Genomic DNA, 72,089 nt, shown 5'->3' on the forward strand with positions numbered 1-72,089 from the left:
ACTTAAAATCGAGTAATGCTTTATCTTTCCAAACGAACTCGAGCAATCAAGCAAAGCAACTTAGTAATTTAAATAATATGAACTGCTTGGTACTGCTTGATTGCTCGAGTTATTGGGTTCGGACACCTGACACGGCTTACGTTCGGTATTCACAGTACTGAGCAGTACTGAGCTCGGTATTGTGAAGTACTAAGTACCGAGCAGTACTAAGCTCGGGACTGAGCAGTACCAAACTCGTTACTGCTTGGTACTGCTCAGTACCAAGTAATAGGTGATATGACATATTTTTATTGGACTCCAAAAATATCCGGCATCCGAACCCAATAATTTGCCCTCGCATGGGCACATTGTTACTGATATGCACTTGCGAGTACACTCCGCACTTAAGCACACGCTCGCCAATGACAACCATTGCGCACGCGCGCTTGCCTGCCCGCACACTTCCACGATTCCATCCCATTTTGATAGCTCTTCTACTGCTAAAGAGGAAGGAGGGAAGGCAAGTTGAGCTAACTTTACAGCCAATCTCAGAATGATTTTTGTGTGTACTTTTTATATTTTGTTCTTCAATGTGAAACACATTTGCTTGTTAAAAATCTTGTTATTTTTTTACCATTAATATCATAGACGGTGATAACCGTTCAAATTTGATGCGCTTTTATTATTCTTTTGCTACACTTTTACAAATACATAATCATGAATGCACTTTTGCTGAATATTTACCGCAATTTTACAAAATGATAGCAAAAATGTATCAAATATTCAATTAGTAGGATATTTATTGTGTTTTTCTTGTCATTTTATAAAAGCGCTATAAATACTCAGCAAAAGTGCATTCATAATAGCATATTTATTGTCCTTTTGCTAGCATTTGCAAAAGCGCGGCAAAATGACCATAATGCAGCAAATTAGGATTGTTCTCGCCATTCGGTCTCCGCACATAATAATTTCTCTAATATCATATGAATATATTTTTTTCTCTTTTATATGATTATTGTTAGATCCATAATTATTCCTAGCATTTTTATTGAAAAAAAAAGGTTACATTTTGTTGTAAAATTTCAAAATAAATATATTTATTTTCATAGGCTTTCAAAGTCATAATTTTTTTGTATTAAGACATCTTGGCACACTTTATCTTAAATGAGGCTATTTTTTTATACATATCATTAATTTTATTAGTCACATGTACCTTCAAATACGACTAAATTATTAAATAATATAATTTAACTATCAAACATTTACAAATATAATTATTAAGAAAACAAAAAGCCAATCCTCATACAACACTTATCAAAATACCTTAATAAAATTTAGGCTTCGTTTGGGACGGCTTTTTTACTGCTTCTTAAAGCAACTTTTTAATATAAAAATTAAAATTTTTATACTAAAAAGTTGCTTTAAGAAATAGTAAGAAAGCCGTCCCAAACAAAACCTTAATTTCAATATATTTTCACGCATTTATCGCTGACCTAATTTATTGCTCCCCACGCCAGATAATAATTCATACATATCAAGACTCCCAACTTTCATCACAAAAGACATCTTCCATAATTCATATCTACTAATTATATTAGCACCTTCTTTAATTTGGGTTATGAACACCTATTATAAATCTTAGGCTTCGTTTGGAACTGCTTTCTTAATATTTTCTAAATCAACTTTTCAGCAAGAAATTTTTGTGCTAGAAAGCTATTTTAACGGCAGTAAGAAAGTTGTCTCAAACGAAACCTTAATCTTGTGTCTCATATACGTTGCTCTCAACATATTTATTTACGTGTGCGATTTCCCGAGACAATAAACTCTTCATCAACATCATCGAATAATCCAACATCCAATAATTCATAATAAAAATAGGAATTATGTTAAACCCAAATATAGTTAAAATAATACCATAACATTGAATCTTAAAATATATATATATATTTAAGCTAATTAAATATTAATAACTACTTAATACAAGAAAACCACTAAATGTTGGCCTAATTATAGCAACCTACCCAACAAATCTAAGCTCACAACATAATAGAAATGCTATCTCCAAATAGCCATAATAATAATTAACCTTAATGTTGCACATAATTACCAGGACAGCCACTGAATCTATCAACATCATCAAATAATAATAATAACAATAATGCTGATCATCATCATAACTTTTTTTGACATATTAAGAAGATTGAAAGATGAATGACTTCTCAAAATTGACTTCTTCTGAATAATTTAGATGTAAATGTCACAAAAGGAGCATATTGTTTGAAGTGGTGGTTACCAATCACGTCTTATCCTTCAATAAAAATGTTTAAAAAAGTCATAATTAATAAAATAATCATCACTTAAGACAAGATTAATCAATAATTACACGAAATCAGGATAAACTAATCACATTAAAAAAGGAAATTCAATGATATCACTATCAGCTGTAAGATCATGGCAGGTCAAAATCATGTGAGAAGCTGATACAATAAACAAACATAAATACAGCAATGAAGACATCACCATAATAATAAAATTAAGATGGATGCTGAGTCAATAAGTAAATAAAGTCACAATTTCAAAGCCTGGTTTATGAAACCACTGATTTCTGGTATCTGGTTTTTGGTTTATGGAAGAAACTTATGATCCTTTTGTGAGGAATCTTCTTTCTTGGAGTGGAAGGCTCTTAATCTTAATCAAAGGTTGAGTGTGTTGGGAAAAAAATTAGGTCACTTGTTGGTTCGGATCGAGCTCAAAAATTCAAAATTGAACAGGTTATGAAAAAATATTTTATGCAAATTTAGTAAGTAGTCGGTGGATCGATATTTGCAATAAAGTCAGAATGATGGTTGAAAATAAGGCTTTGTTTGGGACGGCGTTCATTTTTGTATCATAAAAGTGCTTTTAAAAAGCAGTAAGAAAGCTGCCCCAAATGAAGCCTCCTCTCAGGTGGGATATTTGGGGGTGAGCCTTCTAAAGATTACTAATCTTTACAGGTTATTCCGTTGATATCTTGTATTTGCAAGTTCTTTCGCTAAGAAGGGTATTATGGCTTCGTTTGGGATGGTTTTCTTACTGTTTCTTAAAGCAGATTTTCATTATAAACGAATGGTTTTCTTACTGTTTCTTAAAGCAGATTTTCATTAAAAAATTAAATTTTGTAAGCTAGAAAGTTGCTTTAAGAAGCAATCAGAAAACCATCCCAAACGAAACCTATATCACTTAAATGGTTTGATATATGAGATATTAGAGTTGAGAAATTCATTAAACTCCATCATTATCATAGTAAAATTGATAGCAGTGGCAACATGAAGCAGATATTAATCAAGCAAATATGTATAAAATTCTTAGTATGTTTGTGTTTTTATTTTTTTCTATTTTATTTACTATCTGTGATTTGAATTAAGTCTCGTCTAATTCTTAACACAACACAAATGAAATTTCTATAAGGCTAGGTGCAGGTCTAATTGAACTGGCTAGAAATTTAATTAATAGCATACACATAAATACATGACTGTTTGCATATATTATAAATGAGTAATGTTATGCTTCCCCAAATGGAATTCCAAAAAAATTTAGAATTTTATGGATTCTTGTGCAATGGTGATGTGGATGCTTACATATAGTTTGGATGGCATATAAAAATAATAAAAAAACAAAATATATATTACAATGTAGGTTTAGTTGGAGCGTATACATTTACTTTTTAAGCATTTAGATTTGGGAGCGTATACATTTACTTTTTAAGCATTTAGATTTGCATCCATAATGTACAATATATAATGGTGTCAATGAATGACACAACCCAACAACCCAACCTGGACCAGACATAAAAAATAAGCTTCGGTTGACCTATTGAATAGATGGATCGGATTTGGATCCAAAAAGTTGACCCGTTTTAATAAATAGATCAGATTCAAGTTGGCTCACGAACCCAATTTTGACCCTAAGGTCACACGTTAAATTTATTTCCTTAAATTCGTTTGCTTATTAGTATGATCTACTTATTTTTTTAATCAATTAACATATTATAAAAATAATAATCAAAATGGGTTAACGTGTTAGGTTTGAGTTATTTGGATTGTCAGCGAGTTTTGTTCATGTCCATATTTTTGACCAATTTATTAAATTTATTTCTTTAAATTTGCTTACTAGTATGATCTCCTTTTTTTTTAAATCAATTAACATATTGTAAAAAAAATAATCAAAATGGGTTAACGTGTTAGTTTTGAGTTATTAAGGTTGTTAGCGAGTTTTGTTCATGTCCACATTTTGTACCAATTTATTAAATGGGTCGTTTCGAGTTGAAGGGATTCAAGTTGAATCAATTTCAAGTCGAACATAAACTTGACCCATTAGTTCGTTTTGACACCCTTATGTACATATATGCATCTATTTTTACATGTTCCTTAGTATTTAAGGATGTCATGTGCTAGTGAGGATGAACCAAAGTTGTACATCAATGTCTAACTCATATTCAACGCAAAAGATTAAGGTAATTGCCGATGGTCAATTATTTGATATTTTTGCACCAAATTAATTTTTAAGTCCATGTGAGACTAAACTCAAAAATATTCATGGACCTTAACAATCTTCCCTCAAGTAAGCTTTCTACTTTGGTCATCACTCCCCCTCGAATGGAAGCATCATGCACTAAGAGTCCACTCAACCACGAGGTTTTATCATGGAAATCACCAGCTCTTGACTTTGCTCAACAATAGTGGGGGTGCCAAAATTCATGTGTCGCAAAATGCATACATGATCAACTCTGATACAATTTGTCAAGAGAATGAACAAAACATAGGCCAAATTTAGGAGATATACTAGCACTCAAACTTATATTCAGGCTTAAAGCTTAAACTTAAGGATGTGGGGCAACCATATGATATTTCTGCACTAATTTTATTTATTTTTAGCTATTTGATAGAGGACTAAACATAAAGCCTCTTATGTCTTGAAACCTTCCTCTCACAAAAGAGCTTTCCACATTAGTCATCACTCATCCTAAAATAAAAATATCAATAAATATCATGCAATAAAAGCATCATTGAGAATTGAACCTTGCTCAACCGTAATGAAAAGGCTAAGACTCACAGGGACCATAAATTTATGAACCTCTCAATCATAGCTAAAAAATCAACTATGATATCTCTTGCTAGGTGGTGTAATTCAGAAGGGAATCAACGTTGAACCTCATAATTAGTGATTAAATTCACTTTTAACTCAAAAAGTTAAATTTATAGTTGAGATCACTTGATATTTTTACATCAATATATATTTTTTCACTCATTTTTCAGCTATATTTTCATAAAAGAAATCCCATGGAAAGGATGGTAGGCTTTGTCTCTCTCTTTAATATATACATGATGTACAGAGAATTCAAAAAGCAAGAATCAATACTTCAAGTTTCATTTGCAATGCACAATAATATTACACAGATACATAATATACAAAGAATTCAAATAAAAACACAAATATATTCAGATATCATTATAACTTGAAATATGGTGAAATCCGCATCTTAATTAGTTGAACAAAAGGGCATACGACAAAATAATTTCTTGAAGCATTCATCCTAATTATGTAATTCAAGATATCAACAATCATTGTGCCATTAGCATAAATGTGATTTGAAGTCTTGATGACAAAAAAAGATAATCTTTGGTGGAAGGAGGCATGGGATACTTCTATACTTGTGTGTGTTAGGAAATTCCAAACAGGATATTAATTGTAACAAAAAAGCAGTTTTACATAAACATAAATTGATGTTTAAACATTTCGGATTTGTTTGAGACAGCTTTCTTAATGCTTTCTAAAACAGTGTTTTAGTTAAAAATTTCTTGAATTAGCACTTTTTTACCTAAAAACTGTTTTAGAAAGCAATGAAAAAGCTATCCCAAACAAAAACTTAATCTAACAATAGCTATGATAAGACACTGAAATAGTTATAGTGGCAAATGAGTATTGTTGCTAAACAGCTGACCTCTTATTGTAATGTCGTAAGCTAGAAATGATAGGCTAAAATGGATGCTAAAGGATGTGAGAATTTCTTTTATCGGATCTCTTATGATCTATGAATCAAAACAATGGTGCCTCCAGTTAGATTTCCTGTTGTAAAAGACTATCCCTCTGTTTTCAAGTTTCTATAACTATAAACAGTAGTAATCCTTAGCCCATTCGGTGTTCTGCTGTGTTTTTTTCCTCTGATCTACTGTTTAAAGTAGATTTGTCTTTAATTTCACCCAAAACTTCCTGTGGTTACCTGATTTTCTGATTAATGGAAACAGTAGATTTGTCTTTAATTTCACCCAAAACTTCCTGTAGTTACTTGATTTTCTGATTAATGGATGGAAGATTTTCCCACATGTGGTAAAGCAATAGCAGCAGCAAGTTGAGCACTACATTATTGGCTTTCCCCTAATCTTTTTTAAAAAGACTTCTTCCTTTATTACATATGTTCCTTTCGGTCATCAATTAGTTATGTGACTATATCAATTCTAACTCTAGTTTAAGACAAACATGGAAGATCTATCTTGTATCATTGCAGAGTGCTGCACTAATAATCTTTACAGACCCATTACAATTAATCAGCCAAGCTGATTCATTGACTGCTTATAGTATGCTCTCTTCCCTTCAAAAATAGCTTTTAAAAAGATAAGAGTATGGCTAATACATTCCTCTTTGACCACAATCCTAAAAAAAATTGCAAATTTTGCCTCGAAGCTCTGTACTTGACCTAAAGTGACGGGGCGTCTTGGTATTTTTTTTCTCCTAACATCTTAATTCATCTTTGCAAGATTAAAAGGACTTCGACATTTCTTTTTGGAAACTCTCTTTTAAACTATTGGTGGTTTAACGCTTTCTGTACTCTTTGGAAGGCCTTTCTTTTCACCCCGGCTCTCTAGTGGAAATCCTTAAAACATCTTGTAATTTCTGCCAGTAAAATCTTTGCTTCAAGGTTGTTGTCTCTGGAAGAGGTGAGTTTCAGCGTTCTCAAAATGTTAATTTCACTCAAAATGCTCAACTTCGGGTAGAGGGTAACATCTCTTAAATGATTATTAAAAGCCACCTGTGAAAATTGACAGATTAAGAGCTATGAATATAATGGATGTATAGAAGAAAATATCATATTAAAAACTAAATGTCATGTCTTGCTTTTCATAATTATACTCATGATGATATTTACTTGATATTATATTAAACTGATTTACAGATTGATAACTCATACTGGCATTAATATTGATACAACATACTAATATGATTCGTTAGGTGATAATACTCTTTATCGTGTGTCTTTTGACTTCACTGAACATATTAATTTTATTATTAATTTTTTAAAATTATTATTGTTTATGTAAACTGATGATTGATATTGACTAGAACTGAAACATACATATTCATTATATTACCTTGTATTGAAAATAATGATAGAGTTTTGATTTTCTGCTTGATTTTTTAGCTCATTATATGAATTTTTATGATTTCAGATTATGGAATGGGTCATGATCAATTGGAGTGAGGTTGATAGAGATCCTCGAGTTTTATTTAGATTTTGTTCTGCATTTTTTTTATTCTTTTGTATTTATGAGATTGTGATATATTAGTGATTGTACTGATCTCCTGAATATTATAAATTGATTTTGGGAGAATGTATACAACAACAACAACAATAACAACAACATCAATCCTTTATCCCACTACGTGGGGTCGGCTACATGAATCCTTTTTCTCCATTGTGTCCTATTAAAAGTCAAATTCTTGTTTAAATCTAATAAAGAAAGGTCATTCCTAATATTTTCTAACCAATGTCTTTTGTAGGTCACTTACCCCTACCGTTTCTAACATAAGTCAAAATCTAATACCTCTACTCTCCTAACCGGGTCATCGGAAGCCGCCGTTTTATGTGACCAAAACCATCTAAGGCGACTCTCTCTAATCTTATCTTCTACACTGGAGCTACTCCAACCGTTTCCACGTTAATATGCTCATTCGTCTTTATCCTTATTTGAATTCTGTTGATTGAATATCCCCATCTATTTCACCATCACTCTGAACAATAGATCCAAGATATCGTAAAACGTGTACTCTTATTAATGACTTGATCGTCCAAAGTCACAATCCCATCACTAGGTCTATTACTACTAAAATTACACTCCATATACTCCGTTTTAGATCTACTCAAGAAAAACCTTTAGACTCTAAGGTTGACCTCCATAACTCAAGTTTACCTTCAACTCCCTCTCTAGTCTTATCAACAAGAAGAATATCATCAGCAAAAAGCATACACCAAGGTACATCCTCTTGCAAATGTCTAGTGAGAACATCCATGACTAAAGCAAAAAGATATGGGCTTAAGGCTGATCCTTGATGTAAACCCAACCGAAATGGAAATACTTGGACAATCCACCTTGTGTTTGAACACAAGTAATAGCTCTGCATACATATCTTTAATGATTTGAATATAACATTATTGACTCCTTTCTTTCTAAGAACTCTCCATAGCACTTCTCTTGGAACTTTATCATATGCTTTTTCTAAATCAATAAATATCATATGTAGATCCTCCTTATTTTCTCTATATTTCTCCATCAAACCTCTTAATAAATGTATGGCTTTCATAGTCGACCTACCCGGCATGAATCCAAATTGATTTTGAGAAACATTAGTATCACGCCGCAATCTATGCTCCATAACTCGCTTTGGGGGGATGTATATAATGCAATATTTTGAGGTATGTAATTGTTGGTTGCTTTCGCTGGTTATTATTTATATTGATGATTTATAGAAGCTCTGATATATTTATAAAAAGATAAAATACATAATTCTTCTAAATTTGATTCTAGGCATTACATAGAGGCCTATAGCTTTTCAGCCAAGTATTGACCGCTAGGGTGCGGCTGAAATCAATATATGAAAGGGAGTTAATGGTGATAGTGTTGGCAATAGATGACAACCTTACCTATTGGGATGACACTTCATAGTCAGAACAGACCAAAGGAGTTTAAGTTCCTGTTAGAGCAAAGGATGGTTACAAAGGAGCATCAGCGGTGGCTTTCCAAGTTGTTGGGTTATGCCTTCGAGATTTAGTACAAGCCTGGGCTGAAAAATAAAGCTACAGGTGCTCTCTCTAGGCGTAGTGAAGACCCTCGGGTTATAACTCTATCTATTCCCATGGTGGTGGATTGGGAGGCCTTGAAGCGTGAGAGCGAGCAAGATGAAGAGCTGAATAAGATCGGAAACACTTACTACATGACAAGGATAGCCATCCTAGTTACTCTTTGATGGGTTAGAAGCTGCTATACCAGGGATGGTTTGTGCTATCGAGGACAACGCCACACATCCCTCTCTTGTTGCAGGAGTTTTATGGCACAACTATTAGGAGATATTCAAGAGTTCAGAATACATCATAGACTGGTAGTGGAGCTATACTTAGTGGGCATCCAGAAGGATGATGAGGAGTTGGTGGAAAATTGTGATATTTGCCAGAGATAAATACATGACTATCGCTCCAGGTGGTCTTCTATAGCCTTGGACATTACCCGAGAAGATGTGGGAAGAGGTGATTATGGACTTCATTGAAGGACTACCTAGATCGGAAGGGTTCAATGTGATCATAGTGTTGGGTTCAATGTGATCATAGTGTTGGTAGACAGATTGAGCAAATATGCTCATTTCATTCCCTTATGTCACCCATGCACCGCGGTGTCGGTGGCAGCCGCATTCATTAAAGAGGTGGTTCGTTTACATGGCATACCTGAAGCCATTATGTCCGATCAGGAGTTCAGGACAAGGTCTTTTTGAGCCACTTATGGAGAGAGTTATTCAAGATGTAAGAGATTATCTTGAAGTGGAACACAGCATGCCACCCTCAAATGGATGGCCAAAAGGAGGTGATAAATTGCAGTGTGGAGACTTATCTTTGTTGCTTTGTATCAGAAACACTAAAGATATGGGCTAAGTGGTTAGCCTGGGGGGAATATTGCTATAAAACTTCATATCATACAACAGCCCATACAACATTTAATCATATATGGGAAGGATCCCCCTCATTTAATAAATTATGAGCATGGCAACACACCAGTATCATCAGTGGAGCAGAACTTGGGAGAAAGTGATCGGATTTTAGTAGAATTGAAGGAACATTTATAGAGAGCACAGTAAATCATAAAAAAGCAGGTAGATTGACACAAGAGAAACACGCAGTTTGAGGTAGGGGATAGGGTTTATCTGAAGATCCAACCGTACAGATAGAAGACTTTGGCTTGACGAAGGAATGAGAAGCCTCCTTCTCGTTACTTTGGACCTTATGAGGTAGTGGAGCGCATTGACGCAGTAGCACATCGCCTAAGGTTGTCATCGACCGTAGCCATCTATCTCGTATTTCATGTATTGCAACTGAGACAAGCCATTGGAAACCACACACCCTCGCCTGCACTATCGGCCACACTGTCAGAGGATATGGAGATGCTATTAGAACCAGTGGAGATGAAAGGGGTGCACAAAGGAGATAAGGGATCAAGGAGGTGCTGATCAAGTGGAATGATTAATTAGAGTATGAGGTGACATGGGAGCCCTACAATAACATCCAGAAGCAATTTTCCTCTTTCCACCATGAGGACAAGGTGACTTTTTGGAATGAGAGTATTGATGCAGCAGTTGGCAACATAGCTGCCAAGGTGGGCAACAACGCAAGTGCCCATGTGGGGCCCATGACCTCCTTTATCGCCTATAGGAGAAGAGGATTTGGAGGAACTCTTTGGGAAAGATGTAAGGGACATTTATTAGAGGATTTTGAGCTATTTAAGAGGGGAAATTATGGGGGTTAGGGTTTATGTTTTAATTTTATTTGCTACAACCATTTTTGTGGGAGTTTTTGGGTTCCTAGTGGCTGTTAGGAATTGTGGGAGAGACGATTCACCTCTAGAACAAAATTGTGGGAGAGATGATTCACCTCTCGAACAATGAGTCAACTTATATATTGTCTTCCTTTGCTTGGAGATTGGTAATTACAGCCCCTTGGTGCTATTTCTGGATATATTTAAAGTAAATTAGCTATTTTTTAATATTGTTGAGTGCTGTTTTGGTCATCAAATCTTATCAGTGAGTTGAAAACCTGTTAGTGAGAATGGAAAATATAGAAAGAGTAGAGAGGAGAGTTGGCTGGTAGAATCTTCACTATTTCAATCAGAACATATCAAAGATACAAAGTCTCAAACTGTTCCTCATTACCCTTGTTTATAGAGTTTAAAGGATTACAGGAAATTACATAGAGAAAAATAAAAATACATGCTACAAGAATACCCATACAATGCAGCATGTTAATCTAGGACATGCGTCGCCTCTTGAATGATTATAGGAGGGTAGAGTCAACAATCGGGCAAGCCCATAAGTGTAAGCATGGCCACCCCCTCCCTAGCCTTTGCTGGGTTGTTCGATTTCTGCTTTTGCTACCTGCTTTCCCCGGTTTCCCTTTCTGGGCTCTTCGGTTCTGCTCCCTACTTTCTCGGTTCCCCTTGCTGGCTGTTTGGTTCCCGTTCCTTGCTTTCCCGGTTCCCTTGCTGGCTGTTCGGTTCCTGTTCTTGGCTGTCTCGGACCCCGGTTCCCTTGCTGTGGCTATTCGGGTGGGGGTCCAAACGTGCTTTAAATGCTGCCTTTTTTGGTTGGTAGTGTGGGCAGTTGAGCATGGCTTTTGGCCTCCCTTTTCTATCCTATTTATAGAGGAGTTTATGGATGTTTTAAGAGTGAAAATTTAGTGATTTTTGGAAAAGAAAACCTGCGGATTTTGTTCTAGCTTGCGAGCTAGCCTCGTTTCCCTTTCCCCTCTATTATTTAGTCTCGGAACTTCTAATCTATTTCTTCTCTCCACAAGTTAACATTCCATTGTATCTTTCTTCTCAATCAATGAAAAGTTTTTAGGTGTTTTTATGTTCTAAGATTGTGTTTGTTTGTATGTGTTTTCCGTTCTCATATAAGTAGTGTTTTATCCTATTTTATTTGTTAAAGTTATTTTGAAAGGAAGGCGTATAGTTATTTGCAATCTTAGTTTTCCTAAATTTTGATTGCATCATAGAATCATTTGATTAGGTCAGTGAATGGCGTAGGAAGCTCGAGGTCGCCTTGTCATGAAAGACAAGCAGTGGTGTTTGCGGGGGTAAGGAGTCTCTGAGGTTGGTAGTGGTGGCCGAATGGAGTGGGGATCCCCTGAGATAGATGCTTTCCTCTGGCTAAGTTTGGTAGGCTCAGAGGAGAAGAATCTGATTGAGACGAGTAACGATCCATTTGCTTCGCAAAGAACTTCATGGTCGCCCATCATAGGGCAAGCTCCTTGCCATATGTGGGCGAGTGGCGCCCATCGATAACATTGGGCGAGTTCCTCTCTAGTGTTGGGATAGTTCTTTGAGGTATCTGTTCCTGAGAAGAAAGACTCTCGTCATGACCAAGTCGCTACCTGTCAAAACACCTGAAAAGGCGATCATGGGTATACACAAAGGATAGCAACAATGGTCCTTTTTAAGGAAAAATTCAATACTCAATTCAAATGGTTCTTTTTAAATTCCTATTTGTCTACCCAATATAAAAATAATTGATAAAAAAGGAACCATACGATTAAACGAAAGGGTAAAGAGATAATTCAACCTAGTAAGGAAATCATGTGAGGTACGCTTGAGATAAAATAATTAAAAAAGTGCTACACGTAAAAGATACAAATATTTCTAACAAGATAATAAACATGCCTACGACAAAAGGTGTCTTGACATTAAAACAAAGAAAGCAGGCATGAGTTTGTTCACATAAAGAAAAGTGGTACAAATTTTTTTTTTCCTAAAAACATAATTAAAAATATGAGTCCTTAAACAAACACCGGAATAACACTCAAGCATCCATTAATAACATTGAAAAAATTACTAATAAAGGTAACTCTAGGTGCCGAATGCCAAAAAAAAAGTATTCAATGCACAAATTTAAAAGCACTAAAGATGAGTGAAGGAAAAACAACAACATCATCATTATCAAGCATTTATCCCGGATTGACTACATGAATCTTTTTTCTCCATTGTATCCTATTAAGAGTCAAGTTCTCAAGAGTGAAGGAAAGAAAAGGCAAAGGTAGATTCACTTTTGTGATGGGAGATCCACTTCATTACTTACGCACAAGGTGAGTGAAACCATCCCATAGGAAATGAAAAGTATACAATTTCATACAACTAAATGCAGAAATTAGGGAACAAATAGAATGAAATTCATGGAGCAATTGTAAACCATTTAGAGATGTATTCAACCCCACCTGATTTTCATTTAACCGTAAGTACATTTATAGGCTACATCATGCTGGTCTAACTCAACATCATAAAACAAAGAAAAATATATAAAAACATGACGAATAATTATGGAAAATGGTGATATGTAAGTACCATAATTATTTCTTTTCTTGTGCCATCTTCTTTCGTATCTCTTGAGCTGTATTGAAGATACCCAGCGTCGGTGTGTTACAAACAAAGCATTTCTTATTCTTTGAATGATGCTGCATATCAAAAGTTTACAGCAAAACAATGTTTAGATTCAATAATAAAATAAACGAGTGGCAAAAAGACAAATCCTGCTACTTCTATCTTTAGTTTCAAAATATCAGTAACAACGAGGTACACTAAACAAAGCACACAAAGTACCCAGAAAAAACTTACTATGTAATAAAAAGCTTGTCTGCTTGTTTGATAAACAGAAAATAGAATAGCAGCGTTAAAATTCTTGTTCTTAAACCAAGAATAGAAGGCTATGTAACACCAAAAAATGTTTACTTATAACTTGCAACTACAAGGAGAATATAGCATTAACATTCCATCGTCCTCAAAACTTCAAGAGACAAATCATGTTTCTAAACCACTGCACCTGGATGCATGAAGAGAATTTTGATCATTGAAAAGAACAAGTTCTATTTGATTCCCAACTTAGCCTTAATAGATACAAAATGGACACTATCGCATGTACCCGTAAAAGGACCTACTTTAATGAAAAACAAATAGCTCACCTATCTGACTTTAAACATCTATTCAATTTTCACTAGAGACCAAAATTGCATGTTACATGAAATAAGGCCAGCACTCAATATTTTTGTGGCACGATGTAGAGAGTGGTTCAAGGTCACAATAATATACAAATGTTAAGCACGTTAGCTATAGCTCCTGAAACAAAACATCATCAACTAAGACAGTCATTCTAATCAAAACTTCCTCAAAAAGTTGGGATGAGACTAATGATGATGATGATGGCAATGTTTGGTTGATTGTTAAATGAAATACTATCATATAGAATAAGGTGTGATACTGATAGGAATTGATAATCAAAACAGTACACAATAATATAAAAAAAATGGCAACTTATTCCAAATAGACCCAGAAATAACACAAAGAGCTTTTTTTACTAATTTCCAAACAAAGCAAGGCAAGATACAACTTGATTCATTGTCTGATAGGAGAATCGTCTCTCCCATAATTCCTCGTAGCTACTAGGAACCCAAACAACTCACAAAAACTGCTACAAAAATTCAAAAACATAACATAAAAACCCTAACCCTCCATAATCTCCCTCCTTAAACGGCTCAAATCCTCTAATAAATGCCCCTTACATCTTTCCCAAAAAGTTCCCCCCTTTCCCAAAGAGTTTCCTCCCAAAGCCTCCTCCTATAGGTGATAAAGGAGGTTCTAGGCTCCACCTAGGTAGCTGGACTGCTGCTGCCAGCTGCATCAGATACATCCCAAAAAAAGTATTTAATTCTGGATTAATCCAAATTGGTTAATCAAGGCACCAAGTTTCATGCTTATGATTTTTAAGTAATGGTGGCAAAACAAGATCATGGTCTTTCTGAATATACACTATTGAATCATCATAAGATCCATAAAAGCACTTAAGTGAAAGCCTAAGGGGAGATCAGTGCCAATCTCAAAGCCATCAACACAAATCCACCAACTAATAAACATGTCCAAAAACACTCTCAAGGTCTAAGGAATTCATCCATCCATCAATTACCCTAGGGCTACAATGATCAAGCACTAATCTTAGACATGGTATGTATTGCCCCTAAACCCTCAAATCAACCAAAGGACTAAGACACCCCCAAGCATTTTCATCCAATGTGAACCTTGGATATGAAGTGTCTCCCCCATCTATCATCCATATCTTCAAAAGTCACAAACTAGTAATCCACACCACTATAAATACCTTTCCTTGTGGAGAAAGCTAAAGTACTTTACATTCAATTCAGGACTTTGATGTCACAACCAGATGCTCATCATTAATGACCAAAATGCTCAGGCATAAGGAGAGAGAAAAACAATCTCTCCCAACTAGCCTAACTTGGTTTAAGACATTGGAATCCCTAACCTAGAAAATATAAATAGAATCGAATATGATCCAACTAACTTGACTTGGTTAATCCGATCATTCCAAAACCTGTTTGGCTAAACATGAATCCATTTAAAGTATTTGGTTATACCAATCAAAATCTCAGATATAAAAAGCTAATTAAAAGCTTCATAATTGAAAAGAAAGTCAGACATTATGTCTCTAGGTCATGATAATCCATATTCCCAAAACCAACTTGGTATCCTGTCAATAAAATGATAGGAAGCGCTTGCATAAATTTAGGAAAAGTCTTGGCTGAAATCTAATTTTAGCAATTTCAAAAAACCAATGACAAGAAAATCAAGAATAGGACACACAAGAACATTTTTTATTGAAAGTTTTATGAAAGAAAGGACAAGATACAAGTGGATCTTCAATTAGAGAGGAAGATCCCGCTCTCTCAAATCTCTAGCTGCTTGCTAGAGCCCAAACACCCTAAGAACAATCTAATTTCAGTAAACAACATATAACCATAACCCTAGGAAAAACACCTTACTTAAAGCAAACAATAAATAACAAATACACAAACAACCCTCCTCCAATTCCCTCTTATTTCCTTAATTATTTTTCTCCCAAATCAGCCCCCCAAATAAGCTTATCAAATCTAAACCCTTCAATTAGAAAAATATTCCTAATTAATCTCCCTCTAAATCAGCCCCCAAATATACTCTCTTCAATTAGAAAACATCTCATAATTAATCCCAATTGATTAAGAACATTCCTAAATAGCTCACTCTTGATTAGGAAACTACCTAATTCCCTCCCAATTACTCTTGATTAGGAAACTACCTAATTCCCTCCCAATCAAATCGATCGGTCCATCAATACTCCCCTCCCAAAGTATCACCTCGTCCTCATGGTGGAACAAAGAAAATTGCTACTGAAGCACTTGACTAATAGCACTGGGTTGACATTAGGTGAATGATCCCTAAATAGCTCACTCTTGATTAGGAAACTACCTAATTCCCTCCCAATCAAATCGACCGGTCCATCAATACTCCCCTCCCAAAGTGTCACCTTGTCCTCATGGTGGAACAAAGGAAATTGCTACTTAAGCACTAGACTAATAGCACTGGATTGACATTAGGTGAATGGTCCCTACCTTTAGCATCTCCAAGATCAATCCCTCAATCTCATCCTTTTGGATTTGGGGATAACGGTATGGACAGACATTGATAGGTGAAACAACTTACTTCAAGATGATAGCATGCTCGTGTTCCTACGGAGGAGTCAACCCCTAAACTGGCTGGAACACCTCTCGATACTGCTGTATGAGTGATTGAATCTTCTCCCTATCTTCTTCGCCATCCAAGATCTGTAGCTCCACCAAAAATTTCAATCCTTCACCATTTCCCCTCATTAGAAGTGGCTCCAAAATCACATTCATGTCATCTGTCAATGTAACTGGCAATGTTGAGCTAGCAGGAACAAGAATCTCCATAGGTGAGGTCATTAAATTCTTGTTCACTTGAGATTGAGAAACTACATCGAATTTGGAATCTTGCCCGGTATAAGCAAGATTTATTAAGCAAAACTTTGCATCAGATTCAACTACTCCAGCAAATTTGTTCATCCTTTGTTGATAGTTCTGCTTGACAAAAATTGAATGTCGTTGATGTTGATAATGTCCTTTGAAGTGAATATCCAACAGCTTGTTTATCATTCTTTCTAGGTTAGAAAACTTTTCCTCCATTGATAACATTATGTCCTCAAACGCCGATTTGAGTTGGTCAACATTTCCTTTAAGACTTTCTGCCAAGGCATCAACTTTCCTTACTGCCATAGTTTCCAAAAAAGTGCTCATATACCAATTTGATAGGAAGTACTTGCAGAAATTTAGGAAAAGCCTTGGCTGAAATTTGATTTTAGCAATTTAAAAAAACCAACGACAGGAAAACCAAGAATAGAACACACAAGAACATTTTTTTTAATGAAAGTTTTATGAAAGAAAAGACAATATACAAGTGGATCTTCGATTGGAGAAGAAGATCCGCCTCTCTCAAATTTCTAACTGCCGGCTAGAGCCCAAACACCCTATGAACAATCTAATTTCAGCAAACAACACATAACCCTAACCCTACGAAAAACACTCTACTTAAAGCAAACAATAAACAACAAATAGCCAAACAGCTCTCCCCCAATTCCCTTTTATTTCCTTAATTATTTTCCGCACAAATCAACCCACAAATCAGCCCCTCAAATATGCCCTCTTCAATTAGGAAATATTTTCTAATTAATCTCCTCTAAATCAGCTCCTAAATCAGCCCTCAAATATGCTCTCTTCAATAAGAAAACATCTCCCAATTAATCTCCTTTGATTAAGAATATTTCTAAATAGCTCCTTCTTGATTAGAGAAACTTCTTAATTCCCTCCTAATCAAATCGACCGGTCCATCAAAAAGCTACTCAATGACTCGTAAACTAAATCACCCACCCAGATGCCCAACAAATCATGGATCCTCTCAAAATCCATTAGGATCCCTACTGCTTAGCTCTTGATTCACATGCTTGCCCTATGCTACCATTATACTTGGAGATGAAATGGACAATAGTGAGACAAAACTCAAAGGAAACTCTTTAATACATTAGAGTAGAGCACATGAAATAATTTGAAATGATTATGACAAATACTCAAAATTTGAATGGAGTATTTGAAAGTGCTCATAGAAGTCATAACAAGTGTATAATATTATACATTCATGGAGTCATTTGTAAGAACAATGATTCATTCATGCTCAAGTCACACATTTCATTCTTATAGCTTCAAATATTAGTCTCCACATCGTGTTTTCCATTCGATAATTCAGAACTGACGTCCAGGATTTGCATTTCAACTAGGGATTCATCCTCATAATGTCAGCAATTATGGTTTGTAAAAACGATATTCAACTCGGACCAGGCAGCCCAATTTATCTAATGTTTGTTCCTTTGAGCACACCCTTGCTTGGCGTTCATATTATTTACTAATTATATAGTCAATTTCTAATGTCACAGTTTATAGCAAGGTATCCAATATGCACAAACAATTGGTACTTAGAGAGAAAAGACTATGAAACCACCTTCATAATATATAAAAATGTAAGTACAATAATGGTTGAAGAACTTCCACTCCAAAATAGTCACAAAGAGCGGGTAAAGTTGACCTCAATTTTCCTCATAGCTCTGCTCACTCACCAACTCCTTTATTCGCTTGCAATAAAGAATTTGCACGCTTAATATACTTCTTAAGGCTTAAGAAGTAATAATATCATTCTCTCAATGGCTTTGTCTTCTGTTGATAGGTGTGCTAGAAAGAAATCTATGATGAAAGTCTTCTCAATTGGAGTCTCCAATTTCCTGATTCTAACATAGATAAAGGCCTTTGATATCACTAGGTTCCCTACCCTCAGCCACCAAGCAAGCTTCTCAACTATCATGGCAAGAGAAAACTTCATACAGGTCTTTTAATTCCACTAGGATTCGCCAAGAATAGCCTCATTGCCTGGCTTAGTTTGTACTAAGTGACTAAATAGGGTGGGGACCACTAAATATTTTTTGGACCACTAAAAATTCATGTAGAAGGCTAAGTAAACTGAGGACCACTAAAGATCCTTGGAAGAATCCAAACATTTATTAGACCTATGCAATAGACGCTCCTCTTAAATATATTTGACACATCAATTTGGGTATTTACAATAAATCAATTTGATTCTATAAAGTTGTTCCTAAATAGACTTCCATCCACTCCGAAGCCAAATCCACTCAATCTTCAAGGAATCTGATAGGAAATACTTGAGTTCGCAAGTAACTCTAAGGGAAATACTTGAGTTCACAAGCAAACCTATCACTAATTGGTGAAAACAGCGAAAATACTGCAAAATCTAGGCGGAAAACAGCCCCAAACAATGGATTGCAATAAGAGAATCAAAGCCAAACACAAACGAAGCAAGATACAAGTGATCCTCAATTCGAGAGGAGGATCGCTCTCTCCCAAATCTCTAGACAAAGCAATCTAGAGCAAAAAATCCCAAGAACTCCAAGAGAAAATTCAAATCCTGCATAAACTCCCCCCAAAACAAACCCTCCTATTCATACCATTAATTTCCCAATTCAAACATCTCTCATTCAATTTTTTTCTCTCAAACTAGCCTCCCAAAACCCCCTCTCCCCATTGCTCCAATTGGGCAGCAGCAATAAAGGAGGAACCCCCCCCCCCCTTTTCCGCCTCTTATAAAGATGAGCCGGCCGCTGGGCCGGCTCCTAGGCTAGTTCAGGATGAACTGGCCTATCAATACCACCCTCCCAAAAAATCACCTTGTCCTCAAGGTGAAAACTAGGAAACTGTTGTTTCACCCTCTCGTATGGTTCCCACGTGGCATCATAGTCAGGCAGATTCTTCCACTTGATTAACATTTCTTTAGCTCAATCTTCTTTATGGCGAACTCCCATCGACTTTAAGAGTTCCAGAATCACCTTCAAATCCTCAGTAAGTGTTGTTGGTAACTCTTAGCTGGCTGTATAATCTCCAATGGCTCTTCTCAACTGCGACACGTGGAAAATCAAATGAATAGTCGTTGTGGGTGGTAATTTCAGCCGATATGCTACCGCTCCAATTTTTTCAATATTTCATAAGGTCCAAAGTATCTTGGAGTGAGCTTTTCATTTCTCCTATTGGCAACTGTCTTCTATCGATATGGTCGGAGCTTCAAGAACACCCTCTCTCTTCTTCGAACTAGATGTCCTTCCTATGCCCATCCGCTAGTTTCTTCATAATCTGTTGAGCTCTCAGTAGATATTTCTTCAATTCCTCTAACACTTGATCTCTCTCCTCCAAGTACTAATCCACTAAAGAAACTAGAGTACTGCTATTCCCAAAGTGCACCAAGTGAGGATGGTCCCTTCTGTACATCACCTTGAATGGAGTCATCTGTGAAGCCGAGTGAAGCGAGGTGTTGTACTAGTACTCCGCCCATAATAACCACTTGGCCCACAGCTTTGGTGTCTCCGAGACTCCGACACAAAGCATCTCAAGTTGGTCTCCAAGCTCCTATTGACCACTTCCATTTAACCATCTATCTGTGGGTGGTGGTGCTCCTCTTTAGGACTGCCCTTGTAACCTGAACAACTTCCTCCAAAAATGACTGAGGAACACCTTATCTCGATCTGACACGATTGCCTATGGCACCCCAAACAATCTAACCACCTCTCTGATGAAACCTGAAGCCACTGTCACCACGGTGTAACAATGTCGAAGGGAAATAAAATGAGCATACTTGCTCAATCTATCCACCATCACCGTGAAGCCTTCTGAATGGGGCAGCCCATCTATGAAGTTCGTGGATATCTCCTCCCATACCCGTCCAAGTAACGCCAATGGTTGTAGTAGTCCCCCTGATGACATAGCCAGGTATTTGTTCCTTTGACATATCTCACACCTTGCCACCATCACCTCCACATCTCTATGCATTCCCTTCCAGTAAAGCTCGGCAGCTGACCTCCTGTAGGTCTTCTGCACCCCTGAATGACCCCCAATCGCGCTTCCATGAAATTCCTGGAGTAAGTTTAGGATGCGGATTGAGGTCCTGCGCATCACGAACCTCCCTTGATACAGTAATCTGTGCCCCTCTACTGAGTACCGTGGGTGGCTACCACCTTCTCTAAATAAATCCGTTTTGATCTTCCCCAACTCCTCATCCCTAAAGCTCTCCTCCTTAATGGCCTCCCAATCCAGCATCAAAGGAACAGACACTGCCACTGTCTGTAACTCTCCCATACATCTGGACAAGGCATCTGCTGCCTTGTTCTCCCCTCCTGGTCTGTATTGGATTTCAAAATCATACCCAAACAATTTTGACAGCCACCTCTGATGCTTTTCAGCCACCATATGTTATTCCAATAATTATTTCATGCTCCTTTGATCTATTTAACAATGAAATGTCTACCTAACAGGTAGGGTCGCCACTTCTGGATGGCTAAAACGATAGCCATCAAATCCCAATCATAGACTGATTTCAGCCTGGCTCTGGCTGCCAACACCTGGCTGAAGTAGGCAATGGGTCGCCTATCTTACATGAGTATTGCTCCCAATCCATATCCTGAAGCATCTGTCTCCACTATGAGGGCCTGAGTGAAGTATGGTAGAGCTAAGACGGGTACCGTGATCATAACCTTCTTTAGTTTCTCAAATAATATTGTGGTTGCCTCTCCCCATAGGAATCCATCTTTCTTTAGCTGCTCTGTCAGTGGCCATGCTATAGTACTATACCCTTTGATGAATCTCCTGTAGTATTCCGTCAGCCCTAAGAATCCTCTCAACTCCTTCAGATTCTTAGGTAAGGGCCAACTCAACATAGCCTCCACCTTTGCCTGATCAGCCGCCACCCCTTTCTTGGACACGATATGACCCAAGTACTCCACACTGGTTTGAGCAAATCAACACTTCTTCAGGTTTGACCTCAGCTGATGCTCCTGTAGAACTCTTAATACCAACTTCAAGTGCTTCAAATGCTCCTTAGTTCTGATGTACACCAAGATGTCATAAAAAAACATCAGCACAAACTTCTGAAGATAATGTCCGAACATCCTATTCATCAATGACTGGAAAGTAGCAGGGGTTATTGGTAAGCCCCAAATGGCATAACCAAAAACTCATAATGCCCCTCGTGTGCCTAGAACGTTGTCTTTGAGATGTCTTCCTCCCTCATCCAGATTTGATGATATCCCGACTTCAAATCCAGTTTGGAGAACATCAATGCTCCATACAGTTCATCCAAAATCTCGTCAATCACCGGAATGGGAAATTTATCAGATACAGTCTCCTTATTTAACGTTGTAAAACCCGCAAAAATGTCATTTAAGACTTCGCACGTTTTTCAAAGCGCTGCGATGAGTTTTAAGTGAAAAATTCAAGGTTGACGGATTTCGACGGAATTAATTTTATAAAATTATAAGTAAAATTCTAAGAAATTTGATATATATAACTCATATTTAAATTTGTTTATTTTGGAAGATAAGAATATTTGAAGTTAAGATATACCCAAAGTACCCCTAATGTTTGTTCATGCATGGGTTGTTTAAGTGAGGGCAAATTAGACCTTTTGCCATCTCAAGGGAATTAAAGGGACCGAATCCATTCGGTCCCTCATTTATTCCATTCGGCCGAACCGAACGAAATAGAGAGGAAGAGGCGCGCGGAAGGGAGAGGGCGGACGCACGCAAGGCGACGGGCGGCAGCTTCGGCGACTTCTCCAGCGAGACTCTTGGAAGGAATTTGTAGGAGAAAGCCTAAGGAATACTAAGGTGCATTTTTAAACCTAGAAATCCTTATGTTTACCATAGATTTTTTAGATGAAGAATTTAGGATTTTGTGGAATCATGGAATTTTTCTTTAAGAAATTAAGAGGGAAGATCTAGGGAACGATTTCATACATGAGAATGTGCTTTTGTCTATAGATTTTTAGAGTTTCAAAAATTAGGGTTTTTTCCAAATGTTGATTTTTAGGAAATCTCTTAACAAAGTTTGTTCCTAAGGGTTGTGGGAGTGTTCTAATGATGAAATTTTGACATTTTTCATAAAATAATATTTTTTATAATTTTAGTTTAATTTAAATTCCGAAAATAAAATTTAATTTTAAAATGCTAATTGAGTGGAGGGAATGGTGTGTGCTTAAAAAAGAATTTAGGAATATGACTCTTCTATAAAAAAATAAAATAGGATTTAAAGGGTTTAGATGGGAAGCGTGAACATGAATTAGGGAGGGGTCCTTTATTACCATAGCATAAGGCTTTAGAGAATTTATGTGGGATTAGTAATTTTTACTTGATGCGTGTGTTTCATTTAGGTATTGAAAGGAAGAGTTCGTAAGGATAATTGACAGAGCACATCGTATTGAGGTAGGTAAATGTGGCACTTTTAATTTAGAAGAAAATTTCAATTCTTTCACCATAACATGTTTTATATTGTTGTGAACATTTTTATCATTCTTCCAATCGTACTGCTTTTATATCTTAATATGCTCTAAATGTCATGCACATGTTTTTTTATGGTTGCCTAATCATATGAACTCATTTGGAAATGGATTAGAGACAATTGAGCTTATGCTTAATATCATACATATGTTCTTACTCATATATTATCTTATATTGCAAGTACATCTCTTATGTGATAGCATATAATGCACTTGTTTCTTTCTAATGTGATGAATAAAGAATGTACTTAGCTCTTTTCTTTCCTCATGCTATCATGAAATCATGTAGCACATAAGGAGCCAATTGAGCATATGCATGAATAAGGATCTTTTTATGAATAATTAAAGAATGAATGTATGTGCATGTTGATGCGGAGGTATCTTTGATACATGGGCTCTTTGAGTTTGAGCCAATGGTAAAGGGGCTCTTTTGAGCTAAATGGTCAAGGGGTTCTTTTGAACCAAATGGTAAAGGGTTTGGCCAAACAAAATGTACCTGATCAGTACAAAAGATGCTTCCAAGACGGGTGATTATAAGATATATAGTACATTATATGCATATAAAACATCTTATGATTCATGAAAACAATTCATGTATTGCGTAAAGTGATTAGTTGCAAGCTTAACTAAAAAAAGAGGCTTAATGATTGACCTAGAGGCATACTACTTAATTTTTATGATTTGTTTAATGTTCCTACACAAAGTATTGACATACATGTTATTTCTCTTGCCCTGTTTTCTCTAAGTTTAATTGAAATAGCATTTGCCTATTGAGTTATGACTCACCCATGTTGTGGCAAATTTTCAGGAGATCCTACGAATAGATAATGACAGACCAACCACCGCGCACTTACCGTCGTAGGGAGACGACGGACGGCAAATTCTTTTGAGTTTTGTTATTTTGATTATAGATGGATGTATATATAAAATTTTTGAGAGAGTTAGATTGTTTGGATCCCTTCTTTTGGAAGAAATCTCTATGTACATGTTTCTTTTGATAGATGAATGAAAAATAAAAGTTTTACTTGGATTTACTTTAGTGGCTCTTTCATTATATAGTTGAAGATGTTTAGTTTATGTTAGATGATTTGATGTTATGCTTTGAAAGCTTATTTCATCATGTCCGACCTCTGTTCCCGCCTCGCCTATGCGAGCTTACCGGGCCGGGTCGTGACAAACGCCTTGTAATTCACACAAAACCTCTAGCTCCCATCCTTCTTTTTGACCAGTAATACCGAGCTAGAGAAAGGACTCACACTTGGTCTGATGATCCCAGCCTCAAACATCTCCCTAATCAGCTTCTCAATTTCATCCTTCTGAATCTGCGGGTAGCGGTAGGATCTTACACTAATCAGTGCACCTCCTCCTTTAGAAGAATTGCATGCTCTTGTTCTCTAAGTGGTGGTAACCCTTGAGGTGGTTGGAACAGCTCACTGAACTATTGTATGACTGGTTGCACTACAAGAGGAATGTCTCCTTCTTCCCCTACACTGACCCTCTCCAATCGTTGCAGTTCTATCAAATATCCACCTCCAACCTCCTATTTGGTTCTGATCATGGACTTGAGAGAGACTCCCGCCCTAGACAGTCTGGCATCTCCCTGTATCACCATTCTCCTTCCCCCCCCCCACCAGTTCCATCCTTAGTGCTCCCCAATTTACCTTGGTCTCTCCCCAAGATTTGCAGTCATTTCATCCCCAAAATGACATCCGTACTCCCCAATTTCAAGGAAAGAAAATCCCCCATCACATGTATCCCCTGAATGGTTAACACCACTCCCCTACAAACTCCTCTGCCCATTTCTACCTTTCTCATGCCCATCATCACCCATACTCTCCTGTATCCACTAGTTTCATCCTCAATAGATCAACAATCTGGATGGAGATGAATGGGTTGCCCCACTATCTATCAACACTACCACATCCCTATCAGCTATCTCTCCATTCACATTCATTGTGTGATTCGGAGTGAATCCCACTACTGAGTTTAGGGAGACTTCTGCCACATCCAAATGCAACTTCTCCTCCTCTTCCATCTCTAACCCGCTTCCACCTCCCTCTTTTGCTTCCTCGTTATCACAGACGGTAAGACCGTGAAAAGTTCGGTCCTTATACCTATGCCCTGGCTCTGGATAACCCTGCATCACCCTTAAACATCATCCTTCTTCCCTCCACCACTGGCTTCATCATCAGTGCTCCCCAATTAACCTTGGTATCCCCCAAAGCATGTAGTCATTTCATCCCCAGGATGACATCAGTGCTCCCCAGCTTAAATGGAAGGAAGTCCTCTCTCGCCTATATCCCCTATATGGTCAGAATCACTCCCCGACACACTTCTCTACCTATCTCCACCTTTCAATTCCCCATCATCACTCCATAACACCTTGTATCTACTTTCACCCCTAATTGGCCTATGACCTCGTTGGAGATAAAATTATGGGTAGCTTTACTACCAATTAATACCACCACCTCCTTGTATGTTATTTCTCCTTTCATCTTTATGATGTGATTTGGAGTAAATCTCACCACTGAGTTCAATGAGACCTCCGACATATCTAGATGCAGCTCTTCCTCCTCCTCTACCAATGCCTCCCTTTCAACTCCCTCCTGAGCTTTCTCGTCATCACAGACAGTGAGAACCTGAAGAGTTTGGTCCTTATACATGTGCCCTGAGATCTATCTCCCATCACATCTAAAACACAAGCACTTCGTCCTCTTTTTCTCGAACTCCTTAGTGAGCTTCTTAAAGTTTTCCCCTCCTACAGGCTTCTCCTTTGGGATCTCTTGAGGATCACCCCGTGGCGGCCCCTTGGGTGCCAAAAATGTGGTGGTCATCATGTTCGAGCCTCCTGAATTGCTGCCTCTGGCCTCCCTCTCCAAGTGCTTTTGATCATTCACTAGTTGTGCTATTTGCATGGCCTCTCCCAAATCACAAGGCCTCATCACCCTAATCGCATCCCTGTAATCTGGTTTGAGTCATTTCATAAAATTCCCCTCCAGTACAATCTCAGAAAGCTAGTCCAAAAGGCTAGCTAGGTACTCAAATATCCCCCAGTACTCCACCATTCCCTCCTGTGTTAGAGCAAAAAACTACTCATAAAAGTCTCCTCCCTTGTTGGTTCGAAAATGTTCCAGCAAGCAATCATTGAATTCGCTCCAGCTCTGTATCGACCTTCTCATGTCTCTCCACTGGTACCATGCTAATACCTTACCCTCAAAACACAGGCCAGTTGCCGTCAATCTCTCCTCCTCTATCAACCCATTGACGACATAATAACCCTCCACCTTATAGATCCACTAATGTGCATCCTCTCTCAAATATAGGCATTTTCAACTTCCTTACCCTCGGATCTCCTCCGTTTCCTTTGATTCCTCCATAATTTTTCCTTCCTTAAGTGAGTGGTCTCCCCAAGTATCTCAATCCTCCCTTCCACGCTTATACATGAACCCTTCTTCAAGTTCTCCCTTCCTCCCTTCAAAATCAATAACTTTTCAGTCATAATCAACCTCCCTTCTTTCAAAACCAGCACCTATTCGCTCATACCCAACATGTTCACGCCTCTCCACATATCTTCTACCTATCTCCTTCCTATGAATAAGCACTTGAAGAGATCTTCTTTCTTCTCCTTCCAGGATCTCCACATCATGATCATCCCTACGATTATCAAAATTTATATTTCCTCCTACTAGAGGTGCCAATATTTGACAAGACCCAAAAACACGACTAGAACCCGCCCCAAAAATTCTAGGTTACGGTCAACCCGTTTGTCAAACGGGTACGGTTCAGGTTCCAAATTTTGACACGTTTGAAAATTTTGGTTGGGTTCAGGTCAACCCATTAACCGGAAGTTGTCCCGGATCTGAGCTGATTCCCCCGCCTCAATTAGTCTACATGAGGTTAAGTTTTGAACGAGTCAATAAAAAACTTATTCGCCTCCTTCAACGACGTTCCTTCCTGTCGGGTCAGAAGTCACGACAGCTTGCCGTTCTTTTGTTGGATCGGAATAAAAATCAGAAGTAACGACAATGATGGGAAGGTCCGGACTCCGAAGGGAGCTCGCTCGTTGCGAAGGTTACCATTTTCTCCCATTCGCGTGCTTCATGGCATTCTTGCACCGAAGACTTCTTTGTCTCCATGGACGACGTTCCTTCATGTCAGGTCAGAAGCCACAACAGCTAAGAACGTTGGATCAGAATCGAAAGTAACGACGATGACGAGAGGGTCCTTAAGGAGCTTGTTCGTTTGAAAGGTAGACATTTTCTCCCATTCGTGCGCTTCTTGCACCAAATACTTCTTTGTCTCCTTCGACAACATTCCTTCTTGGCTTCATCTCTGGTCAGAAGTCATGATAACTCCTCATTCTTTTGTTTCATATGAAGTAACGACGATGACGGGAGGGAGCTCGATTGTTGCAAAGGTAAACATTTTGATGAGGACATCAGAGATCTACGGCTACGATCGTGCCTATTTATTTTGATCTATTTTATGTATTTGATTTGTTATTATTCTTTTTTCTTTTCTACCCTCACTTGAGAGCTTTATCTTATGTATGCCCAAGGGGCAATAGTGTCTTTATTATTTCCCTTCATGTATTTGGCTATTTAAAGCTCCCCTCTTCTTCTTGGAGGGTTAATGGATGAATTATAAGAAAATTCATGCACATGTGTTCTTTGGAGAGTTGTGAGAGTTCTAGAATAGAGCTTTGGAGAAATCCCTAGGGAGGGAAATCGGATCACCCACAAACCTTGGAGACGGCCGAGTTTGTGATTCTTCTTCTTTTACCTTTCTTTCGTTCCTTTTCCTTTCCCTTCCTCCTTCCCCATTAATCCACCAACATCCCCATCCAATCCCCAACCTCCTAGCCGCCGAATTCCCAACCATAATCCACCTTGTCGCTGGCCAACTCGCACCACCAAACCATTCAACCCACAAACCCTCCAAACCCTATTCCAAACCGCCGGCCACCACTTTGCTTTCCCCTCCCTCATCAATTACCATTACACCTTTCCTAAATTAGCTCTACATATTTTAGGTAACTCAAATAATTACAAATTCAAATATATTTGAATTTGAAATTATTACCTAAAATATAAATCCTATTTTAGAAAAGTTTCCAAATGTCTTCCTAATTGAATTTTAATTAAACTGGAATGAGATATTTCTTCCCAAATTTAATTCCTTAAATCAAGAAGGCATTAAATGCTTCCATAAACTCCCCCGTACCCCTTCTTCAAAATTGGTTCCTAAAGCTCCACTTTCCTTATTTAACTCCATCTATCTTTGGAAGAAGTTAGAATTTTGAAATAATTCAAATTTTAATCTCAAATCCTTCCTAATTCATTAATCATATTTTTGGAAATGCCATTAAATAAATCAATTAATCCAAATCTGAATTAATTGAGCAATTAATGTCTTAACTCCAAATACATTGAACCTAGACACCCTTTCTTCTCTATCTCACCTGGCCGAAATTACCATGTCCCCACCAATTAAATTCCTTCCAAAAGGAAGTCTCACTCCTTTGGAAAATAATCCCAAATTTCCCCCCTCTCTCCTATCACCCTCTCTCCCCAATTTAATTTGGGATCTAATTGACTTGCCACCTAAGCAATCAAATCTATCCCAAGGCTACTCCTGCTGTCGTTCACTAATTACCCCCACCTTATTCCTTATTTCCTGCATCCAGAGATCCGGAAATCTGAAGTTCTCTGATACGCCATAGGGTTTCACCAATTCGATTTTGCCCTAATTTCTCTCAAATGAGCATGAGAGGAACAAAACAAGATCAAAAGCAAAGATTTTCCACGGTAAAATCCTTAGAGTTGTGCACTTTGATGATTTTCGGATTAGGGCACAAACCCTCCAAAACTTTGAAGAAAAACTCTCAAAATTAGAGCACAATCATAAAAAAGAGAAGGGAATCCATTTAGTATTGAAAGGGAAGCAAGTTCAACACAAAAGAAAGATACAATTTGTCCACTTCGAGAAGGACAAGGTCTCCCACTACAAACCCTAGAAAAACAAGAGAAGGAAACTAAGAGGCTAAGAGAAAGCTCCAAATGCATAACCCTAGAAATCCCCTCTCAATCCCTACTTAAAGCAAGCAAAAGACCCAACCAAACCCACTAGTGGGCTGCCCAAACTGAACCGCCCAGCTCAGGCTAGACCTGAGCCAAACCGGTCCAGAAATGGACCGGTTCAGCTCAAGCCGAACAGCCCCGTCCCGCTCCGCGTCCCTGCTTCGGCGGATCGAACGGGCGCGTCGGTGCGGCGCCTGTTCCGGCTGTTTCCGCGCGCCGCGGGGTAGCCCGCCCTTCCTCTGCCGGTCGGCGTCGGCAGTGGCCCGCATCATTCTCCCAGTCAAGTTCAGACTTCTGAACAAGTCCTGTGAGCTGTCCAAGGGTTTCGCATCTTTACAAGCTGCTGTCAATGTCGTTACAACAGCTGTCCAGCATTCCAAGATTGGATAGTTTGATGTCCAGAATTTTCTGGACATAGAAGTGTGCTGTCCACAGGTTCCTGCAGCCACCAACTACTGTCTTGCACCCTGGGAGGTTTGAAATTGTTGTTCAAAAGCCTCCATCAGCCTATAACAGCTGCCCAAGGTTTATACAAGCATTGGAGATTGCTGTCCAAAATTTCCCCAGGTGTCAAAGTTGCTGTCCAGCATTTGTAACCATCTCCTATTGTTGTTCCACTGGTTTTAAAATCAGATTGATGTCCAAAGACATCGAGAAGAATCAAAGGTTGTTGTCTACTTCCTCTCAAGCACATAAACACCACACTGGAGCCTTGTTTGTCGTGTTTATTTGGGTGAACTTTCCTCCTACTCTTTTATCTTTTAGTCACTCTCAATTGTAGTTATTAATTGACTCATGAAAAGTTGTGTTGACTCTTCCGTTAAAGCCTAGTATTTATTAGGAGTTGTGTGAGAGATCTTGCATAGCACTATTCTTATTGTTAGATTAGGGATTTCTTGTTGAAAGTTGAAACCCATTTCGTTTGCAATGTCAAGAGTAATTGATTGTTATGTGGTTTTTACTTTTTGCAAGTGACTTGGCCTAAGCTTTTGTTATCACTCTTGTATTTTATTTCATTGTCTAAATCAACATCAAGCTTTAGTTAAATTGCTCTTAATCATCAAGCGTGCAAAATCCTAATATAAATCGTCTTGGTCATTATGTTCTACATCACATTTTCTCCCATTCGCACACTTATCACACCGAGGTTTTGTGTCAGGTTGAGTCCAGGTTGAAATTTCTGACCCGTCTACAAAAACGGAAAGGTTCGGGTCGTGTCAGACAGTAGCAGATCAATATTGGGTCCAATCCGAACCCGACCCACAACCCAATTTTGATGTCCTTGCCTCCTACCAGCACCCTTGCCATTGATGCTGTCGTTGGCGTGTAAAGTTCCAACACCTTCTTCATCATCTCTTCTAGGTTTGATAACTTATCTTCCATTGAAGAAATTTTGTCCTCCACCGACACTTTGATTTGGCTCATCCCTCCTTCAAGAAGTTCTTCCAAAGCATCAATCTTCTTGGCCGCCATAGGTACCCAGATCTTGATCACCAAATAAAAAATAGTAAATCTGCCATTCCAACATCAAAGTTTAGAAGTTTGGACGATAAAATGCAGCAAAAGTCAGCAAGGGTAACCCTCCAATTCAATCCGGATACTGCTCTGATACCAATTTGATAGGAAACACTTGTTGAAATCAAAATAAACATGATTGAATTTGAATTTCAGCAAGGTGCAAAACCAAGAATAAGAAAAGCGTAGTGGAAACACAAGCAAGAAATAATTATATTGATAGAAGATGGAAGAAAACACACAAGATACAATAGATCTTAAATCGAAGAGGAAGATTCGTCTCTCCCAAATCTATAGACGTCGCTAGAGCCGAAAAACAACGAACATACAATAATAAAGGAAATCTCTAAACAACCCCTCATTTGAATTTTCCCTCCTAAACAACTTTAATTACTTCCTCATTGAGGGCTGTTGGACCCCACGGCTTGGGACTCGAGTCGACTCGAGTCGATCCCGTATGGACCGGCTGGAGCAGTCCAGTGACCGGTCTAACAGATTTATGTCTTATATTTGAGGATATTACCTATCATCTTCAAAAAAAATGACACTAGCTCTTTAATCAAGGCTAAAAAATAAGGAATAATAAAAGATACAAACATCCCATTAAACCTGATTATTTTCAACTTACGTCTAAGGGTAAAGTAGAAAAGCTAATGATCAAAAAGTGCTCATTCGGTCAGGAACATTTGGTAGAGACTTCATCTGATAATACTGTCGTGTTTTTCTATACAACAACAACAACAACATCAAGCCTTTATCCCACTACGTGGGGTCGGCTACATGAATCCTTTTTCTCCATTGTGTCCTATTAAAAGCCAAATTCTCGTTTAAATCTAATAAATAAAGGTCATTCCTAATACCATCATTTCGTGTTTTTCTATGAGATAAATTAATTGCTATTCTCTCAAAGATGAGCAAACGGTTTCCCAAGTGTGTTTCCTATGATGGTAAAATTGTGGAGAAGCTGCACATATAGCATGAAAAAAACCATTACCAACTGAGGCCAAAAGCAACTTAACCCAAATGCCAATCGAAAGACACTATGAGCCCTTTCTAGTGACATTCATTCAGGAAAAAAACTAATTATCCCCAAACTATACCATGCTGCCTTATCAATAAAGCATCACAAGGATTCATGCTCAACAAAAGAAAATGAAGAATCCAAAATAACCAGCATACCTTCAAGGCACAGTGTTCACAGAAGTAGTGCTTGCACTTGGTCACAACCGGATCGTCGAAAGGTCTCCTACATATAGAACAAGCAAACGGCAAGTCATGATCATCTTCATCATCACTCCCACCATCACCATCCTCACCACCGCCTCCCATGGCCAACCTTCTCTTCCTGGCCTTCTCTCTCTCATCCCAATCCTTCTCCATCTGCCACCCAGACTTATAATCGCCTCGATCATGCATAAACTTACACGCATCCCCAAAACCGCAATAACCAGTCTCCTTATAGTCCTTACAGATGTCCGGCTGGTAGTCGAATCTTGCCGAGACCCGGATGTGCTCCGACGCGCGGAGTGGACCGTGCGCACCGCCTGCCTTCTCGCCGGCAACTGTCTGTTCGCGGCGGAACCCAGCCTTGTAATCGGTGTAACCGTGAATGCCACGATAGACTTTCTCGTTACTGACCTCTGACCCGGATTTCCCCTTGAGAGACTCCTCCGCCCGCTTGAGGACTCGCTCGCGGATCGCGCGCGCGTCACGATCGAACTCTGTCTCGGTCTGAAGAGAGGCAGTGGCGCGGCTGTCATTCTGAACCTGGATCAGCTTGGAGGACTCGAAGTGAAAGAGGCCGGCCTCGCTCTTGGGTTCGATTTCGCCATCATCTTTACCGGATGGCTTTGAGGAGGAAGTTGCGGTTGAGAAGTGGAGTGCCTTATCTGAAGCTAGGGTTTTATTGGGTCTTTGAGAGGGGAGGGAGGTTTGGGGTTCTTGGTCACCGTTTTCATCTTCTCCTTCGGTGGATTCAGTGGCCGTTCTCTTCCGGATGTTCTTGTTCCTTGAAGGTTTCTTAAAGAAACTGCAGACGTCGCCACTCTGATCGGCCATTTCCAATTCCAAAATCGAAGCCCTCGGTGGGGAATCAAGGAACCGCTAACCAGCGGATTGAGCTTCAGCGGAGGTCAATGATAAGTCACAGTTTCGACCTAGACTAGGTGAAACGCAGCCAATTTGGCGGAGAGGAACGTTTGCAGACCAAAGGAGATCGAATTAAACCCTAAACCCTAGTATCGCTGGAGAGATCGGAATTGGATCATACGGGCACCAAATTAAGAAGGTTTTTTTTACAATACTTTGACTTTGATGGGATTGTTAAATCCCCGTACATTCCAAGCAGCAATAGGAGGCATGGACATGATTATTTGTAAAGTTTGACCTTCTTGGCCGTCTTAGTTTTGGACTTTCCTTTTTTGGATGGCGATTTAGACTGAATAGAGACCTTGGTAGAGGTAGAAGAAGTAGCAGGAGAGCCTTTAAAATTTATCTGTTTTGCTGAGATGTTCCCTTCCATATTTTGGGAGGAAGAGAATTCCTCTTCACAAATGTGATTACCATCAGGATTCCCAACCCGAGTCACCTCATCAATAGGTTCCTCCACAGGAAGAGAGCCAAAGCTATTAGCAAGAATAACCATAGGCGATAACAAATTGGCATGGTTACTATGGAATGTAAAAGATGAGGAAGCAGCTTGAGGTAGGTTGAGGTTGGGAAAAGGAGGGTTATGAAGAATAGGTTCGGATGGTAGAGTTTTAGAGCAATTGACAAGAGGAGGATCAAGTGCTGAAGGCGTTGAGGTCACGGCAATTTCAGCCGTAGGAGGTAGTACAGTTTGGGCATTAGAGTCAGAAAAATGGGGGATCAACTGAGCCGAAGGGGGTAAAGTGGGTGCATTAGGTTTGCTACGGGAAGGAGGCCTGTGAGATTTAGTGGGATTGCGGCTTTTGCTTCTACCCCTAAAAACAGCTTTAGGAGGAAGAGTCGGCTTAAGGGAAGGGTTTTTGGGACAAAGCGCAAAATTGTGAACCAGCGATCCACAACCCTCACATTTACTAGGTTTCCAGTCATACACAACCGTGAGATTTAGATCAACTCCATCGATTTCCATCGGAATAATCTCTGGCAGTTCCGAATCTTTATCCACTTTGACACAAATTCTCGCAAAGGTAAGTCGAGTTCTCTTAGCAGTCAAAGTATCAACATATAGAGGTTCACCAACGAAACTAGCAATTTTTGAAATACCTGCCGGGGTCCAGAGGGCAAGAGGTAGATTGAGCACCTTAATCCACAAGGGAATCGAGGCAGACTCATCTCTCCTAGGCTGAAATCTGGGGTTCCAGCGCTGCAGGATGAAGGGTCTTCCGAGGAGGAACCACGGACCACCCGACCACACCAAGTCGTAATCTTCCACCGCAGTAAACTTCAACAAGAAGAAGTCGTCGGCCAAAGAAAGAAGAGAAAAAGAACCTTTCAATTTCCACACTTTTTACATCGACGTTAGAAGCCTTTCGTAATATGGGCGAGGACCCAAGGAATAACCAACAAGGAACAAATTCCAAATCTCTTTACCTTCATTAAGCTCATTAGGAACAAATGAAAGCTTTTTAGCAGGTTTAACGAAGGTCAAAGGCCAATATCGCGAGAAGAGGAGGGCGCCACAAGATTGCTAGTATAGGAGATCGGGGGAAGAATCGGTGAAGCCCCAAGCAGGGAAGAACCATTTAGTGGCGGAAAATCGGAGGGAAGGAGAGCCATTCCGGCCGGAGGCCGGAGCAGAGGAGGAAAAACACAACGCCGCCAAAACAAGCGAAACCCTAGCGGATCCATAGTTGTTATTCGATCTTTCTTTTTTTTTTTTTTTGCGGCAAATCTTTTAAAGGTAGTTGCTTTTGGGGGTTTAAGTAATTGCTTGTGTTCGATGAGTGGTACATTTTTTAGGGTATAAAAAAATTGCAGTTAACTGAGGTTTAAACTTTAGATGGTCAAACAAACAAAGTTATAGCAAGAGGATGCCGAAATTGTTGGGGAAAATAAGTTTCTTTGTGTTTTGGAAGCTAAGGTTACTCTCTCTTCTGTTTCTGACCCTTGGTTCTCATTCTCTCACTCCTTGTTTGAGAATGAGAAATACTGTGATAATTTTAACCATTCTACGCCAGGTAGAATTTGGGTTAAATGGGATGATGCTCACGTGACTTTTACTCCGTCTTTCTCCTCTTCACAACTGATCCACGATCTGGTTGGTGCTGGTTCCTTTCCTCCTTTCTACATGTCGGTTGTCTATGCTGCCAATACTGTGGAAGAGAGGAAAGTGTTATGGAAAGATCTTCTAAACATTTCTTCTAATTTGAACTCTCCATGGATTATTATGGGTGACTTCAACTGTTTTAGGTTTGGTGGGGAAAAAGCTGGAGGTATTCCCGTTGCTAATGATAGATTGGGTGAACTTAACAATTTTGTTTTTGATGCTGGATTGCAAGACCTTGCCTCTGTTGGGTTATCTTTCACTTGGTTTAATCAAAGGAGTGATGATCCTATCCATATCAAGTTGGACAGAATGTTGATCAATTCTGCCTTCCTGGACTCCTTTCCTACGGCATTTTATAAAGTGGACACTTTTTCTGGTTCTGATCATGCTCCACTTATCCTTAATGCTTCTCTTTTCAAGAAATCTGCCTCTAGATTCATGTTTAAAGACTTTTGGACTAATTTTGATGAGTTTTGGGACTTAACTCAAAGAGCATTTGATAGACCGGTTAATGCTAGCCCTATTGCGGTCTTCTATGACTACTTGAGATCTCTTAAAAATGATATTAGGGGGAAGACCTGGAATTCTTCTAACTTTATTTCTAACAGTATTCTTGAGTTAAAAAATGCCCATTTCAATTGCCTCACTGATATTCAAAAGGATCCTTTGAATTCTGTTTTGAACTCTCATCTTAAGTAAACTAGTGAGAAGTTGGTTATGTTTCAAGCTGCATGGTACTCATGGATTTCTCAACGGGCTAAAGCCTACTGGCTAACCCAAGGTGAGGATGATCTTGGTTTTCTTTATGCCAAGATCAAGTCGAGGAAGAACAGAAATGTGATTAAAGAGCTTACTACCCCCGCTGGGGTTCTTTCTTCTCATGATGACATTTCAAAAGCTCTTATTAATCACTTCCAGAATCTCTTCAATGCTCCTACTCCGATCTTCGAAAGCTCTCATAATCTGCCTGTAGGTAATTTGGTTCCTTCTCATCTTTTGGAGGGCCTGGTGTTGCCGGTTTCTAATGATGAGATTAAAAGGGTTGTGTTTGAAGGGGTGCCTTCTTCTGCTCCGGGTCCGGACGGTTTCTCCTTTGGCTTCTATTAAAAAACTTGGCATTTATCTGGTTTTATCTTATGCAGAGCTATCAAGCACTTTTTCTCTACAGGGCAGATGCCTAAAGGTGCTAAAGCAACGGCTATTACACTCATTCGTAAGGGTACTCATTCCAACTCCATCTCTGATTTCCGTCCAATCTCTTTATGCAATGTGTTCTATAAAATTGTAGCTAAGATTTTAGCTAATAGGTTGAAAAGTAGTCTTCCTTTTATCATTCATGAAAGCCAATCAGGTTTTATTACCAAGAGATGCTCTACTGACAATATCATTCTTGCTTCCGAACTGTTAAGAGAATTCAAAAGGCATAAAAATTATTTTTGTGCCAAGGTGGACATTAAAAAAGCTTTCGATTCGGTCTCTCGTCCTTTTTTGATCAACAGGCTTAAGCAGAAGGGGTTCCCTAGTTTATTTATCTCTTGGATTAATGCTTGCATTACTGATGTTTACTTTTCTATCTGTCTGAATGGTTCGTTGGAAGGGTTCTTTAAATCTTCTTCTGGATTGAGGCAAGGTTGTCCTCTTTCCCCCCTCCTCTTCTGCATTGTTATGGATGGCCTTTCCTCTAGCTTGGATTGCAGGGAGAATCACTCCTTTTTGGGGATGCAGCATCAAATTTTTAAGACTAGCCACCTAATGTATGCTGATGATCTTTTGGTGTTTGGTTTAGCCACTGTGGATAATGCAAGAGCTCTGGTTGATGTTCTTGATCACTTCTCTAAGTCTTCGGGTCTTGTCATTAACCCTACTAAAAGCAGCATTATTTTCTCGAAGAATTCTATTGATGTGCAGCAAATTACTGATATTCTGGGGATTAATCATGTTGAACGCAACCTTACATATTTGGGAATCCCAATTTCCTCTTACAACCTCAAATTTTCTCACTTCCAACCCCTCCTGAGTAGAATTTCTACTCTTCTTGCGGGTTGGAAAGTTAAATTCCTTTCTTTTGCAGGTCGTGTGCAATACCTCAAATTCACTATTGCTAGTACGATCGCGTACTGGATTAGAGGAGCAATCATACCTAAAGCTTGTTGTAAATTTTTGTCTAGAATTTGCTCCAAGTTTCTTTTCTTTGGGAATACTTTGGATAAAAAGATGCACATTATCTCTTGGAGGTCGGTTACTATGCCTAAAAGAAAGGGTGGTCTGGGGCTGGCATCTTTTGACTCTCTTTATTACAATATGGCTTGCTCCTTCATTTTTAGAATGTATAATCATAGCTCTTTAATCAGCTCTTGGTTCAGGGAGAAGTTTCACTCCCCTTGGAAGCCTCCTCCTCATACTGCTTCTAAATTTTGGAAATTGTTTTGCAAAACTGCGGTGTCTATCAAGCCTGTTGTTTCTTTCTCGGTTCATAGAAACTCCAAACTTTCGTTCTTTTGGGATCCATGGTGTAACAATCGCACTGTGGCTGATTTGATGGATCTTAATTGTAACTCCCAACATTGGGTTGGGGATTATATTGCTCATGACATTTGGAATCTACCGGAGTTCATTCCGGAATCAGTTAAGCTTATTATCAACAGTAAAGTGATTTTGGGGGAATGTCCTGTGCTGTCCTGGAATTCTCGGACCATTACACCCAACCCATCCAATTAACATTTTTCTGAGTATTTTCATTCCAATTTAGAGGATGTTTCTTGGTTTAAGTTTATTTGGCATAAAGGTTTTGCTCTTTGGTATGCCTCTTTCTCTTGGATGGCTGTTAAAAGAAAACTTAAGATGGCTGATTTGTTAAATTTGAGGGGTATCCCAGCTAACCCTGAATGCTTTTTTTGTCGTGGCAACTTTGAAACGCATTCTCACGTTTATTTTGAATGTGATTACTCTTTTTCTCTTCTCATTGCTCTTTTTTCTCATTTGGGGAAATTTTATTTGAGGCCAAATCTGATACAAGTATTTGATAGCTTTGGGAGCTACCGTAACTTCACTAGAGCTGATAAAAATTTCTATTATTTTATGGTGGCTGTTTTGGTGTATTACCTGTGGAGAGAAAGAAACAACAGAAGATTTTCTGCGGTTTGGAGATCCCCGGATGAGCTTAAAAGAGTTATTATTTTTGCTATTGTGGCTAAAGTTAAAAACTGTAGGCATTATGACTCAATCAAAGAGCATTTTAATGAAATTCTGAGATGACTGGAGGATTATGCTGGCAGTTCGATTTTTTTTGGAAGATGGTGTTATTCAAAGCATTTCTTTTTTGCTCCCTCATTATATCGTCCCTGCTGCTGGAAGCTTATGGGAGTTTTTTTGGGTTGGAATTTTTTGCTTCCCTGTTATTTTGTTCAAACAGCTGGAGCTTTGGTGTTATTTCTTCTAGATCCAGTTATGTGCTTTTGTGGGAAGATGTTTGCAGATATGGGACGATAATGTGCCAGATTTACATCTTCAATGCATCCTTGGACGGTCTTTGGGCAACTAGGATTGCGTTATTCGGGCATTGTGACGGCCTCCAATCTCACTTTGGCAGGCAACCGGTGTCTAATTTTGGCTTTATCGGCTTTACGGGTTGCTTCTATGATTTAGGCTTTGATGCCTTTTGATGTAAATCATTTTCCTGAGTCCCTCTTATCTGCAAATTTTCTTTTCTTTTGGATGATAGAGTCGTATTTACTTGTAACTTCATTTACTTGTAACTATTGGTGATTAATATATGGGCTTTGCCCCTAATTTTTCCAAAAAAAAAAGAAGGGGTTTTTACATACATGCCACTTTATTTGTTACATAGTACATATTTAACATCTAATACTTAAATATTACACTCATACCTCCTAAATACTATTTTCATAACAAAAATACCACTCCGTCAAATGCTTCCCTCATTCCGTCCGAATTCGTTAGGAATGCCCTAGCCAGCATAAAACATCTTCGTGTCGCGAGGTGCCTTTCATCCTCCTCCCCGCGAGCTGTCGCGAGGTGCATTAATCCTCGTTGATCTTCCCTCCGGGCATCTCCCTCGCAGATCTTCCTCACAAATCCAAAACCCCGCATCTTGTCGCGGAAACGTCCAGAAGAGCTGTCGTGAGCTGCATTCTTCCTCGTCGATCTTCCCTCAGGGCATCTTCCTCTCAGGTCTTCCTCACATATGCAAAAGCCCACATCTTCATGCGGAATCGTCCAGAAGTTCCACTACTCTCGCAATCTGTATGTTCTCTTATTTCTAATATTTTTTTAGGTTCATAATTTGGCAGATTTTGTTTATTCAAAGTTATAGAATGAGTTTCTAGTTACATATTATGTTGATTGTAAATCTCTAAGTCTTTTGTTACATCTTGAATTCTCTCTTCTTAAGCTTGTTTCTAGTTACAGTTGACCCAGTCTAGCTTTTTGTAAAAGAATTTCTATTGTAATGCTTTTGAATGGAGTAAGCAGTGGTCTTAAAAATTCATTTGTCAGGTTATGTGTTGTTTATTTCAGACGTTTATGCCTAAATTGGTTTGTCTTTGTTGACAGATTGTTATAACATTTCAAATGAGTTATATGAATTCGTCTGCCACGAGGCGCACACGATCTGAAGTTCATTGTTATTGTCGGCTGAATTTTGTCTTGTATACATGCCACCGTGGTCCTAATAGTGGAAGACAATTTTATAGGTGCATGAATAATCGAACTGATGACCACTGCAGATACTTTAGATGGATATATGAAGTAGAAGATGCATATTATGGTATAGATGATGAACGCAAAGGCTTTGAGGCAAAAGTTATTAAGAGGCTTGACTCTATCAAATATTTGATGAAAGTCTTCATTGCAATTGTTCTTGTTGATGTAGCCATCCGTTTGGGTTTGTAATGTGTTTTGTCGGGATGGGTCGAATGCTAAGTAGTATGAACTCGAGTTTTTTGTTTTGTTTTGTCGTCTATGTTAGTTGCTTGAATTGTTGTGTTGATCAAGTGTATGTTACTTTGCTTATCCAAATTAATGGAAAAAATTACTAAATTATGTTCATTGAGATCAGTCAAACAACTTTTTTTCATTTTAGAATTTTTTGGCAACTTCCACATTCTCGGGATATACATTGAGATAAGTCAAGAATTTCAGAAATTGAAATCAACAAGCTGCAGGAAAACAAGCTCGTCACACATTCTCGGGATATACATTGTATATAATTTGAATTGCTTATCCAACTTTGGCAAAATTTGCTCCAGGTTGCCTTGCCAAAACGTGAAAATAAAGTTGAAACAGTCAATAAAACTGGGATGGGAAGTTTTGGCAAGTTGCAGGTGCTGCATAGTGAGATAACTAATGTAACTAATGATCTTCATTTTGGCTCACCAAAATACAGCAAAAATAGAACCAAGCTGCATGCTGCAGACAAAACTTTTAAGTGACTTTTAAACCAAGCTGCAGGCTGCATAACTTTCACAACAAAACTACAAAAGTTTTTGGCTCACCAAAATATAGCAAAAATAAAAGTAACAAAACATGATCTTCATTTTAGAAACCATCAAAATATGAATAATTAAACTCCCGCAGCTCAACGTCATCAGCTACCCGTCTACTTGGCAACTTGTCCTGTCGTTTTCGTCCTACTTCTGTGGTCGTCGTCTCCTCGTTATTCTTCTTTGCAATGGGTTCTTGCAAGTACTTCGATGATATCCTCATAGACCACATCTTCCACATCTATGTGATCGTTGTCTTGCTCCAAGAAATTTAACAACCTTTTTTTCCTTGGACGACCTCTTGGTCTACATGTATTCGGTACACCTACTTGCTCACAATTTTCTGCAACTCGACATTGCTCCTTTCTAGGTAATGTGGCAATTGCTCCATCATATGCAAGTATATATCGATACCTTAAAATTAGTAGTTGTAAGCTACAAGTAAGCAATGAACAATGAGTGCTATTTCATACCTTGCTATGTAGTAGAACTCATCAACATAGGTGTGTCACAATGGGTGCTCTTTCATACCAATGAAGGCCACGACATGAATGCAAGGCAAACCTATTAGCTGCCATACTCCACAAGTGCAGTCCTTTCTGTTAAGATAGTTCCTATTTGAATGCTTTACATTTTTGCATCTTATGTAGTTTTGATGATTCAAAACATTATTGTTCAAATGTGTAGTTATCTCCTAACAATTTTAGAAGATTTGGATTTGCTCTTGTGTGTACTAACATTTCAGGAAAAATGAACTCCAGACTACGAAGACTTCAAATCAAATTCAGAATGAGATACTTTGTAAAATTTGAAGTTTGCATTTCTTTGAAATTAAATTGAAAGGGAGTGATTGTAATTGAGCGAATAAAAACATACACACACATAAGGAGATCATAAAAAATTTATACTGATCGTACTGGACGATATCCGTTCGTACGGGACGATCAGACAGTTATCTCCTATTGAGCACATGGAACGAATAAGAACTTGCTTAAAAATTTTTCTAAGTCCTATTCGTCTAGGACGAATTTTACAATCGTCCAGGACGATTTATTCTCTGTAAAATATTCGTCCAGATGAAATTAAATTATCGTCAATGGCGATTGGTCCTCTGGAAAATTTTTATCCAGACGAAATTAATAATCATCCAGGACGATCGGGTCTCTGGAAAATTTTCGTCCAGACAAAATTAAATTATCGTCAATGGTGATTGGTCCTCTGGAAAATTTTCGTCCAGACGAAATAAATAATCGTCCAGGACGATCGGTCATCTGTAAAAAAAATTTCGTCCAGACGAATAAATTTTTGTCCAAACGATTAACCGACTTAGAACAGTTTTCAGCGATCCGGTTCTCTGCCGACACTTTGAGAGTGTGAATAGCCGAAGGGTTCGCTGCCTACACTTGGAGAGTGTGAATAGCCGAAGGGTTCGCTGCCTACACTTGGAGAGTGTGAATAGCCGAAGGGTTCGCTGCCTACACTTGGAGAGTGTAAATAGCCGAAGGCTTCTCTGCTCACACTTGGAGAGTGTGAAAGGACGGACGGTTCTCTGTCAACACTAGGGATTGTGTAAAAGGACGACGGTTCTCTGCCGCACCGGGGAGTGGTGAAAAGAGTGTGTTGTAAAGGCTTCTCCGCCTTGCTGTGGGTGCAAAAGAAGAGTCGCTATTGGTATTAGTGCAATACTCAGAGGGTGACTCTGGGGAGTGGATGTAGGTCTGGTTTTAGACCGAACCACTATAAATCTGGTGTCATTTACTTTACTGCTTTTACGTTTCCGCATTTTAATTCTTAGTTTTAAAAACTCTGTGGTTGAAAAACTTTTTCTACAAAACTTGAAGAAATAATTTTTATTTCGGTTCAACATAATTTTAAAAGAGGGTTTAAAATTTTTTAAACTACCAATTCACCCCCCATCTTGGTAGCCTTTGGGACATTAACTTAGGCTTAACAACCTAATTTCTAGACTCAACACTTTCTTTCAATATCAACGATGTGTCTTGAGTGCAGTCCTTCCACCTCATCCTTGGATATGCTAGTTTGTCGAACAACCAAATGATCTTTCCTTGTTGTTATATCTCATATATATTCTTCTACATTTGGAACTAATTCTCTCTGCCAAGTCAAGCTTGTCATCTTTCGTTGAGCTCTTTGCTCCATAATCTTTACCCGGACCAAATCAATAAGGTCAAGAGCAGGTTTGGTTCTAGCATCAACAATCCATGCGTTAAATGACTCAGCAAAATTATTTGTTTTAGTAGCATGACTTATCCCAATCATGAATTGACTTCTTGACCACTTGTAAGGTAAAGAAAGGAGATATGAGTACAAAGTAGGGCTCAACTCATGAAGTTCAGAAAGCTTCTCGATCATCTCTACATTAGTATAGGCATTTGCAGCTGCCCATACCAATCCTTGCATTTTTTTACCATCTTTACATCGAATTTTTTTTTATATTCTTCCACAAATGTTGAATGCAAATTCTATGCTCAGCTTTGGGATATATTTCTGTGATTGCCTCTCCCAAACCCTTCTCCATATCATATATGAAACTAAGAGTGCTTAAATTAGTACCAATAGTCTCTCCCAAGTTCTTCAAGAACCATGACCATGAATGTTTGGACTCAGCCTCAACAACAGCATATGCTATGGTGAATAAGCCATTATTTCCATCTACTGAGTTGGCGAATAAAAGGACACCCAAATACTTAGATTTAAGATGGCATGCATCTAAACTTATAAGTGGTCTGCGCCCATATAAAAATCCATCCACACACACCTTGAAAGTAACATAAAACCTTTGGAAAGAATTTTCAATAGCATTAAATGTATATGTTATGTGTGAGCCCGGGTTTCTATCAAGTAATTATGCTATCAATGTTGGAACCCATTTATAGTTGTCATCAACTGAGCCAAAAATTGTGTCACGAGCTTGCTCTCTTGCCCTCCAAAGCTTCATATAAGATAGTGATAAACCAAATTCCTTCTCTAAACCGCTATTTATTTCTTTTAGTGGAATATCTATATACCTCTTCACCATCTCCTGAATCTGATTAGAAACCCATGTAGATGTAGCTAGCCGATTTCCAGCACAATTTATCACAGGGCATGTGTGTTCTCCATCAACTCTCATAACTTGAAAAGATTGAGTGTCTTCACATAGGGATGCCCGAATTCTCCATTGACAACCTTGATAGGAACAAGTTGCAATAACTCGTTTCTTATCACTTGCTTTTATCCTCACCCCAAAGTTCTCCCTAATGGCAAATGATCGGAGTGCATTTTTGAAACTTATAGCATCATTAAAAAATGTACATATAGTGATATCTGTAACACTATATTTTTTAAATCTCGAAGCACCATCGTTCTGAGAAATGGACCCATCTATTATTTGTTCAAAATTCTCAGTCCCCATAATATGTGAGTTTGATTGATCTTCATCAACTTTGTACAATGAGATAACTATTTTAGCACGTGAATTTTCATTAATGTGTGAGTTTACCAACAGGCTCACATCATCATCGTAATTGATTATTTTGTACTCCTTGGGTGATGTTACATTAATGTGATAATGCATGTTATATTGATGTCCATTCAACCAAGGACATATTCTAGCAATCTCTGTTCTAATCTTGAAAATATTTATATGTCCTTTCTCAAGTTTCACAGTCCTTTGTTTGACGCCAATATATCTCTTTCTATATTGGTTCGTTGTGTCAACCCAAATTCCTCCAAATTTAAATGCAATAAACAAATGCTCTTTTTTATCTCCACATAAATCATCTATTACTTCATCACAACAATCATGCATTGTCGAATTATGCCACGAGATTGTTATTTTTCATTAACTTCAAGCTGAAATAAGATGATAAATTAATAAATCCATTAAGCCATAAATACTGTAAGGAGAACATAAAATGTTTAAGGTTAGACTCATTACTTCAATAAAACCACAAAACTCACACAGAAAAATAAACCCATAAAATCATTGCTAATGTCATTTCAATAAAGGGATCCCTTCAATAAAACCATAAAAGTTTACTGTGAAAAGCACAGGCGGGATTAAGAATGCAGAAAATATCATCGGTTCTCCGTGAAAAGCACAGGCGGGAATAAAGTTTGCTCGCATGGGAGAGCAGCAAACTTGGATGAGCCACCAAGTTGGAATACAGAAGGTTTCGCTGAAACCTCTGTTCTCCCGTGAAAATCACAGGCGGGAAGGAAAAAAAAAACGGAGTGAGGTTCCTGTTAACGGAGTGGTACTTTTGTTATGAGAATAGTATTTAGGTGGTAGGAGTGTAATGTTTAAGAATTAGGTGTTAAATATGTAATATGTAACAAATAAAATGGCATGTATGTAAAAATCCCAATTAAAAATTGTTAAATAATAGTCGTAATTTGATGAAAGATAGTTGAAGGATGCTGCAAATCCAGTGATGATTCCCAAACATAGCATGTAGCAAAATTCTTCAAAGAACTAAATTGGATCGTTGGAAAGATTTTATGATTATTGATCTAGATTTTTCCTCACCATAGGATGTGGAACATGAAGGCCTTAGTACTTCATGATTTATCCAAATTCTTTAGTAATGAACTAATTCAAATATCTTTTTTTATACCACAAAGTCTAAAGTGTTAAATGGTGAATTGATCTTCTATGTCTCTTAAAATCCTTACTTCTTCATTCTCATTTATTTGTTGAAACTTCTACACATGTTCACCCTTGAGACAATTTTTTATATTATTGTTAAATCATCAACTATGAAATTCAAATTTGTCAGCAAAGGAGATGTTATAGCATATGCTTCAAGTAAGGAGAAGAAAGACGGCGTGTCAATCTTTTCATGAGATATTATTGTTATTCTAAACCTATGAAGGCATTGAAGGAAAAACAAGAGAGAAAAATAGGACATGTGGAAGAGTGAAGTTTGATATAGTTGCCACTTGTAGTCGTTCGGACGACTGAACTCTCATGTCAACCGAATGATAGATCAAACGAATAGGTGGCAACTACTCATCATTGCTTGTTGGCATAGTTGCTATCTACAATCGAGCTTGAGCTTTTGTGTAGCCTTGGGAGCAACAGAAAAAGCGTAAGTTCGCAAGAGAACATGGTGGCTTAATTCACAAGGAAAAAAAGGGAGAAAAAGTGATGGATTGGGTAGCAAAAATGGGTTAATTGCAACTAAAAGTCATAATTGTCATTGCTATCAACAGTTTAAACTGCTTCTGCTACTAATGTTTTGAATCACTACTATTGATATGTCATAAAAAATATCTTGATTAAGGCACGAATCTCGATGCAATATATGATGTTGAAGCTTAAAAATTTAAAATCGGGACCACCTGATCTCCAATTTAAACAAGCTTATAGTCAAATTGAACATCTCAATGAGACAAACCCGACGACATCAAATTTGATCCAATCCGAGCCCAAATCAAGGATCCAAAGCATTCTTGGAGGCTTAAAAGCATTAATTTGATGACCAAATGACATCCGAAAATGGCATGCTTTAATCGAATCAAGCGGCTCGACGAGAATAATCCAACAACCCCAGATCTCTTAATTCTTACATCTCTATGGCATCTAATTGCTTGATAAATGTTTCATGATCATGGGAGATAGATATGAACCATCTGATAAAACACTCTCATCTTGACCTTGATCTCTTCCATATTTATAAGTTATGTCACTCACAAAAATTATAAATAGACCCTCATTCTTTATATAAGAGGGAGAAAAAAGAAGGAGAAAGAATATAAGAGAAGAAGGAGAGAACTTGGGGTGCTCTCATGTCTCTGACCATCGCTGGATAATTATATACCTGTACAACATTCACCTCATTGAAAAGTGAGAAACCAAACCATAACCCCTTATGTAATTTTGTTTGTTATGACACATTTCTACAAGGAGCTTCTCCAATAGTAGTTGGTGTATACCATGATATATTCGATTGTCAATCCAATGAGATCCAAATTCAAATTTGTACGAGCCACTCCATTTCTAGTAGTCTATGAGATGGAGTGGGGAGGGTTGCAAGAATAATTTTGAGGTAGAGTTATTGTCAAAGTTGTGATGATATAAGCCAAATGAGCTTAATGATATTTTTATTTATTAAAATAATAAATACATTATATATAGATTTAAGATCATGCCATTTTTTATAGATTCTTTTTTTTAATCTATGTATGCTATAATTATATAATTATTCTCCTAAGAGGAGAGCATATTGAGCTATCCAAAATATAAGAATAAAATGTCGAACGTTAAATATTGGTTATGATGAGTGTTGAATAACTGCTAACATGAGTATTAGATATCAATGATCGATCTGATTATTATTTTTAATAAGATGAGATATTGGGTGATCAATATGATAGATATCGAATATTAATGGTTGATAAATATCAGACATGAACCAATAATTAGTATCGAATGACGATTAACATGAATATTGAATGCCAAGAGAAACTAAGCATTTTGCTTGATTTTTCCATTGATAAGAGAGGAGACTTGATTACCGAGGATATTGGCATCAGACGTTTGTGTCTAATATACATTGAATGTTAGTTATTATTAAGTGTTGGATGATAATCGATGAAAAGTCAAACTTTTGGGTGATGATATGTGATTAGTTTGACTATTCCCCCAATAAAATATATGATTTGGTGGTCAAGAAGACATTAATTGATTATTAGTGGCTAATGGACATTAAATATTAGACATTAGCATGTATCTAACATGGTGGATGAGGAACATTAATGGTTAGGTGATTATGGACAATCGATTTGGTCATTTTCTTGATAATAAATGAGATAAAGCAATCTAGAAGACATGCATCAAATGATGAATATTGATGAATGTTAGATTTTATTCATTGATAAACATCGAGATACGGTCAATGGGAATATCAAGTATCATGAGATTATGGACAATTAGCTTTGCCAATCTTATGATAGGATGGAGTTATTACTACTGAGAATATGAATATAAAAATTTAATGATTGATATAAGTTATACATCATTTATTAGCAAACATAAATCAATTATTAATAGGAATGGTAAGCATCATGCAATTAAGGATAATTTACTTAGTTGCTATTTTGATAAAATTGAAAACTAGGCCATAAAGAATATGAGTGTTAGACGTCAATGGTTTATATGTCAAACATTGATACTTATAAAGTCTCAGAAATTAGTTGATGGTGGGTATTCGACAGACATTGGGTGCTAGTGAGTAGTAGATTTGATAATTATCCTGATAGGACGGAATTGGTCATCCTAGAAGACAAGCATTAAGCATCAATGCCTATTGGTTTTCAAATATTCATTATTGGTTCGTGTCATGAGACATTTGATGAGGAACATCATAAGCCAAGTAATATTGATCATTTTCATGATAGAATGTGCTACGATAAATAACTAATATGCATGCCAATAGTTAAATCACAATAGTAACATTTTTTATGATCACGAATCAATGCACGTAGAAACAGTAAAACTCACATACAATAGTAATAATATCTGTAAACAACAAAACAATATGATACCGAAGCCAGTACAATAGTAGAGTGGAGAAGCCAATAAATCAATATAAGTGTCAAATTAATAAAACAGCCGTTATATTAACACCATCAATTAGTAAATAAATTTTATAAATCAATAAAACCAAAGTATCATTAAGAATTTGTCATAATCATATCAATGTAGTAAGGTCATATAAATGTATGCACATGTATTATATCATCATTGTAATCACACACTTAGCATTACCAGTTCAGTATAAGGAATCATTATAGTGAATCAATAAAAGCAACAATAATAACAAATCAGTAATAGTACCGATAACAATATCAATGTTCATCTTGGTATCAAAAAATTGGTAACAGGAGTAATAAAATAATTCAATAATAGTAAATATACATAGTAAGAATAAATTTGTACAATAATAGAAATAATACCTTAATAACATGCATTTTAGTAGTCACACTGAACAAGTAAGAAGGCTTGGCTTAATAAGTATTTTTTTAGTGTTGTATTGGTATCAATAAATTGTTGGCTCAATAAAGTAAGTCGTCACTCTTTGCTTGTATGAATAATAATCATCTCCTTATAACTCAAAATCAGTATCACATGAATCAGTAGAGGATAACATCAAATCATAATATTTAAAGAAAGGCTCGTCAGCTATCATCTTGTATATGTTAGTTAGTCTCCAATAAATATGAGTGAAACCATATTTTTAATTGTCTTCGCACATTTTATCATCACATTATTATAACAGTAATAATGATCAGTTATTAGCCAATCATACATTCATTTTCATTCTCAATGCATGCATTAATAACATGCTGAAATAAAAAAAAGTCATCATCATCATATAAGAGGGGTAGCGGGGTAGTGAGCAAGCTATCACCTATATATGAGGGTTCACAAAGCATTATTTCAAAAGTTATCATCATATCTAATGATCCTAACTAAACAAATCCAAGGGCAACGAGGGCGCTTGGGAGGTTAGAGAAGAAATAAAAAAGTTTTGTCATGTTATCCTCAATTGTGAAGCTAAAGAATGATCATCTACGAGATGATCAATCTTTAGCTTCACAATTGAGGTGGAGTGAGGGATTGTAACCAAGTTCGAACTTCAAATAATGTTTGAAGTTGAATCAAAACTGGTTCAAACTTATAGTTCCAGCTTTATTCAAATGATAATAATATTTCATATAGCATAAATACAAGTCAGTAACTCTACCAAAATGACCTAAGTTAAGCTTACAAAATCCCGGATATATTTAAGAATGTTTTTTTTTTTTTTCATTTTTCATTTTTTAAGATATAGTTTTTTAATTATTTTTAAAAATTTTGAATGGTAAAAACTAAAATTTTCATATATTTATAGATTGCAATATTTATTAAAAAGTATTATCCATTTTATTTCAAAAAAAAAAAAAAAAAACCAATGTATCCCAAGTTTTTTAGGAAAATTTTAGTAGTAAAACCATCTCTACTAACCATAGAGTTGTCATTCATATTAAAAACAATATCTTTTAATTCCTCAAGAGAGGGAGTACCAGCAACCAGATTATTATCCTCAATAGAAATGAGCGAAGGAATAATTTTAGTGTTAATAATATTACTAGGAATAAAAACCTTACTAAGTCTATCCTGAAACTGATGAATGACCAACATGGCAATCTCTTCAGCATCCTCAATAACAGAGACATCATGATGAGTAATTTTATTGATAGAGTTAGAGTCATATTTTCTTTTAACCAAAGCATGAAAGTACGTATTGTTATTATCACCTTTCAACAGGTGCTTAGCAGAAGCTCTTTGTTTCCAAAAATATCCTTCTTGAGGCTGAAGTTTGAAAAGATTATCCTTTGCCTCTCTAAGAGATACAAAATTTCCATCAGAAGGAAAACTTTTACAGTTAAGCACAAGATTTTTCACAATCTCTTCAACATTTAAAATATTAGTAAAAATATTTTTGAGAACATGATGGTTCCTCCAATTCCAAAGCTACTTAAGTGTTTTCAGCTTAAAAAAATTGATTTGTTTGCAAAAACGGGTTAGGTCGACCTGAACCCGAATAGTGTCGGGTTAATTTCGGGTTCGACCCAAATTCGACCCGGGACCCGAAATTAACACCCCTAACCACATGCTTAATAAATCTTATTTTTCTTTCAATAATATTAAAGCTAATTTTACACTAAATAAGCCCACAGACTTGCAACAAAAATCAGTGGGCGCTGAAACGTTACATCCATCTCCTTATGACCGCTTTGCCAGAAGCGGATTACCACCAATGCATCAATCCTTTGGACCACGTTACAGTGTGGTTTTGCGGTCAGAAAAGTCATTTCTCAATCACCATCATTCTTAGATATTTTCAATTCTGAAAAATTAGTTGGATGAGTGGCAATGACAAGGCATTTTTTAATTAATTATTCTGTTTATTTCACATGTCTTCAATAAATTCATTAAATATTAGGAATTGTGATAGTTACTTAACTATTTTTTTTTTTAAATATGATTAAAATATCTCCTAACTACATTTTATTTGTGTTAATTATTACCCTTATATTATGCTAAAATTATATTATATTTTATTTTTAGAATTTTTTTTTTAATTTTGACAATTTTATTGGTACCACACCTTTCAAATAACATATGATTTTTTTAATTTATATAGGAGCGATGAATGCTCCCTTAGACAGTTATAAAGCAAATATAAAGATAATAGGAGGAGCATATTGTCTATTTTTATGATGATTTTTTAATTGTTTCAGTAGAGTTTGATAGAATTTAGAGTTCGATAATTAAGCTATTAGAAAGTTTTTACGAAATTTCAGTCGAAGAATCTTAATAAAATTTAGGGGGATTTACATACATACACTTTATTTCATGTTATTTATATATTTGATACATCCTCAAAAAATATATTGACGAGACATGAATTTCGAGGCAAAATCAAGTTGGAAACTTCCGAAATTAAAATTAGGACCATCCGAACTCTGATTTCACCAAACTTATAGTCAAACTAAACGTCTCAGAAATATGAACCCAACGACACCAAATTTGACTCAATCCAAGCCCAAATGGGTCCTAATCTAGGTCCCTAAGCGCCGTTGGAAGGTTCAAACCACAATTTAGATTACAAACGGTTTCCAAACTTGACATGCTTATAGTCAAATCGAGCGGCTCGACGAGACGAATTTAACGAGCCCAAGATCGCATAATTTTGACATCATTAAGACCTTCAAATGTCTAACTAACGGTTCACAATCAAAGGATTCAACATCGACGATCCATCCAAACCACTCCCTATTTATCATTGATCTTTCTCTTTTTTACGGGCCATACCACTCTAAAAAATCTATAAATAAACCCCCCCATTCCTCTTGAAAAAGGACCCTAAGCCTAAGGACAAAAGAAAGTTTTTTTTCCTATCTCAAAGCTTTTTTCTATCAATCCAATGTGCATTCGAGTACACTTAAGCTAATTTAAACCTTAATTTGAAGAAAAAATGAGTTTTAAGTTTTAATTTAGTCATTAAATTTTATTTGTAGAAAAATTAAGTTAATATTGATTATTTTTTTAATGAAATAATAAAATTATGTGGAGTTCTATTTACTTTATTTGTTTAAATGTGCTAGGGATTTATTATTTTATATAAATGTTTTCATTTTATTTTATAGAGATTTAAACAATAAGAACATGAAAAAACAAAATAATTTATTTATTTTCAACTTAAGCAGATCAAATTTAATTTTTCGAATAAAAAAGTAAATAAATAAACAATACATATTTAAATATATTTTTACTAATTATAAATGAGCAAATGAGACGTTAAGGACTCCAAAATAAAAAAAATTGACTATTTTCTTGAACTCTGCCTATCATTAAAACAAGTACTTCGAAAGAAACTGGTATATAAATGCGGCAGTATCTAGCAAGGGCCTTGGGTTACGATTTGATCTCTCTTACACGCTCGCGTCTCTTTCCGCAGAATTTGGGGGCGACGGAGAAGAAAACTCTTCGGAGAGAAACCCAAAAAAAATATCTCCTTTGTCGGTGGTAAGCTTCGAAGACTGACGGATGCCTACTTCACTTCTTCTTGTTCTTCTTGTTCTTCTAGTTATTGTTTGTGAGAAGCACAAATCCGCAACTTTTGTTCATTAAAGATAAATTTTGTTAGATCTAGTGAAATGTAGCAGGGATTGGTCATGGAATATGAGTTATTTGGCTTTTGGTTTTGTTGGAGTAGCTCTTTTTTACCATTTCTGGATTGGCCGAATCTGGAATATTGAGTTTTTTCTCTATTCTCTTTCTGAAAGGTTCGAACTTAAAAGCGTGAAATAGTGGGTTTTACTATTTGTAGAAGTACTGGAGTGAGGGCTTTTAGAAGGAAGAATATTCAAATGCCATTACTTTTTGTGGCACTGTTTGTGGTTCGCCTGAGACGTTTTGTGTTCTTAAGAGTGATGGTTTGGAGGTAATTTGTGAGTTTTTTTTTTTTTTTTGAACTTTTTATTTTAATGGAAGTTTTCTATTGATTGTTTGCAGACTGTTTTCATCACTAGAAATTGTCTGAGTTGCTTTTCTATTTGTCTATTTTTTTCACAACTGTCTGAAGTTGCTAACTATCAAGTACTTGTTAGGATAGTTTGTTAGGGTAATAAGTGCAATGGGCGGTTTAGGAGTGAGTTTGTGGGTTATTGCAGGTCTTAGTAGTTTATAGCTTATTAGTGTTTATTAGATATTTGTTAGGTGTTTAATGAGCCGTTAGTATTGTAATTCTAAAAATACCCCTCCTTAGAGAGTATTAGATAATGCAAAATGAATGAATTGAGCTATGAATTCTTTCTTTCTTCTTTCATAATGAATTTATACAGTTATGGGCACCTTTGAATTGCCATTCTCTTCTTCCCTAATCTATTTCTGGAGTTTTTGGCAAGCTCAAAGTTCTTAGTTATCTCGTGATCTTATTTGTTTAGCTGTTAGGGTCTTAAAATATTTCGGAGAATGGGTTGATAGTTCCCGTCCACGTATAGGAGGTGTTGCAGTCCTTGTGCACTATTAGTGTCCTTTACTTGGTTTGAGGTTGAAGATTGGTAGGTGTTTATCCTCTAGCACATCTGGATCAGCTCAAGCACATATGATCAATACCAAATAGTTCTTTAGCACTCATTTTTTGTTTCAAGAATGTCAATTGTTGATACTCTACTTGAGGAAAATTCCAATTTTATATTGCTTTTTGAATATTTAACTATTGATGTTAGGTTATCCGTCCAAATATTTTATTGAAGAAGCTTTATTTGTCACTAGGCGTGAAAATTTTACTATAGATATTAGGTTGTATATTCACTACCTGAAGCGCAATTGGGTTTGGGTGGAATTAAGAGGTCACATGGAAGCAATAAATATGAATACAAAATGCCGATACAACTTGTCAAAGGATGTTCTATTGTTGGGTGAAAGCTTTACAATTCATCTACACACAACATCCTTGAGTTTTGTAGAGAAGATGTGGAACACAGGTGTTGGAGATGAGAGCTAGCACGATGACGTGGTCAACATACTTGAGGTGTTATATGGGGGTTGAGGTGTTCTATAGGGGTTCGTTAGTCCCAGGTGGTGATCCAATAGAGGTATCTTCAACTTTACAGGTGGGATTTCCCATATAATTTCCATCAACAATGGATTACAAGTTTTATATTTGCATGTTTTTTGAGGGAGGTTATCATGGGATGTTTCCCTTAGTCACTGGAGTTGATGTAGCCTAGATTGCCATTATACGAGCACTTACTAGTGCATCTTGTCTTGGTTTTCTGTTCATGAGGGCATCCATCTTGCGAGAAAAGTCCTATAACTGTGTGATGAGTGACGTTAAGTTGGGTTGAGAGGAGTCGCCTTCCACATCGTTCATGGAACCAAGCATGGAAGTAGTGGTAGTGAGTGTTAGATTTCCATGATTTGAACAATTTTCCATTGGACTTCTTTGACTAGTATGAAGGATTTCAATGAGTTCACTAGAAAGATATTAATGGACAATAGTTGTAGTTCGAGTTTGATAGAGACTCGTACTCAAGTTTTCATTGGTTCGAGGAGAGAAGAGAGGATTAAAATGAAGTGTTTTTGAGTTAGCTTACCTAGGCCGAGAAATGTCGAACAATTTTCCATTGGACTTCTTTAAAATTTACTATTTTTGAGTTGCTTTCTTTATTATTATTCTGTTCTTCTCGCTGTTTTTACCAATTTATTGTTAGGGTTGCTTGCAAACTCAAGTTTTCCAATAGGATTACTTGCAAACTCAAGTATTTCATAACAAATTGGTATCAAAGCAAGTCTTGAGACCATTGGGGGGCTGATTTTCTGAAATTTCAGCGGCAAAATTTCATTCGGAGGAAAGGATCCTTGTTGATTTCTGAAGTAAAAATTAGATTTTTTCATGGCGGCCAAGAAGGTAGACGTGTTGGAAGAAAGATTTGAAGGAGAGATGAGCCAAATTAAAGCTACGATGGAAGATTGAATATCATCTGTGGAAGACAAGGTTTTCGATCTTCATGTAATGATGAAAATGTTATTGGAGAGTCAAATCCAAACGGCGGCATCAGAGGCCAAAGAGCCGACGGGAAAAACAACACATTCGGAGTATCGTAGGAGTGACGCTGAAGTGGAAATCATGGAGGAACGAGGTAGGAGGTATGGAGGAAGGCATGGTTATGGGGGGCAAGATTCAAGGAGTGTTGGTTGGGAAAGAAAAAGAAGAGGAATATGGGAAAAGGGGTATTGATTTTGAAGAAAAGAGGGGGGGAAACGAAGAGGGTTTCATGTATGAACGTAGGAGAGAAGATCAGGAGACTTAGGAGAGGCCAAGCACTTGAGAAAGGGGAAACTATGGAGGAATAAGGTTAAACAGGGGGAGATCAAAAGGTAAGGAAGCTGAAGATACCAATCTTCGAAGGGGAGGATGCCTACAGATGAATATACAAAGTAGAAAAGTACTTCGCGTGAATGGGTTGACAAATGAAGAGAAACTGATAGCAGCAGACCTATCTTTGGAGGGAAAGGCATTATCATGGTTCCAATGGAGAGACCAAAGAAGACATATACGGAACTAAAGAGCCTTCAAGGACTGTTTATTGGAACGTTTCCAAACTGATAGGAGAGGAGACTTCTATGAATAGTTTTTCGCACTAGTGCAGGACAGATCATTGGCGGATAATCATGAGAAGTTCGAGCACCTGACCAGTTGGGTAGAGCGATGATTAGAAACTACATTAGAGGGAAACTTCATGAAGGGGCTCAAAGCATAGATCAGTGCGGCAGTTAAAGTCATGATGCATCGCGACTTGGGAGAGGCCATGAAGTTAGCCCAACTGGTAGAAAATCAGAAGAATCTTGAGAGGGGAGTCAGGACCAGCAGTTCGGGAGGCACGTACCAGATGATGACTAGCCACCTAGCACCCAAGGGTTCAGCATAAAGAGGATTTCATGAGACCACCAGGGAGAAGCCAGTAGGAGGGAGTGGGGAAAATTTCAAGAGGTTGCCAGAGAAGGAGATGCAGGAGAAGAGGTCAAATGGGTTATGTTTTCGATGTGAGGAAAAGTATACTCTAGGGCATATGTGTAGGGATTGAACTCTTCAGATTCTGACCATCTGTGATGATGAGGAAACTGAGGAGGGAGGTGAGAGAGAGATGGATGACAAATTGCATCTGGATGTGACGGAGGTCTCCTTGAATTTAGTAGTAGGATTCACTTCGAATCATATGATGAAGGTAAATGGGGAAATAACAAGCATGGAGGTGGTATTATTGATTGACCGTGGGGCTACCCATAATTTCATTTTCATTCAAGTCGTCAACCAACTGGGAGTGAAATTAGTGGATGCTGGTTATTATGGGGTGATGATTGGTACAAGGAAGGTAGAGAAAGGCCAGGGGATTTGTAGAGGAGCGGTGTTGACCATCTAGGAGATTCAGGTAAGGAAATATTTTCTCTCATTAGAGTTAAGAAGTACTGATATCATTTTGAGGATGAAGTGGTTGCAAACCTTGGGAGAAACTAAGGATAATTGGGGAGCACTCACGATGGAATTAATGGTGGATGGGAGAAAGCTGGTTATAAGGGGAGATGAAACTATTGTATCACTTAAGACCATGGTTAGGAGCATACAAGAGGTGGGGGAAGATTATCTGGTGGGACTACACAGGTGGGAGGCGATCAGATTGGAGGAGGGAGGGGATGTTTCTCTTTCAGTGCAGCCCTTGATTCAACAATTTGGTAAGATTTTTCAGCCACCTCGAGGATGGCCACCTCCACAGGAACACGAGCATATTTTCACAAGTTTTGAGATATCAGCAACTTTAACAGAGGACTTGGAGGTGCTACTAGAATCCTTCGAGTTATAAGGGGTACACAAAGGAGGGGTAGGAGTATAAGAGATATTGATCAAGTGGAAGGATCTTCTAGATTATGAGGCGACATGGGAGCCTTATGAGAGGATAAAACATTAGTTTCCCTCTTTCCACCTTGAGGACAATGTGGTTTTTTGGGAAGGCGGTATTGTTAGGTCGGTTCCTGAACCGACACAGTCGGCTCCAATGAGTCGGCCTTAATCTACAGGAGGTGGGTAAAACTGCTTCCCATGTTGCCGCCCAAGCAATAGGGGCCCACGCCCTATTTGATTGCCACCCATTAATAGTGGGGTCCACTATTTGAATTTATCTATTTTTGGCAAGGGGATTAATCTATTTGATTTAATATTTTAATCTATTTTTGGTAAGGGGATTAATTATTTGATTTAATTTATTTTTGGTTTGGGGGGGGGGGGGGGCAGCTAAGGCTATAAATAGGCATGGGAGGGAAGGGATAGGGCATGCTTGAATATTGTTTTCTCTTGGAGTCTCTTGGGTGTCTTGGGCTCTAGACTTAGTGTCTAGAGATTGGGAGAGAACGATCTTCCTCTCAAATACAGGATCAATTGTATCTTTGCTTATGTTATTTTGCTAATAAAATCTACTGTTTTTGGGTTGCTTTCTTTATTATTCGTGTGTTCATCTCGTTGTTTTTACCAATTTATTGTTAGGGTTGCTTGCGAACTCAAGTAGTTTCGATAGGATTACTTGCAAACTCAAGTATTCCTATCGCTTTTGTAGAACTACAAAATATTTCTTCCCTTGATCTATTCTTCCTAATAATTCTCAAAATTTATTTTAGAAAATAACAATTACATTTAATGATAATTAAAAATAATTAAATTGTGTGTTTAAATCTTATCTTACTGTAAAGGAAGGAGAAAGGGTGTAATCATGTATATCTCTTCTCCTGTTTTATTCCTCTTCTTCACTTCATAATTTTGACACAATTTCATAAGAAAATAACAATTATATTGGTGTTATCAATTTAAATGTTTAAGGAGTGGGTGACAAATTGGTTGAGAAGCGGGTTATAAAGTTTCTTGGATTCCTGCATGCATTGAAACCAACTTAAGAGGGGGTAATGAAGCTCTACAAAGATGTGCAGGCAACATGGCCAACTATAAGGAGTGGCAATGAAGCTGCATGAAAGATGAAGATGATGGTATTGATTGCGTAGTAGGGGATGAAGTTGCATGTAGCATTGCAGGGACAGATTTTAGATGAAAGGGAAATCAACAACTTGAAACTTGTGGGAATATTACTAAAGAATGGACAATGAAGTTGCATATAAAGGTGCAGGTGATTTGACTGATTGAGAAGAGAACAATGATTTACCTTGCCATTGGAATTTATTTAAAATTTGATTGGATAGACTTGGCATCGGGTCAGCTTGTTTGGGTTTAGGCTAGGTGTCTGGTTAAGCTTTCGAGCCACTACTTTGATTAATGATAAAAAAAAACATGGGTTTGTTTACAACGACATTATAATCTATTCAGAGTTGTGTGGTTGATTGATGGGAATATCTCATTTATATCTAATGAAAACAAACACCCTTATTTGCGAAGAATGTCAAGGATTTTTTTTAGCTCGAGATAAATGTTTTTAGACAAACTGATTGTGGCAGGTTGGAGCAGGACAACTGAGCAGTTCAAAGAAGATTTAGACTTCCTGGATCTTCAGCAACCAAACAATAGCATGTTGATGACAATTGAGATTACCTTCATGTTCCTCGTTGATGGCTAGAGTCTGGAGTCTCGGTCTACTAGCTTTCTTGTTCTCCCCTCTTTCCTCCTTTCACGTGTGCATGCCCATACAATGAAAAAGAAAATCAACGTCTGCTGACCCTATGTTGGTCTGACCAATTTGATTGATTTAGGCTTCGTTTGAGATGACTTTCTTTCTTCTTCTTAAATCATCTTTCTAGTATAAAAATTGTAATTTTTGTACTAGAAAACTGCTTTATGAAGCTGTAAAAAAGCCGTCCCAAACGAAGCCTTAGACTTGCATAGATTTACTTGAACCTCTTAGTATGTTTTGTCAGGTCAATTTAGGCTCAAATTAATTTATTCAAACCGAGTTGAATTTTACTATGCTTATAAGCGGCTTTAGATATATGCTCCACTAAAATATTTTGCTTGATCAGATATAGATTTTTATTATTCCATTTGTCATTTGTTGTAGGAGCTTAGCTTGAAATGCTTAGCAGCTGAAAGAAATTGACCAAGGATAGGACTTCAATTTGAATCTAAGAGGTGCTTTGCAGTAAAACATACTGGACAACATCCTGGGTAGTCTACCAATTCTAGGTCTTGTTTTGATGGCAACATAATTGAATTTAGAACAGTTAATTACATAGTTTATTACTATTTCGCATTTTTTTTGTGCCTCTTTTCAGGTGATAATACTTTTCGGAAGCACAGTTCGTTCTGAGTTGGTAGAATCCTGATGTGAAGTATCTTAAGTTTCACAGTCATATAACAACATTGGAAACAAAAAACTGCTCATGTGTACTGAATGGAAATGAAATCTGCACAGGTAATAATAGCATAGGGCCACTTTAACTTATTGTTTGTATATATTTACTATCCTTTTGAAAGCTATTTAATGGGCTACTATTTGTTATAAAAGAAACCCTTAGAAAAAAGCAAGGAAAATTTACATACATACCACTTTATAACATCCTATTTACATATCTAACACCTAAAACTTTAATATTACATCCATACCACCCTATATTATTTTAATATCAAATATACCATTTATATTTCTTTCCTACCACTCATATATCTACCACTCATACTTTGTATGAAAATGAACTATGGGTGATATTTATGTAATATTAAAGTTTTAGGTGTTAAATATGTAAATAGAATAGTATTAAGTGGTATGTATGTAAAACTCCCAAAAAGCAATTATAATTACCTATCATTCTTGCTTGACAGAACCATGTAAGCATGTTTAATAGAGATTCCATCATTAATTGTTATATGTTTTTTCTTTTAGTTGTCATTTTCTTTGTTGTTTCCAACAACTATATCCTTCAAATCTCTTGCGTTTAGTTGTTTTTGAGTGGGGGAAAAGTGAGGCCATACCCAAACTTATTACGAGCTTCAGACGTTACCATCATCAACAAAAGTAACAACAACAATATTATCATCATTAATATCTTGCTCTTACTATAGATTGTGTGTGGTAATGGAACAATTATTAGGTCCTCCGACCGGACGTAGAGCTACGTCCGGTTGGAGTTAAAATCGCGCCAAAAAACGAGAAATACCGATTAATACCAAACAATAGCGAGGAATACCATCATGTGAAGACCCAATACCGAGTTATACCGAGCTATACCGAGCAATACCGAGTTATACAAAAAAATACCGAGTTTTTCCTAGAAAAAACTCGTTATTTTTTGTATAACTCGGTATTGCTCGGTATAGCTTGGTATAACTCGGTATTGGTCTTCACAGGGCGGTATTCCTCGTTATTACCAAATAATACCTAGCAATACCGAGCAAATACCGAGTTTTTTGGTGGGGTTTTATTGCCGACCGGACGTTCCTCTACGTCTGGTCGGATGACCTAATAATTGTTCGTGGTGATGAGGGCGTTGACTGTCTTGAACGGAAGTGTGGGTTAGGATTGAGAACAATGTGTCACTAATTAACATATAAAATGAGAGAAAGCACGTAACCGAAGATAACAAGATTTACATAATTTGATTTCAACCATGCTTACATTTTTCGAAGAGGAGAGATGATTTAATCCACTTTCAAAAAGCCACAATTGTGGTATATAAATCAAGATCACTTACCAACCCTTTCAATTCTCAAGTATACGTTTGCACAATGAAGTTAAAAACTCTCAAATAGAAGATAATTATCTCTCACCAAGATGCTAAACACCCAATACAAAGCCAATTAGAACCCCCTTGTTGATGATGTTTGCCAAAGTTGTAATATTACAACCTCCATCACCTAAGAGAAATCCAATTAAGAGGTTAGCTTCACCAAACAAATCTGAAATTCTAATCTTAGAAGATAAGTCTTGGGTGCTAGGAAATAGGCAAACACCTTTGAAAATAAAAAGTTAAAAAAAAGAATAGAAAATATAAATGATCAATACACAAAAACGGTAAAAAAAATTCATACTTGTTCACCAATTAATTACTACAAGCTGATGTTGCAGATATTAGATTTAAGTGATTTGATTGTGGAGAATCATATACTTTTTTATGGAAGTAATTCTCAATTTTCAATCTCGAACTTCTTGATCATTAATCTCATAAATTCATTTTGTTGTCAATTAATTGTAAGGAGGGTATTAAATGACTTAAAGTTGAAGTAGCAACTTGGATCAAGAATGTTGTGCCACAAACAAATAAAAGTGAGAAACAGAAAGCACATCAGATAAGGTACCAAGATTTGGATAGTTTGGCTTCAACTAAGTTTGCATCCATAGGAGAGGAGAGAAGGTTCAATCCATTATTAGAGAAGCCACAATCATTGTGACAAATCAAGAGCACTCACTATGCCTTTTCTAGTTCTCAGGTACACCCACATACAAAAGGAAAATCCCAAAATAACTCTCAAATATAAGATGATTGTCTCATTAAGATATCGAATGCGCAAAATGAAGCTAGCCAAAATCCTAATGATTCTTCTCGCTAATGTTGTAATCCTATAACCACTATTTGAACAGAACCAAACAAAGAGATTTGTTTCTCCAAATGCACACAAAATCCTAATACGAGTGGTTATGTTCTGGAAACCCCCAATATATGATTTCTGAAATCTCTTTCGCAGTATAAATATTGATATGCAAATATTTAACCACACAAATTCATTTGAGAAAGAGAGGCATATATCCTAACATTTATTCCTTATTCACTTGGGCTGATGTGTTGGTATCGATTTAGTCTATTTGATCCTTTGTTTGATTAAATAGGAATATTCTAAGAATGTTACATACTTAGGCTTCATTTGGGATAACTTTCTTTCAGCTTCTTCAAGCAGTGTTTTAGTGCAAAAAAAAATAAATTGTACTAGAAAGCTGCTTTAAGAAGTAGAAAGAAAGCCGTCCCAAACGAAACCTTAATATTAAGTCACATTTTAACAATGTGGCTTCATGAATCCTTTGTTTTCCAGTTAATTAGGAGTGCTTTTAGATCTTATTTGCATAAATCTTTTTGCTCAGTTGCCAACCATTTTATCTTTGGTCTAATTTTTTTCTTTCTTATTCCTTTCATATTCATTTTATCTTCCTATGGAATTAATTATACATTCACTTTGATAAGCATTGTTCCTCTGTACCTCTAATACAACTATCGTTTGTAGTCTGCTTAATATGATGCAATGCTCGTTTTCTTCTTCAGTTCTTAGCCAGGAATCATTATGTTTGTCTATCTAGTTAGTACTGTTTAATATTTCATGTTTATATTATCATCTTTATTTATCATTTCATTATTTATTAGGGTTACAATAGATATTTGTTACTGTGAACAACCATTATCTCAATGCTTTTAGGATTAGTGTTCATAAAAATTAAGGCTACTATTATAAATTGTAACCCTTTAGAATATTATTGAGAGTTGTTGATGATGGAATAAAGATATGGCATTCTTTTGGCATTCTCTTAGGGGATCGGTTTCTTCTTACTTACTCTTGAGGTATTTATTCTTCTAATCTTTTCAATTTCTTTTTCTTAACTTTTTTAGTTCTATTTCTACACCAAATTCTTCATTTTCAGGACTTCAGATATATTAGAAGTCAAGCCTGCTCTTAAAAGCCTTCGAATTCTAAGAATTCTTAATGAGTAATATGTATTAAGGTTTATTATGATCACGTCATCACCTTCTTCACTCCAACTTCCTCTCCTTATTTTGATTGTGTTAGGGAGTGAACCAAAGTTGGGCTATCCGATGTGGGACTAAATTCGAAGACTCATGTGCTTTAATAGATTGGCATATTCACATATGCAACATGAACCTTATGCTTTATTAAATACCCAAAATCATGTTAAATCAAACCACCTAGGATAAAATAGATTAACAAACCCATGTTCCTTAGCCTAGCAGTTTTTCACCCTCTTAATTTCCCTTGAACATCAATGTAGTGATCTTTTCACGACCCGGCCCAAATGCTCGATTTAACGAGGCGGGAATTAAAAGTTGGACGGTAGAATCTAATTATTTCAGTTCATAAATAATACCACAATTAAGACATCATTTTTATTTCTCCTTTTATCTGAAGAGCCACCAACAAAAAAATTTCAAATACTTAACATTTAAAAAGATCATAAATTACCTATCTTCAGTGTTGTATCGTCTTTTATAAACAAATTCTTCCCTTTCAGCGATTTCTTCTTCTTTGGGGGCGTTTACCTGAACATTAATTTAGTGGTTTGAGTTTACAGTGTAAACTCAGTGGGTAACTGTTAAAACAATCAATATGAATATTCTTTATTTACAATACACCTATAATATTTAATATGCATCTTATCATTTCTTAACTTTATTTCATTCATTTCAGTCATTTATACATATCCGATCATTTTCCTTTAAAACATTTTAAAACTTTAATATTTTCTTTTCTCATTTAATTCGTACAGGAGCACAGTCTAAATGTACTCAAAAGTATAACCATTTTCATTTTCATAACCTTTTCCTTTTTAACGTGCATGAGTACGACATCCACAGCCAGTACTATAAAGAGGTGAACTCCTGTAGTTTGCATGCTTATTATTTTTCTTTCTTTTCCATTTATTTTGAACATTTTTATTCATTTTCATATGTCATTTCTTCGTTTGCATATTTCCTTAATACATACATATATCATATAACATCCTTTTTCACTCATATACTTAATTTCATTCATGTTATTTCATTCTTATTATTTCATCCTTTTGTTTTCTATTGTAATAATATTCACATTTATTTATGCATTTAAGCTTTCAACATTTCACACATGATAGTATCTAAAAATAAAACCTTTAAAGCAATTTTATGATACAAAACACTATATCATATTTGAAAGAATAATACAAAATATTAAATTTCATAATTATAATTACCCACTTGAATGTTTTGGCTTCAATACTTTCCAATATTCAACTCTTGCGACAATCTTTCTTGCTACAATCAAATCTCCTGAAAAATTCTCTTATTTGTGTCAATTCTTCACCTTGCACACAAAGTTAGTCAATTTCTTTCTAATCCATCAATATTAACATTAAGAATTTCTCCAAAATAGGCAAGAAATAAAATTCTTAACTCGTATCTTTTATCTCAAAGGACCTTTCTTATTTGATGAGTCGGACTCCCTCAAAATTTTGATTTCTTCCTTTTCCTTAAAAAGGGATTATTCCAACTCAAAATCCTTCTCACTCCTTTCCCAAATTCTTCAAATCTCTTCCTTTGTCCTTAATGAAACACCCTCATTATTTAGATGAAGAAATAGGGAAGGATTTATACAGAAATAGAGAAATAAAAACAAACATTCTTCTCTTTCTTCCTCTCAGCCGTTCCTCTTCAACATGAACTTTCCCTCTCGCGATTTCTTCTACCGGAAAGAGCGAACTATCAATATCCCGTGAGAGGAGTTGTTACCTTTCATCCTTATACACTAAAATCCAATCGACGATGCAATCCGAGCTGTTCAGGAGGCGTTATGCACACGAGCGGCATCGCTCGCGGTCCGCCTGGACCGCGATCTCCCTCCCGCGAGCTTCTGTTAAACGGGGGAGGGGCTGGTTCAGCTGAACCGGTCTTTACAAATCTCTTTATCCAATTCTCACTATACTCATTAACCCTTCCTCTTCCCCAAACCCTCTTTCTAACTTCCTAACAAAATCTTCTCCACCTCATCTTTAAAAGTCTTCAACCAAATCACCAAAATCATTACCTTACCACCTCTTCGCATTCAATGTTTCTAGCTACCTCATCAGCATCCCCATGCACTTCTGATATCATCAACAAAACTCATTCAAAATTCGAACCACAAACAAGCCTAATCCTAAATTCAACCCCAACCATAACCAATTATCCATTCAAATTTCAAATAAGCTTTAGCGAGCCCTTCTCTATTTGCGAATAGCATTATGCCCAATCTTCTTCACATTATTTTCTTGTACATCTCAAAATTGAGACAACCTCTTTTATACAACAACAACAACAAGCCTTTATCACACTATGTGGGTCGGCTACATGAATCCTTTTTCTCCATTGTGTCATGTTAAGAGTCAAATTCTCATCTAAATCTAAAAAAAGGGGTCATTTCTAATATTTTTTAACCAAGTCTTTTTAGGTCTACCTCTACCTTTCTTAACATAAGTTAAATCTAATACATCTACTTTCCTAACCGGGTCATCGGAAGGTTGCCGTTTTATGTGACCAAACCATCTAAGACGACTCTTTCTAATCTTATCTTTCACTGGAGCTACCTCTTTTATATTGAAAAAGTTATTTATTGAAATCCCAACCCAATTGATTTATGTACCACAACCCAATCCAATTTGATTGATCTCAATCCAAATTACCCTAAAAATTGTTAGCTTCAATCAACCAGTGCTTTAGTCAAATTAGATCAGATTGGCAGCTTCAATGAAGACTTCGATGTTTTTAGCGATAGCTTTCCTTCGATGATGAAAGTGGTCACGAGGATTGATGAGCGTCGCAGTCAATAATATTATTGTCTTGTTAGTCTAGCCCTTTATCTGTTCTTCCGTGGGATGTATTTTCCATTTGTCACTTCATTATGGAATATCTATTTCTCTCTTTTTGAGGATGTATTTCACTAACTCAACAATATAATCAATGACCTAATGTTCTTCATTCTGCAGCATTTCAACTCTCCGAAATATGGTTCTTTTAATTCAAGGCATTTGATGTTGTGATAATCGTCTACTTCATTTCTTCATTTAGTTAGTATTATTAGTTTGTCATATTAATGCATCATCATTGTTTTTCAGATGTAAAATAGCCATTTGTCACTATGGCATCCATCTTGTTTTTCTGAATGTTTCTAGGGTTAGATTGCCCATGATGATTAAACCTTGTAAACATAGTAAGCCTTCATGGCCGATTATAGAAACAATAAAAGAGTGTTCTTTCAAACTCTTTGGGGATTGGTTCCTTCATCTTACTCCTGGATGTGAGGTTGCTCTCTCTCTCTCTCTCTCTCTCTCTCTCTCCACTTGAAGTATTTATTCATCTGATATTCTCAATCTCCTTCTCATTACTTCAATGTTGGATTCTTCTCTTTGTGTCAGTCAAGTTATCAAAATCTACCATGATCTTCACTTTCGCTTCCTTGCTTGCAATATCAGTGTCAGAGAATGAAGGATACGGTAAGTTGTGGATGACAAATGTTGTCAAGTTAAAGTACAAAAGAGTGTGCATTATATTTCATCATCTCCCTTTGGTCACTTTTTGTCCTGTCAGCACATTATATGGCTGGGCCCCTGATGGTTGTGGTCTGTGGGTTTGTTTATTTAAATATTACGCAGGATTCTCCATGTGCTGCAGAAGGTCAACCACCTTCACAAGAATCTCAAGGTAACCAGCAGAATAATGGAGGTGGTGATGCTCCTGTAGCAGAATCTAATGCTACTGCAAACAGTGATAACAAGAAAGTCTCTCGTGAAGATATTGAATTTGTAAGAATGCTTTGTGGTGCTAATAAAATTTTATTGAATTTGTAAGAGTGCTTTCTTGTGTTAATTAAAATTTTTAGACTAAAAAGTCAGTTATTTTTCCTTTAAAAATGGCATTCAATATTCTATCTAACCCATTACTCCTGTTATTTATGCAGGTTCAGAATCTGATAGAACGATGTTTACAACTTTATATGAATAGGGGAGAAGTAGTCAGAACTCTGTCTAGTCGTGCCAGGATTGAGCCAGGCTTTACAACCTTAGGTGGGATGATCATTTTAATAGTTTTTTTTTTGTCTACTTACAATTGGCTCAATTCCACAAATTACACCTAGGTCCCTATATACTTTCTTATTTAGCATCCTTACTTCAGCTATATTACTGATTATAAATGTTTTTATCCACAAATGAGTTCCAAATGTAGCTTTCACCTTAGCATTCACATTGGAATCTGCATGATGTCTTGCTACCTAAACTACTAGAACATGGGTTTCTTTTCTTGAGAACCAATTTACTTTTATTGAAAATAAATTTGTTTTCTTAGCTTGCTTCTCTATTTCAACAATCAAATAAAGTCATTCTCAGCTATTTCTCGAACAATCAAATCTACACTGGTTTCCTATAATCTTCTCCCACAAACTATTTATTTTCTAAACAATTTAAATTGTGTGGCTTAACACGAAAAGTAAATCTCAAATATTGATGAGGACATCAACAGGAGATTCTGGTGCGTCTATCATAGGAGAAATCGAAGATCAACGGTTATGATTAGGAGTCTCTATTTATGATGGATTTTATGTGTTTCTTGTGCTTATGTTTTAGTTTTTACCATTGTACTCCTATGTGGGATTAGTTTGTGTTGTAGCTCAGAAGGCATTTTAGTCTTTGTGTCTGTTTTATTTTGAGGCCTATATATGGAGGCCTTCGCTGTTGTAGGAGGATGATGATTAATGAGAAATTTTTTGCATTCTTGTTCTCATGAGTGTTGAGAGCTTTAGAGAGAGGAGAAGTCCCTAGGTGAGGGCAAAAGCAACTCCCGCCAGCTGCAGGAAGTGTCCGGGCTCTCGGTTTCCCCTTCCCATTCCTTTCCTCCCTCCCTCCTCCTAGCCGAAACCACCCTCTCCTTCCCCCCATACCGTCGGCCGAGCCCCTTCCCCTACCTTGCCGCCGACCAAGTTCCCCCCCCCCGGTTTGCCGCCTGCCAATCTCCCTCCCACACCTTGCTGCCAGCCAACCTACCCATTCCCTTTGGCTCCAATTTCAAATTGGCCCATTATTTAATTACCCTGCTCTGGAATAATCGTGGGATTTAATTATCAAATTCTCATAGCCTCTCTTGAATTCCTCATCTCCTCTTTCTCCATACAAGCCGCCGGCCACCCTAGTTCCCTCTCGGAATTGGAAGAAATTTCACTCTCTATGGATAGCCGACCCCGAGCATGATCATGGCTTCATATTTGACCCTCAAGGATGAGTGGATGTTCATCCGTCGCCTTTCTTCGACATCAATTTTGAGATCGACCATTTCGCCGAAGACTACATCGATTGAATCTTTTTTTCATTAACAACCGCCATCGACGAGCATCAACTTCCCGTTCAGTGGCAAATCCTCCAACATCCACTAGCTACCTCCTCTCCGAATAACTCTTCATTGAGCAATACCATAAGTGCCTACTATCTTGTGGTGGCATCATTGACATTGTATAAATTATTCTTCTGTTGAAAATACTCAAGAGTTTCGAGTGAGGGAAACTCAAGATGATCAATCTAATTGTTAACCGGCGGATTCTTGTGATTGGCAAATTAAACATTTCATATTTTCGATCTTATTTTAATTTCTCCATACTCTATATAGATGCGTGCTATTATAAGATTTTTAACTGAGAAATCCTAGAATCTATTCTTGTGAAACATTAAATTTTAATTAGCAAGCTTAATAACTTTTTATGATTTCCACGCAATTCTTGCAACTGTTTTATGTTTCATATCATCTTGATATCAAAGCTCGGTTGTGTCGTCGTTGCATTCTAGGATTCCACATACCCATTTAGTAGACGTCTTAGTTGCATCCACCCTTTCCATACAACGTCATTACATTACCATTGTGTCTGCATTAGTTACCAAACTTTGGAGTCAATGGACCCCGAACAAATTTAGCGTACCGTAGACTTTATCGTAGATCAATTAGGTACTGTGACCCAACAACTAAGAGATACCTAAGGTGAGTTAGCTCATTTTCGTCTCCAAGATGGAGAACGTTTAGACAACATTGAGAGACTAGGGAACCACACAATGTATACCCCCTCTAGGCCTCCTTCCCCTTATGTTGATGAGGCACGAGCTGATGACGTACCTCCTTGAGACCTATGCTGTCATAACAACCTTAGGCCCCATCGCAAACCAGCGGGTCATGATCCAAGTTGGCGAGATAATGATGCTCAACCACTCAAAAACATTCGAATTGGCACTCTCGACCCACAAGTCTTTCTGGACTGGCTTAAAGGAATGGATAACTACTTTAAATGGTAAAATATTTCAGAAGCTTGGAAGGTTAGGTTCGCTGAGATGAAAGTTACAGGGAGAGCTAGTCAATACTAGATGAACTAGAAAATATGTGTGAAGCTCGAGGTGAATACCCCATCACTAACTGGAGAGCTATGAAGCAAGAGCTCAAGTAGAAATACCACCCTCCGTTCTATTACCCCAAACTCTTATATAGGTGGAATAGACTGACTCAGGGTAACAAACTCGTGAAAGACTACATCTCTTCTTTCAATCATTACATGATTCGTTGTAGTGGCGAAGAAACCACCACCCCAGCCCAAATCTTATCTATGTTTAGAGCTGGCCTTAGGGAGGACATTCATAATGAACTTTTCGCAAGAGGAGTTAATACTCTTGAAACTGCTTGCAGTCTCGTACTTGGTCTTGAAGAGTCTAGGACTTAGTCCCATTCCCGTAACCTAGACACCCGACCCCCTCCTTTCAAAACTGCCCCCAGTCAATCTCAAAATAAACCTCTCGGCCCTTTGACTGGTCGGCCCTCTGTTGGCCAATTCCAACCCCGCCCTGACTACAAGGGTAAAACTCCTGAGCGTGAGGCACCCAAAACTAATCCAGGAACTAAGTGTTTTAAGTGTCATGGATATGGACACATTGCCTCGCAGTGCTCAAGCTCTTATAAAGTCACCATAATTGTAGAAGTCAAGGACGAGGATGAGCCTGATACTGAATTAGTTCATCATATTGATGACGAGGACGATTTCTTTTGTGAAGAAGATACTTCCATGATTCACCGTGCAAAAAATGGATCATGTTAAACTTCAAGTTGTTAGTTGTGCCTTATCTCAACCTAAGCCGAGTAACGACTGGCATAGAACTTCCATCTTTTACACCTTCACCAAGATTGGTGACAAGAACTGCAAGGTTATTATCGATAGTGAAAGTTGTATTAACGCTATCTCTTCCACCATTATTACCAAACTTAATATGAAAACGGTTTCCCACCCGAATCCCTATAAGGTTGCGTTGATAAATTCGACCTCTTTAGAAGTAAAAGACATGAGCCTTATTCTCATTGAGTTTGTGAGATACAAGGAAAAAATTTGGCGTGACGTTGTGACAATGGATGTAGGTCAAATTATCCTTGGTCGCCCATGGTTATTTGACAACGATGTTCATATTTATGGGAGATCTAATACCTGCATGTTTGAATGTGACTGGTCAGCCCTCTGTTGGCCAATTCCAACCCCGCCATGACTACAAGGGTAAAACTCCTCTTCATTGAGCAATACTATAAGTGCCTACTATCTTGTGATGGCATCATTAAAATTGTATAAATTATTCTTCCGTTGAAAATACTCAAAGAGTTTTGAGTGAGGGAAACTCAAGGCGATAAATCTAGTTGTTAACTGGCGGATTCTTGTGATTGGCAAATTAAACATTTCATATTTTTGATCTTATTTTAATTTCTCCATACTCTATATTGTAGATGCGTGCTATTATAAGATTTTTAACTAAGAAATCCTAGAATCTATTCTTGTGAAATATTAAATTTTAATTAGCAAGCTTAATAACTTTTTATAATTTCCACACAATTCCTGCAACTGTTTTATGTTTCACATCATCTTGGTATCAGAGTTTGGTTGTGTCATCGTTGCATTCTAGGATTCCACATACGCATTTAGTAGACGTCTTAGTTGCATCTACCCTTTCCATACAACGTCATTACATTACCATTGTGTCTGCATTAGTTATCAAACTTTGGAGTCAGTGGACCCCGAACAAATTTAGCATACCTTAGACTTTATCGTAGGTCAATTAGGTACTGTGACCCAACAACTAAGAGATACCTAAGGTGAGTTAGCTAATTTTCGTCGCCAAGATGGAGAACGTTTAGACAACATTGAGAGACTAGGAAACCACACGATGTATACCCCCTCTAGGCCTCCTCCCCCTTATGTTGATGTGTCACGAGCTGATGACGTACCTCCTTGAGACCTATATTGTCATAACAACCTTAGGCTCCATCGCGAACTAGCGGGTCATGATCCAAGTTGGCGAGATAATGATGCTCAACCACTCAAAAACATCCGAATTGGCACTCTCGACCCAAAAGTCTTTCTGAACTGGCTTAAAGGAATGGATAGCTACTTTAAATGGTAAAATATTTCAGAAGCTAGGAAGGTTAGGTTCGCTGAGATGAAACTTACAGGGAGAGCTAGTCAATACTGGATGAACTAAAAAATATGTGTGATGCTCGAGGTGAATACCCCATCACTAATTGGAGAGCTATGAAGCAAGAACTCAAGTAGAAATACCTCCATCCGTCCTATTACCCCAGACTCTTAGATAGGTGGAATAGACTGGCTCAGGGTAACAAACTCGTGAAATACTACATCTCTTCTTTCAATCATTACATGATTCGTTGTAGTGGCGAAGAGACTACCACCCCAGCCCAAATCTTATCCATGTTTAGAGATGGCCTTAGGGAGGACCTTCATAATGAACTTTTCACAAGAGGAGTTAATACTCTTGAAACTGCTTGCAGTCTCGTACTTGGTCTTGAAGAGTGTAGGATTCAATCCCATTCCCGTAACATAGACACCCGACCCCCTCATTTCAAAACTGCCCCTAGTCAATCTCAAAATAAACCTCCCGGCCATGTGACCGGTCGGCCCTCTGTTGGCCAATTCCAACCCTGCCCTGACTACAAGGGTAAAACTCCTGAGCGTGAGGCGCTCAAAATTAATCCAGGAACCAAGTGTTTTAAGTGTCATGGATTTGGACACATAGCCTCGCAGTGCTCAAGCTCTTATAAAGTCACCATAATTGTAGAAGTCGAGGATGAGGATGAGCCTGATACTGAATTGGTTCATCATATTGATGATGAGGATGATTTCTTTTGTGAAGAAGATACCGCCATGATTCACTGTGCAAAAAATGGATCATGTTGAACTTCAAGTTGTTAGTTGTGCCTTATCTCAACCTAAGCCGAGTAACGACTGGCATAGAACTTCCATCTTTTACACCTTCACCAAGATTGGTGACAAGAACTGCAAGGTTATTATCGATAGTGAAAGTTGTATTAACGCTATCTCTTCCACCATTATTACCAAACTTAATATGAAAACGGTTTCCCACCCGAATCCCTATAAGGTTGCGTTGATAAATTCGACCTCTTTAGAAGTAAAAGACATGAGCCTTATCCCCATTGAGTTTGTGAGATACAAGGAAAAAATTTGGCGTGACGTTGTGACAATGGATGTAGGTCAAATTATCCTTGGTCGCCCATGGTTATTTGACAACGATGTTCATATTTATGGGAGATCTAATACCTGCA

The 72,089-nt window shown here is 37.2% G+C and overlaps 2 protein-coding genes across 12 annotated transcripts in view; one reads left to right on the top strand and one right to left on the bottom strand.

The window, feature by feature from the left end:
- Positions 1 to 2,023: 2,023 nt before the first annotated feature.
- Positions 2,024 to 33,262, bottom strand: LOC110100028 (zinc finger CCCH domain-containing protein 15). 6 transcript variants are annotated; one of them, XM_020827393.2, is made up of 3 exons: positions 32,096 to 33,252; positions 13,389 to 13,498; positions 2,024 to 2,287 (listed from the first exon to the last, which is right to left on the bottom strand). In XM_020827393.2, exons 1-2 carry the CDS (start codon positions 32,972 to 32,974, stop codon positions 13,394 to 13,396), a joined length of 984 nt encoding a protein of 327 aa, XP_020683052.1. In that variant the 5' UTR covers positions 32,975 to 33,252; the 3' UTR covers positions 2,024 to 2,287; positions 13,389 to 13,393. The 6 variants fall into 6 exon arrangements, with proteins under 6 accessions (XP_020683052.1, XP_020683053.1, XP_020683055.1 ...); XM_020827394.2 differs by lacking the exon at positions 2,024 to 2,287 and adding an exon at positions 6,383 to 7,045; XM_020827396.2 differs by lacking the exon at positions 2,024 to 2,287 and adding an exon at positions 8,615 to 12,387 and having other exon boundaries at positions 32,096 to 33,253.
- An 18,841-nt stretch (positions 33,263 to 52,103) lies between these two features.
- Positions 52,104 to 72,089, top strand: part of LOC110100024 — a 77,351-nt gene continuing 57,365 nt past the window's right edge. The window contains exons 1-5 of one of the 6 annotated variants that reach the window (XM_028697752.1): positions 52,104 to 52,250; positions 58,781 to 58,905; positions 58,995 to 59,134; positions 66,101 to 66,250; positions 66,406 to 66,511. In XM_028697752.1, the coding sequence (XP_028553585.1) occupies positions 59,114 to 59,134; positions 66,101 to 66,250; positions 66,406 to 66,511 (277 nt within the window). In that variant the 5' untranslated portion in view covers positions 52,104 to 52,250; positions 58,781 to 58,905; positions 58,995 to 59,113. Of the gene's footprint in view, positions 52,251 to 52,287; positions 52,669 to 58,780; positions 58,906 to 58,994; positions 59,135 to 66,100; positions 66,251 to 66,405; positions 66,512 to 72,089 lie in introns of those variants that run through there. The other 5 variants (XM_028697750.1, XM_028697754.1, XM_028697753.1 and 2 more) reach the window with 5 other exon arrangements.

This window comes from Dendrobium catenatum, unplaced genomic scaffold (genome assembly GCF_001605985.2).
Source record: "Dendrobium catenatum unplaced genomic scaffold, ASM160598v2 fragScaff_scaffold_993, whole genome shotgun sequence".
Taxonomy (NCBI): domain Eukaryota; kingdom Viridiplantae; phylum Streptophyta; class Magnoliopsida; order Asparagales; family Orchidaceae; genus Dendrobium; species Dendrobium catenatum.

Bases quoted from the DNA above. Each gene is read 5' to 3' on its own strand.
- LOC110100028 (XM_020827393.2), bottom strand. From the start codon at position 32,974: ATGGCCGATCAGAGTGGCGACGTCTGCAGTTTCTTTAAGAAACCTTCA. The intron at 13,499-32,095 runs GTATGCTGGTTA...TTTGATATGCAG, and splicing joins GTGAACACTGTGCCTTGAAG to CATCATTCAAAGAATAAGAA.